Raw genomic sequence first — 60,948 nt, 5'->3', positions numbered from 1 at the left:
CGCGGCGCCGACAGGCGGGTCCCACCGGTCAGCGACCGGGAGAGAGAGAAAGGGGGCGGCGGCTCGCGGGCCCACCGGTCAGCGACCGGGAGAGAGAGAAAGGGGGCGGCGGCTCGCGGGCCCACCGGTCAGCGACCCGGGGAAAAGGATGGGGCGGCGGCGCCACGTGGCGACCGGACCGACGGCCCCGATCTACCCTTGGGTAGATCGGACGGCGGCGCGGGACCTCGCGGCCGGGGCGCGCGGGCGCGGCGCGAGACGGCGGCGACCATGGCGCCGGCGGCGCGGCGCTCACACGGCGGCGGCGCACATGCGGCAGCGGCGCAAAGCGACGACCGGCGGCGACCGTCCGGCGGCGGAGAGCGGCGGCTAGCGGCTCTAGGGGGAGAGGAAGGGGAAAAGAAGGGAGGGGATGCCTCACCGAGGGTGGCCGGCGCGGAGGAAGGCGATGGCGGACGGCGACGGCAAGCCACGGGAGGACGGCGTCGGCTAGCGGACGAGCTTCGGCGTGCCCTAAGGAAGGAGAAGAGAGGGATTAGAGAGAGAGAGATGGACCATGGCGATCGGGATCCATGGCCGAAGGCGGCGGTAGAGGTGGCGCTCACCCGTGCGCGTGGAGATGAGGGTTCCGGCGACGAACCTCGACGGAGGAGGGGTGGACGAGGTGGACCTCGGCCGCGCGAAGCTAACGGCGGCGACGGCGTGAGACGGCGGCGAGCCTAGCGGCGGCTAGCGGCGGCCGGAGTAGCAAAAGCGGCGGCGGCGGGTGGTTGCACGGCGCGGAGGCGTTGGGGAGCTCGGGAGAGGTCGGCGCAATGGGGAAAAAGCGAGAGGGGGTGCCGGCGATGCTTAAATAGGGGATGGGGGAACCGGACGTGGCCGGGAGCGGCGGGATTCGACGGCCGACGTGGGGGAGTGGGGAGGAGAGAGAGGCGGGATTCGGTTTTCGAATCCCGGCCATCTCGGGCGCGGGCGCGAGCGGGAGAGAGAGGGGAACGGGCGCGGGGAATGCGGCGCACGCGCGGGCGTGGTCGACGTGGCCCGGGGAAGGCGGAGACGTGGGCGCGGCGTCGGTTGCGGCGGTGGCGGCGCGAGCGGGATCGGCGGGAGGAGGGAGACGGGTCCGACAGGTGGGCCCCACCTGTCGGCGACCCCGAGAGGAGGGAGGCGGGCGGCCGGCTACTGGGCTGGGCCTCGGCCTGCGGCCGGCCCAGCAAGGAGGAGGGGGGGGAAGGAAAAGGGAAATGGGCCGACGGCCCATTTCGCAAAAAGGAGGAAAAAGAGGGGAAAAAGAAAAAGAAAAAGAAAAAGGAATTTCCCTGGAATTTAAAATTGCACTTGCTCCATTTTAATTGGTTAAAATTATTTCTAGAGCTCTGAAAATTCCACTAAAAATCCTGTTAGTGAATTTCGACATGTAGAACTCAAGAAAAATTCCACATGTCAAATCCGATTATTATTTGCATTGTTTTCTTAGGGTTTTGTCCTGATTTCCTCTGCATTTTCTTAGGGTCAATTATAAATTACAATTTTGACTTGGGAGGAAAACTCCGGGGTGTGACAGCTGTCGAGCCTTTGTGGCGAGCCTTCGGAATGTCCGTTGGCCCCCAAGGTTCCGGCCCACCATCACCGAAAAATACGACGGAAGCGTCAACCCTGCCGAGTTTCTCCAGATCTACACGACTGGGATCGAGGCCGCCGGGGGTGACGGGGTTGGCTAATGAACTTGCCACCTGCGTCGGTCCACTCTTGGGAGGATTTGTGCCAGCAGTTCACTATGAACTTCCAGGGCACATATCCGCGCCCAGGTGAAGAAGCGGACTTGCATGCGGTACAGCGAAGGGACGATGAGTCTCTTCGCTCGTACATTCAGCGGTTCTGTCAAGTCCGCAACACCATACCATGCATCCCCGCACACGCGGTGATCTACGCGTTCAGGGGCGGCGTGCGGCACAACCGCATGCTCGAGAAGATCGCCTCCAAGGAGCCCCAGACCACCGCGGAGCTTTTTCAGCTCGCGGACCGTGTGGCTCGCAAGGAGGAGGCCTGGACCTGGAACTCCTCCGGTTCCGGTGTGGCAGCTTCGGCTGCCCCCGGGTCCGCCGCTCGGTCAGGGCGACGGGACAGGAGGAGGAAGAAGAGGTCGGCCCATTCTGACGACGAGGGTCACGTCCTCGCCGTCGAGGGTGTTTCGCGGGCCACCCGAAAGGGGAGGCCTGCGAGCGACAAAAAGAAGGAGGCCGGCGCTCCCAGCAGGGAGCGCCCAACCGGCAAGTGGTGTTCCGTGCACAACACCTCCCTCCACGACCTCGCGGACTGCCGCGCGGTTAAAAGTTTGGCTGAGTGGACGAGGAAGTGGGAGGAGGAGAGGAGGCAGGAGCGCCGTGAGGGCAAGGCCCCGGCGGCTCCCGCCGGCAACCGGCGAAGTGAGGCCAAACAGAAGGCCCCCGCCGAGGACATCGACGATGGCCACGATGGCCTGGGGTTCCAGGAGCCTGAGGTCACCATCGCCACCGTCGATGGGGGAGCGTGCGCTCACGTTTCTCGCCGGAGCCTCAAGGCCATGAAGCGAGAGCTTTTGGCCGCAGCCCCTACCCATGAGGCGACGCGGCGGGCGCGGTGGTCGGAGGTTGCCCTCACCTTCGACCAGACCGATCACCCGCCGTGCGTTGCCCAGGGAGGACAGATCGCGATGGTGGTTTCCCCCACCGTTTGCAACGTGAAGTTGGGGCGTGTCCTCATAGACGGGGGTGCAGCCCTCAACATCCTTTCCCCCGCAGCCTTTGACGCCATCAAGGCCCCGGGGATGGTGCTCCGGCCGTCCCAGCCGATTATCGGTGTGACGCCGGGGCACACTTGGCCGCTAGGTCATATCGACCTCCCGGTCACCTTCGGTGGATCCGCCAACTTCCGCACGGAGCGGGTGAACTTCGATGTGGCGAACCTCAGTCTGCCCTACAACGCGGTCCTGGGGAGGCCCGCGTTGGTGAAGTTCATGGCGGCGGTCCACTACGCCTACCTCCAGATGAAGATGCCGGGCCCCGGTGGCCCCATCTCTGTCCATGGCGACCTCAAAGTCGCGCTTGCTTGTATGGAGCAGCGCGCGGACCACCTCGCCGCGGCGTCCAAGCCCGAGGGTGGCGACGGGAGGCTCAGCACCTCCGTCCCGGCCGCCCCGAGGCAGCGGATGGTCACGTGCGACGAGGTCCCGGTCAAAGAGGTTACCCTGGGCGACGGCCCGTCCAAGACCACACGAATCGGTGGTCTTCTGGACGACAAATAGGAAGACGCGCTCGTCTCCTTCCTGCGGGCAAACGCCGACATCTTCGCTTGGAGATCGGCGGACATGCCCGGGGTCCCCAGGGAGGTGATTGAGCACCGTCTCGCCGTGCGGCCGGGCGCAAGGCCGGTCCGGCAGAAAGTGCGGCGGCAGGCCCCGGAACGTCAAGCCTTCATCCGCGAGGAGGTGGCGCGACTTCTGGAGGTCGGATTCATCCGTGAGGTCATCCATCCGGAGTGGCTGGCGAACCCGGTCGTCGTTCCCAAGGCGAACGGCAAGCTTCGGATGTGCATCGACTACACCGACCTTAACAAGGCATGTCCTAAGGACCCTTACCCCCTGCCTCGCATAGATCAGATTGTCGACTCCACCGCGGGGTGCGACCTTTTGTGTTTTCTAGATGCATACTCTGGTTATCATCAGATTCGCATGGCTAGGGAGGATGAGGAAAAAACTGCATTCATAACCCCCATAGGAACTTATTGTTATACGACAATGCCTTTCGGGCTAAAGAATGCAGGTCCTACTTTTCAACGTACTACTCGAATTTCTTTGGGTAGCCAAATAGGACGTAATGTTGAGGCCTATGTTGATGACTTGGTTGTGAAGACGCGCAACCAAGAGACCTTACTCTCGGATTGTCGCGTCCCAAATCGACTCTAAAATCTATCCTCAAAATTGTGCAAAAGAATAAGTAAAATTCAATGTGAAAGCCTCCAACAATTAAAATGTGCAAAGATAAAAGTCAAATGAGGCTTGGAGGATTTTTGTATATTTCCTAAAAGCCTAAAATACTTAAACAAATTTTAGTGGAATTTTCAGAGCACAAATAATAATTTAAAAGAAATAAACAAAGTTAAAAAGGTTTTATAAAAAGAAAATCCTAAAAGAAGTTCTTTTCCTCCCCCCCCTTCCTTCTTGGGCCGGCTCGGCCCATTCCCTCCCTCTCTCTCTCTCTTTCCTCCCGCGGCCCATCGGCCTCCCCGCGCGCGCGCGCCGCTGACAGGCGGGCCCGCCCGCCACTCTCGCTGACGGGTGGGGCCCACCTGTCATCTCCCTCCTCCCGCCGCGCCGCCGCCCGCCCGTGCCCTAGCGCCGCCGCCGCCGCGGATTCCGCCGCATCCCGTCGTCTCCGCGCGCATTAAAGAGAGGGGAATCACTCCCCGCAATCCCCTCTCCCGATTCCCCCTCTTTCCCCTCTCTCCCTCCCTCGGATTCGCTCGGAATCAATCCCGCAAACCTCGCCGGCGTATTCAATGGAGCCGAGATCTCCGCGCCCGTTTCCTCTCTCTCCGGCCGCTCTCTCTCCCTCCCGTTGCTATATAATTGCTCCCCGAGCTCCGCTCTTCCGTTTCCGCCGCTCGCCGCTCGCTCTCGCCGTCGGAATCGTGCTCGCGCCGTGCTCCTCTCTCTCCGCCGTCGCCGCCGAGCTCCGTTCCGCCGCCGCCGCCGCTCCGGACTTCCTCCCGACTCGGCGACACCTCCGTCCGCTTCGCCGAGTGGTTGCCGACCCCGTCCGCCGCTCCGCTTCGCCCGCCGACCGCCGGAGCACCTTCGTCATCGTCATCCCGAACCGCGCCGCCGCTTCCCTCCACTCCGGCCGCCGTTCTCGTCGTCGTCGTTGTCCCGGGGTGAGCCGAAGACCGCCGTTCGCCTTCCCCCTTCCCTCCTCTCTCTCGGGCGCCGCTCCGCCGCGCCGGTGGTCGCCGGCGGTGACCATCGGGGCGCGTGCGCGCCGCTCCCGTCGGCCGTGCCGGCGAGGCCGCCCTCGGGCGCGCCCTCGCGGCTGCCAAGTGGGCCCGGCCGTCAGCCGCCCGCGCCCGTGGGTGCGGCTGACGCGCGGGACCCACGGCGCCGACCGCCGCCAGCCGCGTGCGCCCGGTCCACCGTGGACCGAGCGGCTGACGCGTGGGCCCCCCTTCCCGTGGACCCGGTCCGCGCGCCCGCCCCTCGGCTGACGCAATAAATAGGATTTTTAATTGAAAAATAAATGAAGAAATTCGCAAATATCCATTTAAAGAGCATATAAACTTCAAATGGCCATATCTTGGCCATTTGAACTCGGAATTGGACCGTTCAAGTCTCTAATTTTTCCTTAAGATGTAAAGAACCCATTTTTGTGCTTTGTTTCTGCTGTTATGTGGAGTTATTTAGTGTTAAAGCCTTTTTCTTTTCCGTTGGTCGTGTAGACGCTGCAGCTTCGGAAGATCCGCTCTTCGTGGAAGTCGAAGCCGTCGATTGGGAAAACGAGCAAGGCAAGACACATCATCTTGATCATATTGAATCCCATTTTATAAAATTATGTTGATTTAAATTATTGCATTATCGCTTTATTTAAATTCCCGCGTTATCACTGTTTTACTTAGCCATGCCTATTTACCTTTGTTATGACCATATGATTATTGTCATTGTTATTATTATTACCTTGTTCACCCTAGATCAAACAAAACCCCAACTAGTGGACACTCTACTCATGACACCACTAGTTTAATTTTAGGTAGATGCTTCGCAATTTAATTAGGTAACATTAGGAGGTTTTACAACTTTAGACTTTGGGAATTCTCATATCATTTGGACACTTTGGAATTGTTGGTTTATGGTGGAATTGGACACACACCTCTCTTCCTCTTTCAAAACCCCTAAAACCTGTTTTCGGTGGGGTTTGGGTGCATGCCAGTTGTGGGAAGTAGCACCCCGGCCACTATAAGGATTAAGCTCGGGCCTCTGTTGCAAAGCACTACCGTACTTCCACATGTCTAATGGGTAAGGCTTAGTTTGTGGCTCAGTCTAGTCTTAAACAAAAGTACACGGATTGGAGATGGATGAAGTCGGGCGTCGATGGACATTCTCCAGGGCAAATGAAGGCTACACGAGCTGCGGCCCGGTAGTCGAGATGTCATACGGCGGAGGGTTGGTGCCCAATGCTAGGGGCTTGTCGCGTCCCAAATCGACTCTAAAATCTATCCTCAAAATTGTGCAAAAGAATAAGTAAAATTCAATGTGAAAGCCTTCAACAATTAAAATGTGCAAAGATAAAAGTCAAATGAGGCTTGGAGGATTTTTGTATATTTCCTAAAAGCCTAAAATGCTTAAATAAATTTTAGTGGAATTTTCAGAGCACAAATAATAATTGAAAAGAAATAAACAAAGTTAAAAAGGTTTTATAAAAAGAAAATCCTAAAAGAAGTTCTTTCCCCCCCCCCTTTTTCCCTCTTGGGCCGGCTCGGCCCATTCCCTCCCTCTCTCTCTCTCTTTCCTCCCGCGGCCCATCGGCCTCCCCGCGCGCGCGCGCCGCTGACAGGCGGGTCCGCCCGCCACTCTCGCTGACGGGTGGGGCCCACCTGTCATCTCCCTCCTCCCGCCGCGCCGCCGCCCGCCCGTGCCCTAGCGCCGCCGCCGCCGCGGATTCCGCCGCATCCCGTCGTCTCCGCGCGCATTAAAGAGAGGGGAATCACTCCCCGCAATCCCCTCTCCCGATTCCCCCTCTTTCCCCTCTCTCTCTCCCTCGGATTCGCTCGGAATCAATCCCGCAAACCTCGCCGGCGTATTCAATGGAGCCGAGATCTCCGCGCCCGTTTCCTCTCTCTCCGGCCGCTCTCTCTCCCTCCCGTTGCTATATAATTGCTCCCCGAGCTCCGCTCTTCCGTTTCCGCCGCTCGCCGCTCGCTCTCGCCGTCGAAATCGTGCTCGCGCCGTGCTCCTCCCTCTCCGCCATCGCCGCCGAGCTCCGTTCCGCCGCCGCCGCCGCTCCGGACTTTCTCCTTACTCGGCGACCCCTCCGTCCGCTTCGCCGTGTTGCCGCCGACCCCGTCCGCCGCTCCGCTTCGCCCGCCGACCGCCGGAGCACCGTCGCCCTCGTCATCCCGAGCCGCGCCGCCGTCTTCCTCCGCTCCGTCCGCCGTTTCCGCCGCCTTCGCTGTCTCGGGGTGAGCCGTGGACCGTCCCCTTCGTTTCCCCCTTCCCTCCTCTCTCTCGGGTGCCACTCCGCCGCGCCGTTGGTCGCCGGCGGCGACCATCGGGGCGCGGGTGCGCGCCGCTCCCGTCGGCCGCGCCGGCGAGGCCGCCCTCGGGCGCGCCCTCGCGGCTGCCAAGTGGGCCCGGCCGTCAGCCGCCCGCGCCCGTGGGTGCGGCTGACGCGCGGGACCCACGGCGCCGACCGCCGCCAGCCGCGTGCGCCCGGTCCACCGTGGACCGAGCGGCTGACGCGTGGGCCCCACTTCCCGTGGACCCGGTCCGCGCGCCCGCCCCCTCGGCTGACGCAATAAATAGGATTTTTAATTGAAAAATAAATGAAGAAATTCGCAAATATCCATTTAAAGAGCATAAAAACTTCAAATGGCCATATCTTGGCCATTTGAACTCGGAATTGGACCGTTCAAGTCTCTAATTTTTCCTTAAGATGTAAAGAACCCATTTTTGTGCTTTGTTTCTGCTGTTATGTGGAGTTATTTAGTGTTAAAGCCTTTTTCTTTTCCGTTGGTCGTGTAGACGCTGCAGCTTCGGAAGATCCGCTCTTCGTGGAAGTCGAAGCCGTCGATTGGGAAAACGAGCAAGGCAAGACACATCATCTTGATCATATTGAATCCCATTTTATAAAATTATGTTGATTTAAATTATTGCATTATCGCTTTATTTAAATTCCCGCGTTATCACTGTTTTACTTAGCCATGCCTATTTACCTTTGTTATGACCATATGATTATTGTCATTGTTATTATTATTACCTTGTTCACCCTAGATCAAACAAAACCCCAACTAGTGGACACTCTACTCATGACACCACTAGTTTAATTCTAGGTAGATGCTTCGCAATTTAATTAGGTAACATTAGGAGGTTTTACAACTTTAGACTTTGGGAATTCTCATATCATTTGGACACTTTGGAATTGTTGGTTTATGGTGGAATTGGACACACACCTCTCTTCCTCTTTCAAAACCCCTAAAACCTGTTTTCGGTGGGGTTTGGGTGCATGCCAGTTGTGGGAAGTAGCACCCCGGCCACTATAAGGATTAAGCTCGGGCCTCTGTTGCAAAGCACTACCGTACTTCCACATGTCTAATGGGTAAGGCTTAGTTTGTGGCTCAGTCTAGTCTTAAACAAAAGTACACGGATTGGAGATGGATGAAGTCGGGCGTTGATGGACATTCTCCAGGGCAAATGAAGGCTACACGAGCTGCGGCCCGGTAGTCGAGATGTCATACGGCGGAGGGTTGGTGCCCAATGCTAGGGGCTCAGTTCTGCCTGCCTGTCCCGGGTATCCCGGCCGTAGGCAGGATTGGGTCGGTACTCTTGTTTATGGCTAGGATGGGTTGGAAACTATGTCACGTCTTCCGTCTGTATACCGTGGTGGTATGTGGCGCGTGGTAACACGTGAGGAAGATGTGTCTTGTGGGTAAAGATGTACACCTCTGATCAGAGTAAATCTATTCGAATAGCCGAGCCCTCGGATATGGGCAAGCCTAGCAATGTACCCAAGTCAGTGTTTTAATTCTTAAAATTTGCTCAACAACTAAAATATGGAATGGTTGGCCTGGGTTGGCTTGGGACGAGCTGGAACCCAGGTCGGGTTGCCAGTTCGGTCCGAATCATCGTAGGCCTTGGGTTAAGGCAGGTTCGTGAGGGTTCACGGCCTTGATTAATAATATTGTGTAGTTCTAAGATCGTGTTTACAAAATAGCCCTGAGCAACTAAATGTCTTTTAAATGCTGTTTACTGCAAAACTTAATCCCTATATTATTATTCCCTTGTACTCCCTTGCATTTATTCTGCATTTGTGGGTGTGTCTTGTTGAGTACGGTGGTTGTACTCAGTCTTGCTCAATTTTTCCCAAGTCCAGAAGAGGAGCTCCTTGAAGATGAAGGCTTTGGTGTCTAGCTCGTGCCTGCCGTCAAGTGCCTGTGGTCGTCGCCCTAGTCTTCCGCTGTTTTTCGTTGTCTTTGTGTGCTGGGCCGTTGTTGCCCGTGTAATAATTATATTTACGCTTCCGCTTGTTAAACTCTGAATTGTATCAACTTTTGGTGTACCTTGCCTCCTGGGACAAGGAATAATACACGCACGTCAGGAACGCCTGTTGGGTGATTTCCGGTCGTGACAAGTTGGTATCAGAGCCACCCTTGACCCTAGGACGAGCCGTAGATCCCCAGGCCGTAGCTATATTTTCAAAAAAATAAAAATCCTTTATTATTTGTGAAAACCCGCTATTCTCTCTTGTCTTGCTGCTTCATTTATCGTCAAAATCTGGCCTTTAAAATGTTGCTTTTCTTTTTGTTTGTAGATGGCCGGCAGCGTTACCCGTCGTGGTTTGCACATGACTGGCTTCGTCTTGGAGCTGCGGGGCATGTGCGTGGTCTTGGGGTATCCACATGGAGTGGATTACCAGGCCAGGCCGCTCCCGGAGCAGGAGGGTGAGGATGCAGAGCCTCACGCTGGTTGGGAGGTCACTGCAGTGATTCTCTCCGGCTCTCCCGAGCGGACTTCGCTGGCAGTCACCGCGGGTGGGGATTCCTTCCCCGCCGCTTGCCAGAACGCCGCTCTCCTCGCCATCGGCACCCTTCACCAGCGCTACCCGGACGAGTTGCAGCACTCGCCCTACCGCTACCACCCTCGTCGCGGAGGAGCCCGCGACTACGCCACCTTCCGAGACGCCAGCTCGGAGGATGACGCTACCGTCGTGCATCTGGCACGCATGGTGGAGGCGTACGACGCGGCTCGTATCGACTTCCATCAGATGGTGCGCCGTGGCATGGTGGAGAACAACATGAAGATCCTGGAGCTGCGCCAAGAGAATCTGCAGCTCAAGAAGGACCTCGACGCGTTGGAGGCGCAGCTGCATCAGCTCAAGATCGCCCAGGGAGAGGACAGCCGTCCCAAGCGTCGCCGCGTCTGCCGCAGCCAGAAGATCACCGCCCGCAAGAGCACCTCCAGGCCTGAGCTTGTCCGTCAGTCCCTGGCGTGGACCTGCTTCGTCGAGACCCCTCGTGCCGAGCCTGCGCCCGTGGTTCCCCAGGAGGGGGAAGCCTCCGGCGTTGGTAGCTCGGAGGGTGCGCTGTTGCTCACCTTCCGCTCTGGCCCGTCGCAGCGGTAGACGAGCAGTTAGTAGGCTTGCGCGTGTGTTTTTCCTCGTTTGTCTTTTTGAGTTGTGTGGGGCATGGTTATGCCGGTGTGTGGCATAACTATGTCGGAGCCTGTCTTATTTTGTTTGCCTAAGCAACTTGAACATTAATGAACCAATTTAATATCAGTAATAAATTTAAGAATAATAGTAGTCGTGGGTGGTTAGTTTTATTTGTTAGCTCCTTCTCTGTTTGCTGGTTCTGGGTGGGGTTTTCAGATGGTGACGACCAGGAGAAATGTTAACACCGGTGAAGGCAACCAACCCGAAGGCAGCAACCCCAACCACCAAGGCAATCCACCTCCGCCACCACCACCAGACACCAACGCCATTCTCACCCAAATCCTCGCCCAGCAAGCTAACCTGATGAATGCTTTCCTCCACCACCTTCAAAACCCGCCACAACAGAATGCTCCCCCACCACCTCCCCAACACTCTAAACTCGCCGAGTTCCTCCGCATCCGCCCACCTACCTTCTCTAGCTCCAACAACCCCGTGGATGCTTTGGATTGGTTGCATGCCGTGGGGAAGAAGCTAGACACGGTGCAGTGCAGTGATGAGGAGAAAGTCACCTTCGCCGCCCATCAGCTGCAGGGGCCCGCATCTCTATGGTGGGACCATTTCCAGGCCACGCAGCCAGAAGGGCAACCTATTACTTGGACTCGCTTCACCGCCGCTTTCCGGAGAACCCATGTGCCCGCTGGAGTCGTGGCTCTTAAGAAAAGGGAATTTCGGGAGTTGAAGCAAGGCAACCGCTCCGTGATGGAGTATTTGCATGAGTTCAACAATCTAGCCCGTTATGCCCCGGAGGATGTGCGGGAAGATGAGGAGAAGCAAGAGAAGTTCTTGGCAGGAATGGACCCCGAGCTGTCTGTTCGTCTAGTCTCTGGGGACTATCCTGATTTTCAACGACTGGTGGACAAGAGCATCCGCTTGGAAGCCAAGCACAAGGAGCTGGAATCGCACAAGCGCCGCTTGGCGAATTTCCGCAATCAACAGGGTGCTAACCAGAGGGTCCGCTACACCAATCCCTACCCAGGGGGATCCTCCTCGCAGCAGCAGCAGCAGCAGCAACCTCGCCCAGCGCCCCGACCTCAATTCGTGGTGCGCGTCCCACAGCAGCAACAGCAGCAGAATCAGCAGGGGACTCGTGCGCCCCGTCCTCCTACGCCAACTGTGCAGCCTGTTCAAGGTCGCAGGGACGCTTCAGGTCCGCAGCGTCTGTGCTTCAACTGCTTCGAGCCCGGGCACTTTGCGGATAAATGCCCAGAGCCAAGGCGTCAGCAAGGCCAAGCGCCTCCCCGCTCCAACAACGGCGGGAAGGATGTCATTCGGGGTCGTGTGAATCACGTGACGGCCGAGGACGTGCTGACAACTCCAGACGTCATCGTTGGTACGTTCCTCGTTCATTCCATCCCTGCTACAATTTTGTTCGACTCTGGAGCTTCCCACTCGTTTATATCTGTGCCATTCGTGGGGAGAAATCAGTTGGGGGTAGAAAGGCTTAGAAACCCTCTGCTCATCACCACCCCTGGAGGGGTTATGACAGCAAAGTACTATAGCCCTGCCGTCCCTATAGAAATTCAGGGGATTCCTTTTCCCTCGGATCTGATTCTGCTAGACACCAAGAATTTGGATGTGATTCTTGGGATGAATTGGTTGGCCCAATTCCAAGGGGTAGTGGATTGCGCGAGACGCACTGTCACTCTGTACCGAGGACCAGAGCAACCGGTTGTTTTCTTTGCACCTCCAACCTCTGTCAGAAGTTCAGAACTGCATCAGATAGGTCTGTCAGAAATCCCCATAGTCAGAGAGTTCGGAGACGTGTTTCCGGAAGAACTACCTGGTATGCCGCCCAAGCGAGAGATTGAGTTCCGGATAGATCTTGCTCCAGGAACCACTCCTCTGCACAAGCGACCCTACCGTATGGCAGCAAATGAACTAGCCGAAGTAAAGACACAGTTGGAAGAATTGAAAGAAGAGGGGTACATACGTCCGAGTACTTCCCCATGGGGTGCTCCTGTGATCTTTGTAGAGAAGAAAGACAAGACGAAGAGGATGTGCGTTGACTACAGAGCTCTCAATGAAGTCACCATCAAAAACAAGTACCCTCTTCCCCGGATCGATGATCTGTTCGACCAACTCAAAGGTGCCACTGTATTCTCCAAGATTGATCTTCGTTCCGGATATCACCAATTACGTATTCGTGAAGAAGATATTCCGAAGACCGCATTCACTACGCGATATGGACTGTATGAATTCACGGTGATGTCGTTCGGCTTAACCAATGCTCCTGCCTTCTTCATGAACTTGATGAACAAAGTGTTCATGGAATACTTGGATAAGTTCGTTGTGGTTTTCATCGATGACATTCTGATATACTCACAATCAGAGGAAGACCATCAGCACCATCTCCGTCTGGTATTGGGAAAGCTGCGGGAACATCAATTGTATGCCAAGCTCAGCAAGTGTGAGTTCTGGTTGTCCGAAGTCAAATTTTTGGGGCACGTGATATCTGCTAAAGGAGTTGCTGTGGATCCCGAAACAGTGACCGCCGTCACCGATTGGAAGCAACCCAAGACAGTCACTCAGATTCGCAGTTTCTTGGGTTTGGCAGGATACTACCGGAGGTTCATCGAGAACTTCTCCAAAATCGCTCGACCCATGACACAGTTGTTGAAGAAAGAAGAGAAGTTTGTGTGGAGCCCGCAATGCGAGAAGGCGTTCCAAACTCTCAAAGAAAAGCTGGTTTCCTCGCCAGTGTTAATCTTGCCGGATACTCGCAAGGATTTCATGGTGTACTGTGATGCTTCGCGCCAAGGATTGGGGTGCGTGCTCATGCAGGACGGTCATGTGGTAGCCTATGCCTCACGCCAGCTACGACCTCATGAAGGCAACTACCCTACACATGACTTGGAGTTAGCAGCGGTGGTTCATGCTTTAAAAATCTGGCGGCACTATCTCATTGGGAACCGATGTGAAATATATACTGATCATAAGAGTTTGAAATACATCTTCACCCAGTCGGATCTGAATCTTCGGCAAAGGAGATGGTTAGAACTCATCAAGGATTATGATGTGGGAATTCACTATCACCCTGGTAAGGCTAACGTGGTTGCCGACGCTCTAAGTCGGAAGAGCCATTGCAATACTCTCAACGTCCGAGGCATTCCACCCGAGCTTAATCAACAGATGGAAGCCCTGAACCTAAACATAGTTGGTCGTGGATTTTTGGCCGCGCTAGAAGCCCAGCCCACCTTGCTCGATCAAATCCGCGAGGCTCAGAAGAATGATCCGGACATGCATGGACTCCTCAAGAATATGAAACAGGGTAAAGCCGCTGGTTTCACAGAGGATGAACACGGAACCTTATGGAACGGAAAGCGGGTATGCGTTCCGGATAGCAGAGAACTTAAACAGCTGATACTTCAGGAAGCTCACGAAAGTCCTTATTCCATTCACCCGGGCAGTACCAAGATGTACTTAGACTTGAAGGAGAAATACTGGTGGGTTAGCATGAAGCGGGAAATTGCAGAGTTTGTGGCTCTATGTGATGTGTGCCAGCGTGTCAAGGCAGAACACCAACGACCGGCCGGACTTCTCCAACCTCTCCAAGTGCCGGAATGGAAATGGGATGAAATTGGGATGGATTTCATCACCGGCCTTCCAAAAACCCAAGGTGGGTATGATTCTATATGGGTAATAGTGGATCGATTAACCAAGGTAGCTCGATTCATTCCTGTGAAGACCACCTATGGAGGGAATAAACTAGCGGAGCTCTACTTCGCTAGGATCGTGAGTCTCCATGGCGTTCCCAAGAAAATCGTATCTGATAGGGGAAGCCAATTCACCTCTCACTTTTGGAAGAAGCTCCAAGAAGAGCTTGGTACCCGACTAAATTTCAGCACCGCATATCACCCGCAGACAGATGGACAGACCGAGCGTCTAAATCAGATCCTAGAAGATATGCTCCGCGCATGTGTCCTAGATTTCGGGAAGACTTGGGATAAGAGTCTCCCCTATGCCGAGTTCTCCTACAATAACAGCTACCAAGCCAGCATACAAATGGCACCATATGAAGCGTTGTACGGGCGCAAATGCCGGACACCGCTCCTGTGGGACCAAGTTGGGGAAAGCCAAGTGTTCGGGACTGATATCCTGAGAGAAGCTGAAGCTAAAGTCAGAATCATTCGGGATAATCTAAAGGTGGCACAGTCTCGGCAGAAAAGTTATGCAGATAACCGTCGCCGTGATCTGGAATTCGCAGTGGATGACTTTGTGTATCTTCGGGTCACGCCATTGCGAGGTGTGCACAGGTTTCAGACAAAAGGGAAGCTCGCACCTCGGTATGTGGGTCCCTTCCGTATCATCGCTCGACGCGGAGAAGTCGCTTACCAGTTGGAGCTGCCCGCCTCCTTGGGCAACGTGCATGATGTGTTCCATGTGTCGCAACTCAAGAAATGTCTTCGAGTGCCATCCGAGCAGGCCGACTCAGAGCAAATTGAAGTTCGCGAAGACTTGACTTATGTGGAGAAGCCAGTGAAAATCCTGGACACCATGGAGCGCAGGACCAGGAACCGAGTCATCCGTTTTTGCAAGGTCCAGTGGAGCAACCACGCCGAAGAAGAAGCTACTTGGGAGCGTGAAGACGAGCTGAAGGCAGCCCATCCCGATCTCTTCGCCAGTTCTTCCGAATCTCGGGGTCGAGATTCCGTTTAAGGGGGGTAGGTTTGTCGCGTCCCAAATCGACTCTAAAATCTATCCTCAAAATTGTGCAAAAGAATAAGTAAAATTCAATGTGAAAGCCTTCAACAATTAAAATGTGCAAAGATAAAAGTCAAATGAGGCTTGGAGGATTTTTGTATATTTCCTAAAAGCCTAAAATGCTTAAATAAATTTTAGTGGAATTTTCAGAGCACAAATAATAATTGAAAAGAAATAAACAAAGTTAAAAAGGTTTTATAAAAAGAAAATCCTAAAAGAAGTTCTTTTCCCCCCCCCTTTTTCCCTCTTGGGCCGGCTCGGCCCATTCCCTCCCTCTCTCTCTCTCTTTCCTCCCGCGGCCCATCGGCCTCCCCGCGCGCGCGCGCCGCTGACAGGCGGGCCCGCCCGCCACTCTCGCTGACGGGTGGGGCCCACCTGTCATCTCCCTCCTCCCGCCGCGCCGCCGCCCGCCCGTGCCCTAGCGCCGCCGCCGCCGCGGATTCCGCCGCATCCCGTCGTCTCCGCGCGCATTAAAGAGAGGGGAATCACTCCCCGCAATCCCCTCTCCCGATTCCCCCTCTTTCCCCTCTCTCTCTCCCTCGGATTCGCTCGGAATCAATCCCGCAAACCTCGCCGGCGTATTCAATGGAGCCGAGATCTCCGCGCCCGTTTCCTCTCTCTCCGGCCGCTCTCTCTCCCTCCCGTTGCTATATAATTGCTCCCCGAGCTCCGCTCTTCCGTTTCCGCCGCTCGCCGCTCGCTCTCGCCGTCGAAATCGTGCTCGCGCCGTGCTCCTCCCTCTCCGCCATCGCCGCCGAGCTCCGTTCCGCCGCCGCCGCCGCTCCGGACTTTCTCCTTACTCGGCGACCCCTCCGTCCGCTTCGCCGTGTTGCCGCCGACCCCGTCCGCCGCTCCGCTTCGCCCGCCGACCGCCGGAGCACCGTCGCCCTCGTCATCCCGAGCCGCGCCGCCGTCTTCCTCCGCTCCGTCCGCCGTTTCCGCCGCCTTCGCTGTCTCGGGGTGAGCCGTGGACCGTCCCCTTCGTTTCCCCCTTCCCTCCTCTCTCTCGGGTGCCACTCCGCCGCGCCGTTGGTCGCCGGCGGCGACCATCGGGGCGCGGGTGCGCGCCGCTCCCGTCGGCCGCGCCGGCGAGGCCGCCCTCGGGCGCGCCCTCGCGGCTGCCAAGTGGGCCCGGCCGTCAGCCGCCCGCGCCCGTGGGTGCGGCTGACGCGCGGGACCCACGGCGCCGACCGCCGCCAGCCGCGTGCGCCCGGTCCACCGTGGACCGAGCGGCTGACACGTGGGCCCCACTTCCCGTGGACCCGGTCCGCGCGCCCGCCCCCTCGGCTGACGCAATAAATAGGATTTTTAATTGAAAAATAAATGAAGAAATTCGCAAATATCCATTTAAAGAGCATAAAAACTTCAAATGGCCATATCTTGGCCATTTGAACTCGGAATTGGACCGTTCAAGTCTCTAATTTTTCCTTAAGATGTAAAGAACCCATTTTTGTGCTTTGTTTCTGCTGTTATGTGGAGTTATTTAGTGTTAAAGCCTTTTTCTTTTCCGTTGGTCGTGTAGACGCTGCAGCTTCGGAAGATCCGCTCTTCGTGGAAGTCGAAGCCGTCGATTGGGAAAACGAGCAAGGCAAGACACATCATCTTGATCATATTGAATCCCATTTTATAAAATTATGTTGATTTAAATTATTGCATTATCGCTTTATTTAAATTCCCGCGTTATCACTGTTTTACTTAGCCATGCCTATTTACCTTTGTTATGACCATATGATTATTGTCATTGTTATTATTATTACCTTGTTCACCCTAGATCAAACAAAACCCCAACTAGTGGACACTCTACTCATGACACCACTAGTTTAATTCTAGGTAGATGCTTCGCAATTTAATTAGGTAACATTAGGAGGTTTTACAACTTTAGACTTTGGGAATTCTCATATCATTTGGACACTTTGGAATTGTTGGTTTATGGTGGAATTGGACACACACCTCTCTTCCTCTTTCAAAACCCCTAAAACCTGTTTTCGGTGGGGTTTGGGTGCATGCCAGTTGTGGGAAGTAGCACCCCGGCCACTATAAGGATTAAGCTCGGGCCTCTGTTGCAAAGCACTACCGTACTTCCACATGTCTAATGGGTAAGGCTTAGTTTGTGGCTCAGTCTAGTCTTAAACAAAAGTACACGGATTGGAGATGGATGAAGTCGGGCGTCGATGGACATTCTCCAGGGCAAATGAAGGCTACACGAGCTGCGGCCCGGTAGTCGAGATGTCATACGGCGGAGGGTTGGTGCCCAATGCTAGGGGCTCAGTTCTGCCTGCCTGTCCCGGGTATCCCGGCCGTAGGCAGGATTGGGTCGGTGTCGCGACCGGGAAAATTGCCTTTTCCCGAACGCTAGTGTATTAATCCCCGTCCCAGGAAAAGCCGGGGTACACCATACAAACATGATATAAAAGACACATCTTTATTATATCGATAATATTTACATTATTACAAAGGCACTTAAGGCCTGACAATCAAAAATAAACAGCAGCGGACTAGCGGGCCTACGGCTCCATCTTCACAGGCGCTCAACTGGGGTATAAGCCAGGACTCCACCTAAGACCTCTCCTCCAAAGCTTCTCTTACTGAAGGGGGAAAAGATTGAGCAAGAATGAGTACAACCACAGTACTCAGCAAGCCACACCGGAGAATGCATGATTAATGCAAGGGAGTACAAGGAGATAATAATATAGGGGTTCAGTTTTGCAGTAAACAGCATTTAAAAGTCACTTAGTTGCCCAAAGCTATTTTATAAAGACGATCCTAGAGCTACACAGTGTTATTAAACAAGGCCGTGAACCCTCACGAACCTGCCTTAACCCAAGGCCTACGATGAATTGGACCGAACTGGCAACCCGACCCTGGGTCCCAGCTCGTCCCAAGCCAACCCAGGCCAACCATTCCATATTTTAGTTGTTGAGCAAATTTTAAGAATTGAAACACTGACCTGGGTACATTGCTAGGCTTGCCCATATCCGAGGGCTCGGCTATTCGAATAGATTTACTCTGATCAGAGGTGTACATCTTTACCCACAAGACACCTCTCCCTCACGTGTTGCCACGTGCCACATACCACCACGGTATACGGACGGAAGACGTGACATAGTTTCCAACCCATCCTAGCCTTAGACAAGAGTACCGACCCAATCCTACCTACGGCCGGGATACCCGGGACAGGCAGGTAGAACTGAGCCCCTAGCATTGGGCACCAACCCTCCGCCGTATGACATCTCGACTACCGGGCCGCAGCTCGTGTAGCCTTCATTTGCCCTGGAGAATGTCCATCGAAGCCCGACTTCATCCATCTCCAATCCGTGTACTTTTGTTTATGACTAGACTGAGCCACAAACTAAGCCTTACCCATTAGACATGTGGAAGTACGGTAGTGCTTTGCAACAGAGGCCCGAGCTTTAGTCCTTATAGTGGCCGGGGTGCTACTTCCCATAACTGGCATGCACCCAAACCCCACCGAAAACAGGTTTTAGGGGTTTTGAAAGAGGAAGAGAGGTGTATGTCCAATTCCATCATAATCCAACAATTCCACAGTATCCAAATGATATGAGAATTTCCCAAGTCTAAAGTTGTAAAAACCACCTAATGTTGCCTAATTAACCAGCGAAGCATCTACCTAAGTTCATACTAGTGGAACCATGAGTAGAGTGTCCACTAGTTGAGGTTTTGTTTAATCTAGGGTGAACAAGGTAATAACAATAACAATAACAATAATAATATGGTCGTAACAAAGATAAATAGGCATGGCTAAATAAAACAGTGACAACGCGGGAATTTAAATAAAGCGATAATGCAATAATTTAAATCAACATAATTTTATAAAATGGGATTCAATATGATCAAGATGATGTGTCTTGCCTTGCTCGCTTTCCCAAACGACGGCTTCAACTTCCACGAAGAGCGGATCTTCCGAAGCTGCGGCGTCTACACGACCAACGGAAAAAGAAAAAGACTTTTACTCTAATAAACTCCAAACAACAAGCAGGAACAAAGCACAAAAATGGGTTCTTTACTTCTTAAGGAAAAATTAGAGACTTGAACGGTCCAATTCCGAGTTCAAATGGCCAAGATATGGCCATTTGAAGTTTATATGCTCTTTAAATGGATATTTGCGAATTTCTTCATTTAAATTTTAATTAAAAAAAACGGATTATTGCGTCAGCCGAGGGAGGGGACGCGCGGACCGGGTCCACGGGGAGTGGGGCCCACGCGTCAGCCCCACGGTCCACGGTGGACCGGGCGCACGCGGCTGGCGGCGGTCGGCGCCGTGGGTCCCGCGCGTCAGCCGCACCCGCGGGCGCGGGCGGCTGACGGCCGGGCCCACTTGGCAGCCGCGAGGGCGCGCCCGAGGGCGGCCTCGCCGGCGCGGCCGACGGGAGCGACGCGCCCGCGCCCCGATGGTCACCGCCGGCGACCATCGGCGCGGCGGAGCGGCGCCCGAGAGAGAGGAGGGAAGGGGGAAGGCGAACGGCGGTCCTCGGCTCACCCCGGGACAACGACGACGACGAGAACGGCGGCCGGAGCGGAGGGAGACGGCGGCGCGGCTCGGGATGACGATGACGACGGTGCTCCGACGGTCGGCGAGCGAAACGGAGGCGCGGACGAGGTCGACGGCGATGCGGCGATGCCGAGGGAGGTGTCGCCGAGTCGGGAGGAGGAGCGGAGCGGCGGCGGCGGCTAACCGAAGCACGGCGGCGACGGCGGAGAGAAGGTGCTACGGCGCGAGCACGATTCCGACGGCGAGAGTGAGCGGCGAGCGGCGGAAACGAAAGAGCGGAGCTCGGGGAGGGTTTAAATAGCGCCGGGGGAAGGAAAGAGCGGCCGGAGAGGGAGGAATCGCGCGCGGAAGATTCGGCTCCATTGATTGCGCCGGCGACGATTACGGGCTTGATTCGAACGAATCCGAGGGAGAGAGAGAGGGGAAAGAGGGGGAAACGGGGGAGGGGAACGCGGGGATTAATTCCCCCCTCTTGATTGCACGCGGGGCGGACGGGAGCGGCGGGATTCGCGGCGGCGGCGGCGCTAGGGCACGGGCGCTGGCGGCGGGCGCGGCGAGAGGAGGGAGATGACAGGTGGGTCCCACCTGTCAGCGAGAGTGGCGGGCGGGCCCGCCTGTCAGCGGCGCGCGCGCGCGCGGGGAGCCGATGGGCCGCGGAGGAGAGGAGAGAGAGGGAGGGAGAGTTGGGCCGAGCCGGCCCAAGAGAGGAAGGGGGGGAAAGAAGACTTCTTTTAGGGTTTTTCTTTTTATAAACCTTTTCGACTTTGTTTATTTCTTTTCAATTATTATTTGTGCTCTGAAAATTCCACTAAAATTTGAGGGCTCCTTTTAGACCAAGGAGAATTTAACAAAAATTCTCCGGGTCACATTTGAATTTTTCTTGTACGTATTTTAAGGTTTGCCAATTTCTTTTCGAATTTTAATTAATTCTATTATTCCTTTTAGAAGATGATTTTTATTTTGGGATGAATTTATCAGGACGTGACAAATCCACCCCCCTTACAAGAATCTCGTCCCCGAGATTCGAGGAGGCTAGCAAGAAGATAGGTTGGGCGGTCTTCTCTTCTTGTCTGACTTCTTCCGTTGCGTCTTGACGAACTTCCAGCAAAACTTTACCACTCGGAACTGCTTGGCTTGACCTCCTGTTGCGGATGGAATCTTCTCTTCACCTGACTTGGACCAGGATGCACCTTTTGGCTGACTCAGACTAGGTTGCGGTAGTCCAGTGATGCTTCCGTTCCAGAACTTCTCATGATTCATATCTTCGGAGTCAACCTCAGACAAGTTACCACTTCACGTCATGCGTCAACACTAGCTTGTCATTACTAGGATACTATGTTTGTCATCATAAGAATATCATGCTTGTCATTCACTTCTAACTTGCCATCAACTGTCTCATATTAGCTTTCCTGGTCTCCGGTGCTAGGTACTTCTGCTATGCGATGCGAGGGTCAACCACTCTAACTATAAGTTATGCTTCCCAAGAGAACCAATTTATCCCACTTGACATACTTTGACGTCTCCCCAAATAGTCTTACTGCTGGACTTCTTATTGTCTGATCGTGATCCTGCCAGATCTGAAGCTTCGTTGTTAGAGGTGATCTTAATCTGACCTCTGTAGACTATCTTCGAACATATCACTTGGTTCATAACTGGGAATAGCTCCCACAAACAAGCAACTCAGATTCACTTTCTTTATGTTCAGTTTACTTTCCGCTATTCTCTTCATGTTGTCATCAGTTAGCACTCAACGTATTCCTTTACACCTTTAACCTTGATGAGTTCTTTCCCGTTGGATCATCTCCCAGGACGTGGCGTTGCCTGGTAACCGGTGCTTGCATTTTTCACTCCGTGTAGCATCTGATACCGAGTGGAAGATTTCACTCTTTGCCTTCATAGAAACACTTTTACCTAGGTCATCTTGCTTACTTAATGACAAGGTGACTGTTGCGGGGCAATTACAATCAGGGGTCTTCCGTGAGCGATGCAGAGCATGCTTCTGTTTATCAATCACCTTTCGGCCTACTTCTTTCATGCTAGAGAGCATCTTTGCCAATCCCTTTTATCAATCTTCTTTCGGCTTATCTCTAACAGGTGGTATTCTTTAATGTGGATTGCGGACGCTTCTGGGGACGATGAGGTCCTTTGGCTTGCTGCCTTTCGGTGAAACCTTGATGTGGTTCGTCAAAAAGCTGCACTGACTACCTTCAGGGAAATACATTGCCTGCTATCTGTATCTATACCACTAGGGTTTAATTGCCGATGGTCATCTTTAGTGCTTCCTCGAGATGGGGAGCATCCAAATTGTTCTTCTGCCACATCACCTTTGACCTTGTTCTGATACCAGGTAAACTAATTACCAACCATCGACTATTATGTTCTCAAATATTGATGTCTCCTGGATCTCCTTATCTGTTGGCAGGTATATCCGATCTTATCAACGTAGAGGCATGACGAGTACCCTTCGGGGTTTCCTCCAACAATCCTTATCTTGATCTGTAAAAGGCGTATCCGAACTCCTATCCTCAACTACTGTCTCGTTGGCTTTTTAACCCAACACAGTTTAATTGGTTTTCTTTTCCATCAACAGGTTGGTTATTAACTCGAGGTTGGAACACAGTTCCTCTGAAATGAGACCCTAGGTCTCCTATGTCAGTAAACAATTATACACATGATCACATATCCGCATCTTTCAAACGAATCCTCATGGAACTTGTCTGTATTACACATTTCTCCCTCATTACATGAATACGAGGCACTGCCTTAAACGAAAAGGGACGGTGCTTAACATCGGTACATTGTATCCTCAACATGAATCATCTCTAAACATAGCAAGCTCACTGTTTACAGACATGATTATATTTATGAATTTCATGATTGCTGCAAACTTTCGATTACACCATGATAAGTAGCGGACTGAAAACCACAAACATGGCTGCTCATTTTGATTCTGGAGAGATATAGCTGGCATTGTTCTAGTGACTGCATCCTTGATTGGTTCTGTGATGATGTGATAGGACTGCATAATGCTATCATTCACAGGAGAAGCTTCCTTCTGATTGTTGGTTGCAGCGGATGACGGTCTTCTGCTTGGTATCGCCCTCCGGAGGTTGATTGCCCTTGGCTCGGCCTGGAGTAGGTCGGGGAGAGACACAACTCCTTCCATCTACGACAATTCTTTGCTGAGGCTGTCGTTGCAGAGAATGGTTGCTAAGATTTATTGCCGAGTCAGGTGCAGCAGGTGGAGCATTGGTGCATTGTTTCTGCTATGGGTTCTGATTAACACGAGGCCTTACGGGTACGGCGTTTGCTCCAGTGACCACAATACGATTGGAATGTCTGCTTCGTGTAAATTGGCGAAAATGTGGAGGTCGGGGACAGTTTTTGGAGTAATGCCCTTCTCCACTGCAGTTGTGACAAACAATAACTTTCTTACACTCGGGTTCTTCATCTTGTACTTGATTTCTCAGCTGCTGTATTGGAGCTTCTAAAGGTACAACGCAGATACTGGCATCTGTCTTGTCAGCTGGTGGCTGGGGCTGAAATTGAGCATTGACACCTTGTGGTAGTGCACTCATTGGAATTGGAGCTGTTGCAACGCGGGCTATAGGACTGCTTCGGGATGCATGGATGACCATTCGTTGAGGAGCAAGCTTCTGATTGCAGGGAGTTGCGTGGACTGACGTGCCGGCAGCTATGTTTCTCGGTTTTGGGCACTTGTCGGCGAAATGACCCATTCCTTGACAATTGAAGCAACAGATATCTTCCCGGACTCGGCATTTTCTTTTCTCATTTTGATTCCTCTGTCCTGGCACTGGAGTTAGGCTGAAACTGTAATCTTGGCGAGGATTGGTGTTGCCTTGATGCTTCTCTCCGTTGAAACCGGCGGGTTGGTTAGCCATCTTCTTCGTCAGCAGAAAACTGAATTGACAATCTTTTGGTACATGATCAGTTCCTTCACAAAAGAAACAAGTGATCCTGCTCGTTGGACACCTGTCGGGTGGATGGTCTTCCTCACAATGAACGCATGTAGAGGCACACGAGCTGGCAACATGTCCGATTTCTCCACAACGAGAGCATGCCTTACGTTCCATTTTATCCTGGTTGAAACCTTGGGGAGATTTCTCATCTTCATCTTCTGAGGAGACTTGATCTGAATCTTCACTATCAGACACTCTACCTCCATTAGCTAAAAGATGCTCTGTCAACTGTGGTGCACCTCGGAAGGTGTTTCTTCTCTGACGTCTTGTCATTCCTGGTGGAGGCCATTCTGTGCTGGTAATGATCATCTTACGAACTTCACCTTCGGTTCGCATTGGTGCTTTTCTTTTCTGCTGAGGACAGTTCCTTGCGTAGTGCCCTTGCTCATCACACATAAAACAGATGATACTTGCTTCTTTTGGGTCAACATGTGGCATGGCATGAGGGGCCTTCTGGGATGTTGGCGGTGCGCTGACTTGTGGTGTGAGTGCTTGGACTGCCTCCAACTGCACCTGAGGTTGCATCTGACTCGGGTTCAAAATTGGCATCCGATGCTGCTGTAGTATCTCTATAAGCAATTTGTTCTGGTTAATCAGGTGTTGGACCACTGCCGCACAACTGGTGTCTTGTGCTTCATTCACTCGGGAGCTTGAGGTACCAATGTCCTGACTCCTGACCTTATTGCCTTTCTCATTGTCAGCCATCTGTTGCAAAGGTTTGGAGAGGGAGAGAGGGAAAACGAAGGGGAGAGACAGATTAGAAACTAAGGATAGGACCTTAACAGATCTAAGTCTTTTGCTGTTATGATGTATGTTAGGCTTATTCTGCAAGTTGATTAAGCAAACAACCTAGCATGGTTACATCACCACCCACCGATGCAAACCACGCGCTACACACACAAGCAAGGAAACACACGACAAACGAAACACTAGAGGGTGGCTTAGGTTCTGCGACGGGTTCTCCAAGATCTTCACTCCTGCTTCACAGCCGGCTTCACTGCTTCCTCCACTTCACTCGCAGATCCTGCAGTCTTCTGGAACTTCGGCAAACAACTGACGATGTCCTCTTCTTCACTGACCTGACCATCTAGTACTAGTTGAAAATCCGAAGAAGGAAGAACGGAGTAAACCTTTTGCAAAAAGCATTGGGGGAAGGAGAAAAGAGGAACTTTCGCAAATAATTTTTATTTATAAAATATGTCCTTAGGTTTTATCCACTTGGCTTTTCCTACAGTCGAGATGGCTCTGATACCAGCTTGTCGCGACCGGGAAAATTGCCTTTTCCCGAACGCTAGTGTATTAATCCCCGTCCCAGGAAAAGCCGGGGTACACCATACAAACATGATATAAAAGACACATCTTTATTATATCGATAATATTTACATTATTACAAAGGCACTTAAGGCCTGACAATCAAAAATAAACAGCAGCGGACTAGCGGGCCTACGGCTCCATCTTCACAGGCGCTCAACTGGGGTATAAGCCAGGACTCCACCTAAGACCTCTCCTCCAAAGCTTCTCTTACTGAAGGGGGAAAAGATTGAGCAAGAATGAGTACAACCACAGTACTCAGCAAGCCACACCGGAGAATGCATGATTAATGCAAGGGAGTACAAGGAGATAATAATATAGGGGTTCAGTTTTGCAGTAAACAGCATTTAAAAGTCACTTAGTTGCCCAAAGCTATTTTATAAAGACGATCCTAGAGCTACACAGTGTTATTAAACAAGGCCGTGAACCCTCACGAACCTGCCTTAACCCAAGGCCTACGATGAATTGGACCGAACTGGCAACCCGACCCTGGGTCCCAGCTCGTCCCAAGCCAACCCAGGCCAACCATTCCATATTTTAGTTGTTGAGCAAATTTTAAGAATTGAAACACTGACCTGGGTACATTGCTAGGCTTGCCCATATCCGAGGGCTCGGCTATTCGAATAGATTTACTCTGATCAGAGGTGTACATCTTTACCCACAAGACACCTCTCCCTCACGTGTTGCCACGTGCCACATACCACCACGGTATACGGACGGAAGACGTGACATAGTTTCCAACCCATCCTAGCCTTAGACAAGAGTACCGACCCAATCCTACCTACGGCCGGGATACCCGGGACAGGCAGGTAGAACTGAGCCCCTAGCATTGGGCACCAACCCTCCGCCGTATGACATCTCGACTACCGGGCCGCAGCTCGTGTAGCCTTCATTTGCCCTGGAGAATGTCCATCGAAGCCCGACTTCATCCATCTCCAATCCGTGTACTTTTGTTTATGACTAGACTGAGCCACAAACTAAGCCTTACCCATTAGACATGTGGAAGTACGGTAGTGCTTTGCAACAGAGGCCCGAGCTTTAGTCCTTATAGTGGCCGGGGTGCTACTTCCCATAACTGGCATGCACCCAAACCCCACCGAAAACAGGTTTTAGGGGTTTTGAAAGAGGAAGAGAGGTGTATGTCCAATTCCATCATAATCCAACAATTCCACAGTATCCAAATGATATGAGAATTTCCCAAGTCTAAAGTTGTAAAAACCACCTAATGTTGCCTAATTAACCAGCGAAGCATCTACCTAAGTTCATACTAGTGGAACCATGAGTAGAGTGTCCACTAGTTGAGGTTTTGTTTAATCTAGGGTGAACAAGGTAATAACAATAACAATAACAATAATAATATGGTCGTAACAAAGATAAATAGGCATGGCTAAATAAAACAGTGACAACGCGGGAATTTAAATAAAGCGATAATGCAATAATTTAAATCAACATAATTTTATAAAATGGGATTCAATATGATCAAGATGATGTGTCTTGCCTTGCTCGCTTTCCCAAACGACGGCTTCAACTTCCACGAAGAGCGGATCTTCCGAAGCTGCGGCGTCTACACGACCAACGGAAAAAGAAAAAGACTTTTACTCTAATAAACTCCAAACAACAAGCAGGAACAAAGCACAAAAATGGGTTCTTTACTTCTTAAGGAAAAATTAGAGACTTGAACGGTCCAATTCCGAGTTCAAATGGCCAAGATATGGCCATTTGAAGTTTATATGCTCTTTAAATGGATATTTGCGAATTTCTTCATTTAAATTTTAATTAAAAAAAACGGATTATTGCGTCAGCCGAGGGAGGGGACGCGCGGACCGGGTCCACGGGGAGTGGGGCCCACGCGTCAGCCCCACGGTCCACGGTGGACCGGGCGCACGCGGCTGGCGGCGGTCGGCGCCGTGGGTCCCGCGCGTCAGCCGCACCCGCGGGCGCGGGCGGCTGACGGCCGGGCCCACTTGGCAGCCGCGAGGGCGCGCCCGAGGGCGGCCTCGCCGGCGCGGCCGACGGGAGCGACGCGCCCGCGCCCCGATGGTCACCGCCGGCGACCATCGGCGCGGCGGAGCGGCGCCCGAGAGAGAGGAGGGAAGGGGGAAGGCGAACGGCGGTCCTCGGCTCACCCCGGGACAACGACGACGACGAGAACGGCGGCCGGAGCGGAGGGAGACGGCGGCGCGGCTCGGGATGACGATGACGACGGTGCTCCGACGGTCGGCGAGCGAAACGGAGGCGCGGACGAGGTCGACGGCGATGCGGCGATGCCGAGGGAGGTGTCGCCGAGTCGGGAGGAGGAGCGGAGCGGCGGCGGCGGCTAACCGAAGCACGGCGGCGACGGCGGAGAGAAGGTGCTACGGCGCGAGCACGATTCCGACGGCGAGAGTGAGCGGCGAGCGGCGGAAACGAAAGAGCGGAGCTCGGGGAGGGTTTAAATAGCGCCGGGGGAAGGAAAGAGCGGCCGGAGAGGGAGGAATCGCGCGCGGAAGATTCGGCTCCATTGATTGCGCCGGCGACGATTACGGGCTTGATTCGAACGAATCCGAGGGAGAGAGAGAGGGGAAAGAGGGGGAAACGGGGGAGGGGAACGCGGGGATTAATTCCCCCCTCTTGATTGCACGCGGGGCGGACGGGAGCGGCGGGATTCGCGGCGGCGGCGGCGCTAGGGCACGGGCGCTGGCGGCGGGCGCGGCGAGAGGAGGGAGATGACAGGTGGGTCCCACCTGTCAGCGAGAGTGGCGGGCGGGCCCGCCTGTCAGCGGCGCGCGCGCGCGCGGGGAGCCGATGGGCCGCGGAGGAGAGGAGAGAGAGGGAGGGAGAGTTGGGCCGAGCCGGCCCAAGAGAGGAAGGGGGGGAAAGAAGACTTCTTTTAGGGTTTTTCTTTTTATAAACCTTTTCGACTTTGTTTATTTCTTTTCAATTATTATTTGTGCTCTGAAAATTCCACTAAAATTTGAGGGCTCCTTTTAGACCAAGGAGAATTTAACAAAAATTCTCCGGGTCACATTTGAATTTTTCTTGTACGTATTTTAAGGTTTGCCAATTTCTTTTCGAATTTTAATTAATTCTATTATTCCTTTTAAAAGATGATTTTTATTTTGGGATGAATTTATCAGGACGTGACAGTCGGTACTCTTGTTTATGGCTAGGATGGGTTGGAAACTATGTCACGTCTTCCGTCTGTATACCGTGGTGGTATGTGGCGCGTGGTAACACGTGAGGAAGATGTGTCTTGTGGGTAAAGATGTACACCTCTGATCAGAGTAAATCTATTCGAATAGCCGAGCCCTCGGATATGGGCAAGCCTAGCAATGTACCCAAGTCAGTGTTTTAATTCTTAAAATTTGCTCAACAACTAAAATATGGAATGGTTGGCCTGGGTTGGCTTGGGACGAGCTGGAACCCAGGTCGGGTTGCCAGTTCGGTCCGAATCATCGTAGGCCTTGGGTTAAGGCAGGTTCGTGAGGGTTCACGGCCTTGATTAATAATATTGTGTAGTTCTAAGATCGTGTTTACAAAATAGCCCTGAGCAACTAAATGTCTTTTAAATGCTGTTTACTGCAAAACTTAATCCCTATATTATTATTCCCTTGTACTCCCTTGCATTTATTCTGCATTTGTGGGTGTGTCTTGTTGAGTACGGTGGTTGTACTCAGTCTTGCTCAATTTTTCCCAAGTCCAGAAGAGGAGCTCCTTGAAGATGAAGGCTTTGGTGTCTAGCTCGTGCCTGCCGTCAAGTGCCTGTGGTCGTCGCCCTAGTATTCCGCTGTTTTTCGTTGTCTTTGTGTGCTGGGCCGTTGTTGCCCGTGTAATAATTATATTTACGCTTCCGCTTGTTAAACTCTGAATTGTATCAACTTTTGGTGTACCTTGCCTCCTGGGACAAGGAATAATACACGCACGTCAGGAACGCCTGTTGGGTGATTTCCGGTCGTGACAGGGCTCAGTTCTGCCTGCCTGTCCCGGGTATCCCGGCCGTAGGCAGGAGTGGGTCGGTACTCTTGTTTATGGCTAGGATGGGTTGGAAACTATGTCACGTCTTCCGTCTGTATACCGTGGTGGTATGTGGCGCGTGGTAACACGTGAGGAAGATGTGTCTTGTGGGTAAAGATGTACACCTCTGATCAGAGTAAATCTATTCGAATAGCCGAGCCCTCGGATATGGGCAAGCCTAGCAATGTACCCAAGTCAGTGTTTTAATTCTTAAAATTTGCTCAACAACTAAAATATGGAATGGTTGGCCTGGGTTGGCTTGGGACGAGCTGGAACCCAGGTCGGGTTGCCAGTTCGGTCCGAATCATCGTAGGCCTTGGGTTAAGGCAGGTTCGTGAGGGTTCACGGCCTTGATTAATAATATTGTGTAGTTCTAAGATCGTGTTTACAAAATAGCCCTGAGCAACTAAATGTCTTTTAAATGCTGTTTACTGCAAAACTTAATCCCTATATTATTATTCCCTTGTACTCCCTTGCATTTATTCTGCATTTGTGGGTGTGTCTTGTTGAGTACGGTGGTTGTACTCAGTCTTGCTCAATTTTTCCCAAGTCAAGAAGAGGAGCTCCTTGAAGATGAAGGCTTTGGTGTCTAGCTCGTGCCTGCCGTCAAGTGCCTGTGGTCGTCGCCCTAGTCTTCCGCTGTTTTTCGTTGTCTTTGTGTGCTGGGCCGTTGTTGCCCGTGTAATAATTATATTTACGCTTCCGCTTGTTAAACTCTGAATTGTATCAACTTTTGGTGTACCTTGCCTCCTGGGACAAGGAATAATACACGCACGTCAGGAACGCCTGTTGGGTGATTTCCGGTCGTGACACGGATCTAGCGGAAACTTTCGAAAGTCTCCGCTCCGCCCGCATAAAACTGAACCCCGACAAGTGCGTGTTCGGTGTGCCTGCGGGAAGCTTCTCGGGTTCTTGGTCTCTGCCCGAGGCATCGAGGCCAACCCCGAGAAGATACGAGCTATAGAGCGGATGCGCCCCCCAGCAAGCTTAGAGATGTGCAATGCGTCACCGGCTGCATGGCCGCCCTAAGCCGGTTCATATCGAGGCTGTGAGAGAAGGCACTACCCCTATTTAAGCTCCTCAAACGCTCCGGGCCGTTTACCTGGACGGAGGAAGCTGAGCGGGCCCTCACTCAGTTGAAGGCATACCTCAGTTCTCCCCCAGTCATGGTCGCCCCGGAGCCAGATGAGCCGTTGCTACTCTACCTGGCGGCAACGCCGCAGGTGGTCAGCGCGGCGTTGGTCGTGGAGCGCGACGAGGACAACCCTCACTCCGCGCATCCCCACCCTGTGTCGACTCGACCCGGGAGAGAGCAGGGAGGAGAGGCCCCCGAGTCGAACGGTGGCCCAAGGCCCCCGACGGCCGGAGCTGGCCCTCTGCCCGCTTGTCCGACGGTGCCAGGCACCCCCGACCCCCAGGATGGCCCCGGGGCCACTGCGGGAAGGCCGCGCCTGTCGCCCTCTAACCCCGAGGTCGTCGGCACAGAAGCCGAGTGCGCCCCACGCGGCCTCTTGGACGAAGAGCGCCTTGGAGATGCGGCCCCTAGCGAAGAGGATCGGCCCCGCCGAAAGGTGCAGCGGCCCGTCTACTTCGTTAGCGAGGCCCTCCGGGACGCCAAGACCCGATACCCTCAGGCCCAGAAGATGCTTTACGCCATTCTGATGGCCTCGAGGAAATTGCGCCATTATTTCCAGGCGCATCGGGTCACGGTGGTTACGTCTTACCCCCTCGGCCAAATCTTGCATAACCGAGAGGGTACTGGACGGGTGGTGAAATGGGCAATCGAACTCTCTGAATTCGATTTGCACTTTGAACCATGCCACGCGATCAAGAGCCAGGCCCTCGCCGACTTTGTGGCAGAATGGACACCAGCTCCTGAGCCCGTCTCCGACCCCGAGGCCAGTTCGGGCCCCTCGCAGTTGCCTTACACCGCCTACTGGGTGATGCAGTTCGACGGCTCCCTGTCTCTTCAGGGCGCCGGTGCGGGGGTCACGTTGACCTCGCCGAGCGGAGACGTCCTCAGATACCTGGTTCGCCTCGACTTTCGGGCGACCAATAATATGGCGGAGTACGAGGGACTCCTTGCGGGACTTAGGGTGGCAGCTGGACTAGGGATCCGCCGCCTCCTGGTGTTAGGCGACTCCCAGCTGGTCGTTAACCAGGTCTGTAAGGAGTACCGGTGCTCTGACCCGCAGATGGACGCTTACGTGCGCCAAGTGCGGCGTATGGAGCGCCATTTTGACGGGATAGAGCTTCGGCACGTGCCCAGACGGGATAACGCGGTCGCCGACGAACTCTCGAGGCTCGCTTCCTCGCGAGCCCAGACCCCACCGGGCGCCTTTGAAGAAAGGCTTGCCCAGCCGTCGGCGCGCCCCGACCCCCTAGGGGAGACGGACGCGCCTGAACGGCCCCCGAGGCCCGTCGGAGTCCAGGCCTCGGGACCCAAGGGGAGCGCTCCCAGCTCCCTTAGATTGATTGCTTGGATCGCTGAGATCCAGGCATACCTCACAGATAAGACTCTACCCGAGGACCACGAAGGGAGTGAACGCGTGTCACGCCCAGAAATTTAGCCCAAATTTCCAGACTATTTTGTGTATTAAATCCCTGTCCAGGACCAGCCAGGGTACACAAAACGACAAGTAATAAACAGTTCCAAACGTAAATAAAGCGTAAAAATACTTACAGAAGAGGCACTTAGTCCTCACACCGAAACAAAAGCAGCAGCAGCGGAAAAAAAAAACGATCCTAGCGGGGCTTCAGCTCCACTCCACAGGCAAAACTCAACTGGGGTCTGAGCCTTGGTCTTCCAACTCCATCTTCAGCTCAGAAGCACTACACTTCTGAAAAGGGGGAATAATAGCAAGACTGAGTACAACCACCGTACTCAGCAAGCCACACCAACGATGCGGACGTGCAAAGGGATACAAGGACGGTTTGTGGCTATTTGCATAAAGGCAGTTGTAAAACATTTTATTTAGCAAACAGTAAAACTGTTGAGTAATTAAAGTAACATTAAATCTCCACTGATCAACGCTACACCACGTTGAACAGGCCTAACCAACCCACCTGGACTACAGTGCATTGGGTCGATTTATTAGGTGTGAGACTAATCACGGTGAATCTGGTCGATCGCCCATAACCGCGGGCACGGCTATTCGAATAGTTTTACTCTGGCCAGAGGTGCACAGCTGTACCCACAAGACACAACCCACCGACATGTCACCGCGTCATCATGTGCCCATGATGCACACGTCACCATGTCGAGTGATTGTGACGAGACCCTTCGCATAACCCTCCCCTAACCATCCACACCACGCTAAGGTTTCACCCCCACCCCTCAAAAGGCAGTGGGCGGTCCCCTCTTGCGCCGCGGTGAATCCGGCAGCTGGACAACCGGACACCCCGGCCGACCCAACTCCATCACGCCCACCCTCGCCACCGGTGCCTAGGAAAGGGTCGAGCTATACTTCAGATCAAGCAGTTACCCACTCCCGCTTGTGGTAAGCACTGTAAGTCTTCCAGGGTTTCCCGTGAACCGGTCCTTAATTGCCATGGGTGCGACTCGCAAAACCATGCACCCACAGCCCACCATTCAGTCGCATTTTAGTTGGATAATTACGACCATAAAACATGGCCAGATGTCTCGAGCACGCGGCTCAACAAGATACTAGTATGTCTAATACTGCAATTATCCCATCGACTGAGCTAGTGGTAATTCAGCATGGCTAAGCATATAGTTCTAGCTAGGTCACATAAGTAACACGAGCTAGTCAATTTATCACCCAAGGTTGACAAAGGATAGATATCAAGTAAACATGGCACAAGCGAGCAGATAGGTAAACCCTGACCCCGTGTAATTAGCAAAACATGCATATTTATTTGCAAACAGTAAAACATTTGTAAATTAGGATCAACATGCTCAAGGGGAATGTGTGACTTGCCTTGCTTCTTCACTTTGATCTTCCGAACTCTTTTCCTTGCGACCGCGGACTTCCGAAACGACGGATTCTACACGCTGGCACGCAAAACGAGGAAAAACCCTAATAAAAACCAAGAAAACAGTACATAAAAACTAAACAAACATGTAGAGCTCAATTTTAGATGAATTTTGCAAGTTGAACGGCTCAATTCGGAGTTCGAATGAATTAGATATGAATTTTAGAAGGTTTTGAGCCATTTTAATGGATTTCTAGAATTATTACCGATTTATTGCGCAATTTAAATCAATTATGACGTCATCCGACGGGGGAGAGGTAGCGCCGGCAAGCGGGCCCCACCTGTCGGTGACTCACGGGTGGCGGGCGCACCGTGGACCGAGTCCACGCACGCGCTGGTCCGCGGGCGCACCACGTGGCAGACACGTGGCGGCCACGACGGACGGCTAGCGGAGGTGGCGCCGACGTGGCGCCACAGAGGCACCGACCCGGGCGGCACGGGAAGGCCACGTGGACGGCCCAGATCGCCCCGAAGGGGGATCGGGCGGCCACGGGCGAGCGGGAGCCGGCTCACCGGTCGGCCGGCCGGGAGCGACGGCGCACGGCCCGATGGTCGCCGGCGACGACCACCGGCGCGACGGCACGCGCGGGAGGCGGCGCAAAGAGGGAAAAAGGAGAGGAGATGGAGGGGGTCCTCACCGAGGGGCGCCGGCGACGGGACAACCATGGGGAGGCGACCGGCGGCGGAAAGGATGGCGGCGGCCGGCACGGGAGGCGACGGGAACGGCGTTCCGACGACGCCCGACCCTGGCGGAGCCGCGGCCGAGGGCCGGCAAGACCTGGGGAAATTATTGGAGCGGTTAGGGAGGGAAATAGGCGACCGGAGCGGCGAGAATACCACGCCGGAGAGGAATGGTGGGGCTCACCGGCGACCGAGAGATACCACGTTCCGGTGGGTTTCCGGCGATGAACAACGGTGACCGAGGTGCTGCACGGCGCTGCGAGGCGAGAGGTGAAGACGGAGCGACGCGGCGGCGGCTAAGGCGACGGTGGCACACGGCTGGAGGCGGCGTATGGTGGAGGTGGCTCGGGATGCACGGTGGAAGGGTGGTTGCGGTGGTGGAATGGGGAAACGGAGCGGAGGCCGGGGTAGAGCTTGGCACGGCGTTGCCGGCGGCGCAAGCGGCGAGGTGCGGCGACGACTAGCGCGGCGGCAGCGGCCGGCTGAAGGCGGTGTGTGGCGGTAGTGGCTCGGCCTCGCGATGGGAAGGTGGTTCCGGCGGTGGAGGAGGGAGATGGAGTGGATGCCGGGGTGCGGTGGGGTGGTGTGATGCTATAGGTGGTGGCGGCGCAGCGCGGCAGCGACGGGAGCGGCGGTGGCGGGCGGCTGGAGATCGCCGGCGAGCGGCGGCGATGGGGATCGGCGTGGAGAGCTCGGTAGAGGGCGTGGGAGACACGGGAAAACGGGGAAAGAGGAAGAGGAGGCCACGGGGATTGATTTTATAGCTCAAGGGGGCGAGGAGAGGGCCGGGGAGCGGCGGATTTCGAGGGGAAGTGGGGCGGCGTCATGGGGGAGAGAGAAACGCGGGAGGCGGCGATGTGGCCGGATTTTGCGGGGAGAGTGGGGGGGGGGGAAACGGCGCGGACGTGGGCGGCGAGGTCCCACGGACAAGCGCGCGCGCGCGGGGTGGAGGAGGTGGGCGGAAACGGCGGCGACGTTGGACGGCTCGGGCGGCCATGGTGGTTGCTGGCCCGGGCTGGAGGTTGGGGGTGACCCCGACAGGTGGGGCCCACCTGTCGGCGGCTCGGGGAGAGGAGGGAGGATGAGGGAGGCGAAGCGGACTTGCGCGAAGGAGGGGGCAAGCCGGGCCGACGGCCCAAAGAGAAGGGAGGAGGGGAAAAGGAGGGCGGCCGGGCCCGAGAGGATGGAGAGGGAGAAGATCTTGGGCCGAAAGCGGCCCAAAGACAAAGAGGGGAAATTTTATTTTTTTTCTTTTTATTTTAATTGATGCAATGATCTTTGTGCTATTAAAATTATTTCTCGAGCTCCGAAAATTCGCGGGAAATTTCAGAGAGTATTTTAGGGCACAAAGAATATTACAAAATATTCTCAGCCAATGATTTTTAAAGGAAATTTTTAATTCCCTCAATAATTCACTTGATTAAGTTGATTTAACTTTTATTTAATTTCTAGAAAATGCATTATTTAATGATTTTTAATCCCGAACGAAAATCGGGGCGTTACAAATCTACCCCCCTTACAGGAATCTCGTCCCGAGATTCTGGGATGGCTAGAAAGAAAACTGGGGCTGGCGGGCGGTCTGACTGATTTGCACACTGCACTGTTCCTTTCTGATTCAACTGAGCGATTCCTCAATGGTCCAAACCTGCTCGACTGAACTGACCGGCATTGACCATTCTGTTCTTTCGCTCCAAACAACTGAACTGACTGGCCTCATTGGATTCGACCTTGGAGTTCTGGCGCCCCACAGGACTGAACTCTGTACGAGTGATCTGGCTGGATTCGACCTTTCTGTTCCTTTGCTTTGCCAAAACTGGACCGACTGGTTCTGCTTGAACTGACCCAGACTAGGACTGCGGATGCTCCTGAAACTTACTTATCTTGGACTGAACTGTTGAGGTTGGCAATTTTGGTAACCTGAGAATTCACCACGCTGGCTATAAGAGGGTGAAAATGGAATCTGGCATTTGTAAATCATTTACCCTATGTCCGCTTCGACTGGTCCCAATTCAAATGACAAGTAATTCCAGGAAAACCTGCTTGACCTGTCTTTCGTCTGTACTACAACTGTCCTCGCTGTTGCTTCTCTAAGCTGAACTGTTGACATGCTTCACAGGTGTACCTTAGAATTGAACCTGTCGACCTGAGATTGGGGTGACTCTGCTAATGGTTCGCAACTGACTCCTTTAATTACTAACCAATTTGCTGCACTGGGTTGAACCTACAACTGAAACGGCAACGAGGTTAGCCAAATCTCATCTCTGAGACCTACCCCCCTTACAGTGGGTAGTCATACTTTCGCCTAACTGGAAACACTTGAACTGCTATCATTGAAAAACAACCATTACTTCTCGGATTTACAAAAGACCCTGACTTTGGAAACTGACACTTCATCGATCAATCAAAATGGAGCAATGACGATGCACTTTCATCCAGGTCAAGACTTGGAACTTAACCCTTAGTTGTTGATAGGAAACTCCTCATAAAGAAATTCTCATTTAGCTCCTGATCTTACTAACTCTTGACTACTTCCCCATCAGTTCTATTGCTGGCATATCTAGCATGCTTCAGGCCCGACTTCGGTGTCGAGTTGCATAGTTGATTCCTCAAAACTGAACTGACCGACTCTGCTTTGGAACTGACACAACTTGAGGAGTTGAGGTGTCGCTAACAAAGCTCTTGATGTGATGACACTGATGCCTTACTGTGGAACAACCCTCTGAGAGGTGCCCTGTCGTACATCTTCCATGGATGGTTGGACACTTTGCAAAAACTGCTCTTGAAAACCATAACCACTGTAGGTAGCATTTGTTACTCCTGGGATTGGTGGTGGGTTAGCTGTGCTGATATGCTGAGGACTTGGTGGCGTACTATCTGAGGTTGCGGGTGCTTCCTCTTTGAAAACAAACTGGCTTTGGCTCTGATCCTGATTCCAGCTTGCATCTAGGCTTGTACATGTTGTTGGAGACACTGTTGTTGCATCTGTTGCATCGGACTTTGCATCTCCCGCATCAATACATCCATCATCTAATCTTGGACACCAAATGTTGATCACGAGCAGGGTTCTTCTGGCACTGGGATACCTTGTAGCTTTCAACTGAACCATTGATTGGTGACTTTAATACACCGTCGTTGCTCTTCTCTCTAACACTGACTATCTTCTGCCAGGGCGGAAGAGAGGAGGAAGAGAGGGGTTGCTAAAGATAAGGTACTAAGCCACTTGCCTACTGATCTGTTGTGAGTAGATTTTTATTTTTCAAGTTGTTTAAGCAAGCAACCTAGTATGGTCGCATCCCCACCAGTGATGCAAACCATACCCCTACACACAAGCAAACAACACACGATCTAGAAGCTAACGAAACTACTCTTCTGGGACAGATTGGGTTTAGGTCATCTCCGGGAAAACTCCACTTGATCTTCGCGGAACGACGACTCTGGGCTGAACTTCTTGCTCCTGCTGCACGAAGCTTGAGGCTTGAATTGACTTCCGAACAGACATGAAGCTGACGGCTGGTCCTCTAGGTATGTCAACTAAAAGAATTGGAGAGACTGGGAGGAGAATTTTGAAAAACCGTTTGACAAAGAAATGCCGAAGGGCGAGAGGAGACAATTTGCAAATAGGGTTTTTAGAAAACTTGTCCTTAGGGTTTGACCATTTGGCTCAACCTACAGTCGAGTTGGCTCTGATACCACTTTGTCACGCCCAGAAATTTAGCCCAAATTTCCAGACTATTTTGTGTATTAAATCCCTGTCCAGGACCAGCCAGGGTACACAAAACGACAAGTAATAAACAGTTCCAAACGTAAATAAAGCGTAAAAATACTTACAGAAGAGGCACTTAGTCCTCACACCGAAACAAAAGCAGCAGCAGCGGAAAAAAAAAACGATCCTAGCGGGGCTTCAGCTCCACTCCACAGGCAAAACTCAACTGGGGTCTGAGCCTTGGTCTTCCAACTCCATCTTCAGCTCAGAAGCACTACACTTCTGAAAAGGGGGAATAATAGCAAGACTGAGTACAACCACCGTACTCAGCAAGCCACACCAACGATGCGGACGTGCAAAGGGATACAAGGACGGTTTGTGGCTATTTGCATAAAGGCAGTTGTAAAACATTTTATTTAGCAAACAGTAAAACTGTTGAGTAATTAAAGTAACATTAAATCTCCACTGATCAACGCTACACCACGTTGAACAGGCCCAACCAACCCACCTGGACTACAGTGCATTGGGTCGATTTATTAGGTGTGAGACTAATCACGGTGAATCTGGTCGATCGCCCATAACCGCGGGCACGGCTATTCGAATAGTTTTACTCTGGCCAGAGGTGCACAGCTGTACCCACAAGACACAACCCACCGACATGTCACCGCGTCATCATGTGCTCATGATGCACACGTCACCATGTCGAGTGATTGTGACGAGACCCTTCGCATAACCCTCCCCTAACCATCCACACCACGCTAAGGTTTCACCCCCACCCCTCAAAAGGCAGTGGGCGGTCCCCTCTTGCGCCGCGGTGAATCCGGCAGCTGGACAACCGGACACCCTGGCCGACCCAACTCCATCACGCCCACCCTCGCCACCGGTGCCTAGGAAAGGGTCGAGCTATACTTCAGATCAAGCAGTTACCCACTCCCGCTTGTGGTAAGCACTGTAAGTCTTCCAGGGTTTCCCGTGAACCGGTCCTTAATTGCCATGGGTGCGACTCACAAAACCATGCACCCACAGCCCACCATTCAGTCGCATTTTAGTTGGATAATTACGACCATAAAACATGGCCAGATGTCTCGAGCACGCGGCTCAACAAGATACTAGTATGTCTAATACTGCAATTATCCCATCGACTGAGCTAGTGGTAATTCAGCATGGCTAAGCATATAGTTCTAGCTAGGTCACATAAGTAACACGAGCTAGTCAATTTATCACCCAAGGTTGACAAAGGATAGATATCAAGTAAACATGGCACAAGCGAGCAGATAGGTAAACCCTGACCCCGTGTAATTAGCAAAACATGCATATTTATTTGCAAACAGTAAAACATTTGTAAATTAGGATCAACATGCTCAAGGGGAATGTGTGACTTGCCTTGCTTCTTCACTTTGATCTTCCGAACTCTTTTCCTTGCGACCGCGGACTTCCGAAACGACGGATTCTACACGCTGGCACGCAAAACGAGGAAAAACCCTAATAAAAACCAAGGAAACAGTACATAAAAACTAAACAAACATGTAGAGCTCAATTTTAGATGAATTTTGCAAGTTGAACGGCTCAATTCGGAGTTCGAATGAATTAGATATGAATTTTAGAAGGTTTTGAGCCATTTTAATGGATTTCTAGAATTATTACCGATTTATTGCGCAATTTAAATCAATTATGACGTCATCCGACGGGGGAGAGGTAGCGCCGGCAAGCGGGCCCCACCTGTCGGTGACTCACGGGTGGCGGGCGCACCGTGGACCGAGTCCACGCATGCGCTGGTCCGCGGGCGCACCACGTGGCAGACACGTGGCGGCCACGACGGACGGCTAGCGGAGGTGGCGCCGACGTGGCGCCACAGAGGCACCGACCCGGGCGGCACGGGAAGGCCACGTGGACGGCCCAGATCGCCCCGAAGGGGGATCGGGCGGCCACGGGCGAGCGGGAGCCGGCTCACCGGTCGGCCGGCCGGGAGCGACGGCGCACGGCCCGATGGTCGCCGGCGACGACCACCGGCGCGACGGCACGCGCGGGAGGCGGCGCAAAGAGGGAAAAGGGAGAGGAGATGGAGGGGGTCCTCACCGAGGGGCGCCGGCGACGGGACAACCATGGGGAGGCGACCGGCGGCGGAAAGGATGGCGGCGGCCGGCACGGGAGGCGACGGGAACGGCGTTCCGACGACGCCCGACCCTGGCGGAGCCGCGGCCGAGGGCCGGCAAGACCTGGGGAAATTATTGGAGCGGTTAGGGAGGGAAATAGGCGACCGGAGCGGCGAGAATACCACGCCGGAGAGGAATGGTGGGGCTCACCGGCGACCGAGAGATACCACGTTCCGGTGGGTTTCCGGCGATGAACAACGGTGACCGAGGTGCTGCACGGCGCTGCGAGGCGAGAGGTGAAGACGGAGCGACGCGGCGGCGGCTAAGGCGACGGTGGCACACGGCTGGAGGCGGCGTATGGTGGAGGTGGCTCGGGATGCACGGTGGAAGGGTGGTTGCGGTGGTGGAATGGGGAAACGGAGCGGAGGCCGGGGTAGAGCTTGGCACGGCGTTGCCGGCGGCGCAAGCGGCGAGGTGCGGCGACGACTAGCGCGGCGGCAGCGGCCGGCTGAAGGCGGTGTGTGGCGGTAGTGGCTCGGCCTCGCGATGGGAAGGTGGTTCCGGCGGTGGAGGAGGGAGATGGAGTGGATGCCGGGGTGCGGTGGGGTGGTGTGATGCTATAGGTGGTGGCGGCGCAGCGCGGCAGCGACGGGAGCGGCGGTGGCGGGCGGCTGGAGATCGCCGGCGAGCGGCGGCGATGGGGATCGGCGTGGAGAGCTCGGTAGAGGGCGTGGGAGACACGGGAAAACGGGGAAAGAGGAAGAGGAGGCCACGGGGATTGATTTTATAGCTCAAGGGGGCGAGGAGAGGGCCGGGGAGCGGCGGATTTCGAGGGGAAGTGGGGCGGCGTCATGGGGGAGAGAGAAACGCGGGAGGCGGCGATGTGGCCGGATTTTGCGGGGAGAGTGGGGGGGGGGGGAACCGGCGCGGACGGGGGCGGCGAGGTCCCACGGACAAGCGCGCGCGCGCGGGGTGGAGGAGGTGGGCGGAAACGGCGGCGACGTTGGACGGCTCGGGCGGCCATGGTGGTTGCTGGCCCGGGCTGGAGGTTGGGGGTGACCCCGACAGGTGGGGCCCACCTGTCGGCGGCTCGGGGAGAGGAGGGAGGATGAGGGAGGCGAAGCGGACTTGCGCGAAGGAGGGGGCAAGCCGGGCCGGCGGCCCAAAGAGAAGGGAGGAGGGGAAAAGGAGGGCGGCCGGGCCCGAGAGAATGGAGAGGGAGAAGATCTTGGGCCGAAAGCGGCCCAAAGACAAAGAGGGGAAATTTTATTTTTTTTCTTTTTATTTTAATTGATGCAATGATCTTTGTGCTATTAAAATTATTTCTCGAGCTCCGAAAATTCGCGGGAAATTTCAGAGAGTATTTTAGGGCACAAAGAATATTACAAAATATTCTCAGCCAATGATTTTTAAAGGAAATTTTTAATTCCCTCAATAATTCACTTGATTAAGTTGATTTAACTTTTATTTAATTTCTAGAAAATGCATTATTTAATGATTTTTAATCCCGAACGAAAATCGGGGCGTTACAACGCGTCCAGCGCATCTCCAAGCGCTACGTACTGGTGGAATGGACCCTCTATCGGCGCGCGGCTAACGGAGTCCTCCTGAAGTGCATTCCTCGGGAACAAGGCGTCGAGCTTCTTGGCGATATCCATGAAGGCGAGTGCGGAGCCCACTCCGCCTCACGCACCTTGGTTGGCAAGGCCTTTCGCCAGGGTTTCTATTGGCCGACGGCTCTCAACGATGCGGTTGACCTGGTCCGGCGGTGCAGGGCGTGCCAGTTCCACGCCAAGCAAACCCATCAGCCGGCCCAGGCCCTGCAGACCATACCACTTTCATGGCCGTTTGCTGTCTGGGGGCTCGATATCCTGGGTCCGTTTAGGCGGGCCCCGGGCGGGTTCGAGTATCTGTATGTCGCTGTCGACAAGTTCACTAAGTGGCCCGAGGCTTACCCGGTCATCAAGATCGATAAGCACTCCGCGCTTAAATTCATCAGGGGCATCACTGCTCAGTTTGGGGTGCCTAATCGTATCATTACGGATAACGGCACCCAGTTCACTAGTGAACTCTTCGGTGACTACTGCGAAGATATGGGCATCAAGCTCTGCTTCGCCTCTCCCGCCCACCCCAGAAGCAATGGCCAAGTGGAGCGCGCCAACGCAGAAATCCTCAAGGGCCTCAAAACCAAAACCTTCAACATCCTCAATAAGCACGGCGACTCGTGGATCGAGGAGTTGCCAGCGGTGCTCTGGGCGAACTGAACCACGCCAAGTCGAGCAACCGGGGAAACGCCTTTCTTCCTCGTCTGCGGCGCGGAGGCGGTTCTCCCATCCGAGCTCACCCTGAGGTCCCCTCGGGCCGCCATGTACTGCGAGGCTGATCAAGATCAGCTTCGCAGAGATGACCTCGACTACTTGGAAGAGCGAAGGCGGCGCGCGGCCCTCCGAGCCGCGCGCTACCAGCAGAGCCTGCGGCGCTACCATCAGCGCCACGTCCGGGCCCGATCACTCTGCGTCGACGACCTCGTCCTACGCTGCGTCCAAACGCGTGCTGGACTGAGCAAGCTCTCACCAATGTGGGAGGGTCCGTATCGAGTGATCGGCGTCCCCCGGCCGGGCTCCGTTCGGCTGGCCATGGGCGACGGCACAGAGCTGCCTAACCCGTGGAACATCGAACACCTTCGTCGCTTCTACCCCTAGCGGGGGTCGGGTGTTAGGTCTCGGGCTTGGGCCAACCCCGCACCCCCCCGGGCGTGCCGGGTTGGCCGGGGGCTACCACATGCATAAGCTTATATTTTTTCTCTTCCGTATTTCAATAAAAGCATTTTCGATTTCCTAAGGACTGTGTCTGTGCCATTGTTTCCTTTCGAAGAATCTTGGCTTGAATTAGCACGCTCGTGCTCGATCCTGCCCTCGGTGGCCTGGGCCGGCTAAAATCGCCAAAAGGGGCCCAGAACCGAGCCGTGCCCCGGGGCGTGGTGAACTCCGGGGGGTAATCGGCAAAGGCCCACAATCGGGTCATCCATAACCCTCGGTCACCACGTTCCCGGCCTGGCCAGTCTCGACACGTGGATCTCCCCAGGCACTAGCCCCGACCCGCGCCATTTGAGGCTGGGACCTGGGCACGAGCCCTTGTTCAAGCTAAGACACAGAAGGACCGTGGCACAGACCATCCTCGTCTCATACACACAACAAATAGAATTGACACAGAAATTTCCTCTTTATTTGATTGCAGATTAAATTAGTCTATACAAGAAAGGGGCCCGAAGGCCTCGGAAGAAGAAGAAAAAGCTATTTAAGATTGGCGGGGGCCTGGGGGCTCACTTCGACGTGCCCGGGCCGCAGGCCTCGTCGTCGCTGTCGTCCGCACCACCGTCACCGCCCTCCTCGTCGGAGTCGAGGGCGAACGCGAGCCGAGGGGCTGTACCCTCGAAGCTGTGGACGATGTGGTCGGCGGCGTCCCGGACCTACGCGCGCGCGCCGTCCTCGGTCCCGGGAGGGAACTCGTCCAGCGCTGCCCACGGGGAGAAGTCGGGGTCCCTGGCCTGGTAGCTTGCCAGTACGAGCTCCACTGCCCCCCGGGCGAGGTCTCTCGAGGATGACTTGATCGTCTCCTCGAGCTCCTCGGGGAGCCGCTGGAGGGTCCCGGCCATCTCTGAGAGGCGCTGGGCGAGGCCCCCCTAGTTGGCGGCGTACTTCGCGGTCCGCCCGCCCCAGAGGCCCGCCTGCCGCCCGGCGCGGTCTAGACGGGAGACGGCGTCCCGAAGCATGCCGGGCCCTACCTCGCCTGCCAAGCGGAGGGCCTCGACCTCCCCGGCGGACGAGTCCAGTGCGCCCTGCAGCTCGGCGATGGTGTGCTCGGCAGCTGCGAGACGGGCGACTAGGTCGCCGTCGCCCGCGGCCGCCCCGCCGCTGCGCGCCCTCGCGTCCAGCTCCTTTGCCCGCGCCTCGAGCTCAGCGGCCCGCTGATCCAGTGCGGCCCTCTCGGCGCGGGCGCCTTCCAGATTGCGGCGCGCCTGCTCCTCCCGCGCTGCCTCGCGGAGGGACAGGCTGTCCGCCAGCCTTTGCGCCGCGGCCTCGGCCTCCTCGAGGGCTCGCTCCAGCTCGGTGAGCGCATCCTCGCGGAGGCGGAGTGCGGACTCCTCTTCGGCACAGGCGGCCTCGTGCGCCGCCAGTGTTGCCTCCCGGATGGCGACGGCGGCCTCGCGGTCCGCCAGGTCCCTCTCCTTCGCGCGGGCGCGCTCTTCCAGCGCCGTGGCGCGAGCCTCAAGGGCCTCTTCGCGCCGCCGGGACGCCGCCTCGTTCTCCGCCGCCCGCCGTTCCCGGGCAGCGGCGGCGTCAAGGACCCCCCGGCAGGGTTTCAAAAACCGGCGGTAACCGCGCGGTTACCGCGGTTACCGCCCGTACCGCGGGGGTACGGTTACCCGTACCGCGCGGTACGGTTTGCCGAATTTCATCCGAATTCAAAAATTCAAAAAAAAAAAGAAAAAAAATCAAAAAAAATGGTAACGGTAGTGCTTGATTTGTAGTGTTTTATGGTGAAGAAATTTGTCGAAAAAGATCAATATTTATTCAAATTTGAGAGCAAAACGGATGAAAAACTTGAAAATTGGAAAAAGAAAAAAAAATGGGCCAGCCCGATACTGTGCACACGGCCCATTGAGGCCCAAACGAGGTGACCCTAACCCTAACCCCATCTCTACCGTCCCCCCGTGCGTTCCATCTCTCCTCTGTCTCTCCCTCTCTGTCCAACGCCCCGGCGACGCCAGCCGCGCCCCAGATCCGCCGCCACCGCGCCGGCGAGCGACGATACCGCGCGGTACGAGACGGTAACCTTCGACGCCAGCCCGCCCACGGTAAGTCCTCCGGTACCGCTCGGTATTGCGCGGTAACCGCGCGATTTGCTCGATTTATCGCGCGGTTTTAAGCGGTAGCCGTGGCTTTAGGGTTTAGCATCAGGGGGCTATAGGGCGCGGTAACCTCGGCATACCGAGCGGTAACCGCGTAGAAACCGTGGTTACCGCGAGCAAATCGCCGGTAAACCGTAGCTAGGAATTTTTGTAATTTTGATTTCGCAATGCAATTGTCTTGCTTGTTTGTTATCACTACAAATTATGAAACACTCAGATAAAAAGTAAAAGTAGTGGAATGGTAGTAAAATAAGTCCATAACAAAACGTAGCGTACAAGTGCGAGCGTAATTTGTAATTGAGTGTAATTTGGATTTCATATGCGACTATGTGTAAGTCTATGTGTAAGTCGAATTTTTATACGTATGGCATTAGTGAAATAGAAATGCGGCCTTGGTGATTTAATTTCTAATACTATACTTTTCGCGTATGTTACATACAGGGTGGATATGGCAGATAGTAGGGATCCAGTGTGGGAGCACGGGGAGAGCATGGCACCTGGATGGCGTTGTAAGTATTGTCATCAAAGAAAGGGCGGTGGTGGAGCAACTCGACTTAAAATTCATTTGGCTGGAAAAGGAAAAGGGGTTACGTATTGCAATTCAGTGCCTCCAGATGTTCGCGAATTCTTCAGGCGCGAATTGGACAGGATAAAAGATGCAGGTGATACTCGTCAGAGTGAGAGGGCAAGAAGGGTTGAAGCGGCTGGGGTCAACTATTATGACCTAACAGGTGATGCCGACGAGGAGGAACAAATGGAAGCAGCCATGGAAGCCTCACGGCAAGAGGCGAGTTTTAGGAGGGGTGTGGAGCAACGAGGTGGCACTTATGAGCATGGCGGTGGCAGTGGATCCGCTCAGTCCGAGGCACGGAAAGGAAGAAGCAACCCAATTGCCAGTTTGTTGCGAAGGGCTACATCTCACAGGGAGTCACCTTCTGTGAGAGATTACAATCTAGCATCTGCCAAGTCTCCTGTGCAGACACGCATCGATACAGGATTCTTCACAAAGAAGGGAAGGCAAGCTAGGGAGGCCATTGGTGAGTCCTGGGCAAGGTTCTTCTACACCTCGGGTATTCCTGCAAGAAATGCTGATAATCCATACTTTGTCAGCGCCGTTCGAGAAACATAGAAGTGGGGTAAGTATGCATTTCATATGAATTTACATTGTTCTAACCGTTCCAAGCATTAATTATTTGTATTTGTACATTGTAGGTGAAAACATACCTTCTCCAAGCGGTTCGGAGATTCATGGGAAGTACCTTGATGCTACGGAGAAGGACGTCAAGAAGCAATTCGACAGGTTCAAGCGTGATTGGAATGAGTACGGTGTTACTCTAATGTGTGATTCTTGGACAGGACCGACGGGTATGGCGGTCATCAACTTTTTGATATATTGCAATGGAATCATGTTTTTCCACAACTCCGTTGATGCCACCGGCCATAGCCAAGATGCTAACTTCGTACTGAAGGTAACTACGTTCCATTAACACTTTAGTCTCATTTGATAACATCAAGTGTAGTGTTTGAGGTCTTGTTTTATTTTGTGTTTGACCCATGCAGGAGATAAGAAAGGTGGTTCGCGAATTAGGCCCGCAACATGTCGTTCAGATTATCACAGACAATGGTTCTAACTACAAGAAGGCCTGCAGACTGTTGCGCCAAGAGTATCCAACAATTGTGTGGCAACCTTGTGTGGCGCACACAATTAACTTGATGCTTAAGGAGGTTGGAAAAATGCCGGACCATGAAAGTGTGATTGAGAGTGCAAGGAAAATTTGCAGATGGCTATACAACCATTCCAAGCTGCATGCCATGATGGTGTCTGCTATAGGTGGTGAACTGGTTAAGTGGAATGCTACACGGTTCGGCACAAACTACATGTTCCTTCAGAGCTTCCTTAGGAGGCGAGATCAGTTCATGCAGTGGATGGCTTCTTCTGGGTTCATGCAAAGCAAATTCAGTGGCACAATGGATGGCAGGTATGCGCACGCATGCCTATCTAGCATGTCTTGGTGGGAGAACTTACAGACCGTGGTCAACTCAGTCCAGCCGATGTACTCCTTCCTTCGATTTGCTGACGAGGACAAGAACCCCAATTTGAGTGAGGTTCTTCTGAGATATCAGTTGTTGAGAATGGAATATGACAGTCTCTTTGCGAGTGAAAGGGATAAATTCGAAGCATACATGGAAATTGTCAATAGGAGAATGCACGACCTCACCAATCAAACTCTAATCAATGCCAGTGAGTAACCGACATTACATAATGAAAAATTTGGTATTGTACGACTCTCATCGATCTTGTTTCATGATTTGTAGGTGCGGCATTAAACCCTATGACTCACTACCAATACTCTCCAAGTGCCAGCGTCTTCCAAGACCTCCGTCAGGCCTTTGAGTGGATGACGGACATCGATACAGCCGCCGCCGCTTTGCTTGAGGTTGAGATGTATCGCCGTAAGACTGGTGAATTTGGGAGGGCCCTTGCAAGAAAGATGGCAACTGATGGAAAAACTTCCCCTGGTATGTCTTTAATCATTTGCACATGGATTATGTCTTCATGCTTCTACACGTATTCAGTGATGTAAATTGACATGAAAATTGGCATGTGCAGCACAATGGTGGTCTATGTTTGCCTCAGACACGCCGAATTTGAAGAGGCTTGCGTTGCGCATGGTTGGTCAATGTTGCTCTTCAAGTGGATGTGAACGGAACTGGAGCACATTCGCATTCGTGCATACCAAGGTCCGTAATAAACTTACCCACAACAAGCTCAACAAACTAGTTTATGTGAACTACAACCTTCGCCTACGAATTCAGCAAGCAAATGCCCAAGTTAGGAAGGAGGACGACGATCCCCTTCAGAGACTATTGGACCTATCATTCTATGAAAGTAACAATCAGATTAAAAAATGGATGGATAATGCTCGGTCCAATGCCAACCCAGAACTAGATGAAGACTCAACTGAAAGTGATGCTCCCGTGCCTAGTCCACTTGTAGCCAACCTAGTGGACTTGACTGACCTGCGCAGAACCACGGGAGCTTCTACTATTGCAGAGTGGGCTGATGTGAATATAGCTGACACTCATATTGGAAAAAGGAAGACTCGACAGCCACCAAAAAAACCTACATCCAAAAGAGCTAAGGGCACAGGTCCACAGTCTCGCAATGTTGATAGCGATGAAGAGACCGAAGATAGCCCAGACTACCAAGAGTCCAATGATAGTAGCTCAAGAACTGATACAGATGATGGAGACGATGGTGGTGAAGGAGGAGAAGGAACCACTGAAGTGCCTTCTGGGGGTCACCACAGCCCTATCCAATTCACTGGTGCAATGTGCTTCATTTTCTATTTAGACCTTTACCATGCATTTCACTATTGATTAATTTTCTTCTTACAATTTCATTTGCAGGTGAGGCCGACTTCACTCACGCGACTCAGGACCGTGATCACGGTGCTCCAAGCTCTCAACGAACTACCGTTTCACCGAGTGACCAACAACAACGACAACATCTTGACATACCACAGGATAGCTACAGCTCATTCAGTGCCTCTAGCATTGAAAGTGGCTATCCAAGGTATGCGTATAATCGTCCCCAACCTTCTGATTATCCCCCTCCTACATGGGTGTACGAGTGGCAAGAGCCCCAGTGGTACGCTCAATTGTATGCTCAATGGCAAACAACAGCATCATGGACAGGTCAAAGTTGGGAGGAATACAAGGCAGGGTTGCTACAGTCGCATGGATTGATGCTCATGTCCACAGAGGAGTACAACATGGCATATAATCAGTGGAACTTATAGCTGGCTCTATGTTGGTACGTCCTTCTCTATTTCCTTTCATCGTCCAACAAAACTTCTATTTGCATATTGCTTTTCATATGAACTATCATATTGTGGATGTTATATTGTGGACTATATTGTGAACTCTATATTGTCGACTGTATTCATTTCACTTGTGAACTCTATATTGTGGACGTCTTGACATGTGAACATGTGGACACCTTGTGCGATATCTTCAGATTGTTGATTGTTGTTGTCGAAATATTATGTTATGAATTGTTCAATTGATTTTAAGTCCGTAATATAGCAAAGATCATGCCAAAATTTTTAATTTTATACCTACATGTATTGTTCAATTGATTTCAAGTTCGTAATATAGAAAATATCATGCCAAAATTTTTTAATTATTATCCCAAAATTCTATAAATTTTTAGGTGTTTCTTCTATTTTTTTAAATTTTTTTTAATTTTGTTCTTCATTTGCCCCAACATTGCGCGGTAACCGCGCCAAACCGCGCGGTTACCGCGGCAAACCGCACGGTAACCGCGTCTCATACCGCGGTTTTGATTTCAAAAATTTCAAAAGTGAATTTGTCGCGGTTTTTGGCGGTTACCGCGGTTACCGCGCGGTAAACGCCGTACCACCGGGTGGCGGTAACCGGGCCCCCGGCGGTTTTTGAAACCCTGCCCCCCGGGCGGCGTCGAGCTTCTTCCCTAGCTCTGCCGCCCGGCTCCCGTATTGGAGGCGGAGGTCGTCCCGCGCCTCGTTCAGCACGGCGGTGGCGATGAGGGCAGTCTCCCGCTCCTCCTCCACCTCCCTGGCGATCTCCGCCAGCTCCCTCCGACGGGCCTCGAGCTCTGAGGTGTGCCGGCGGTGTGCCTTGCGGCCCGCCTCCACCATAGCCTCCACCGAGCGTCGCCCCTCTTCGACGCGCGCCCACGCCGCGTCGAGCTCCGCCCGCTCTGCCTGCAGGACCTCCATCTGGGCACTTAACCCGTCCAACACCGTGGTGTTCGCGGCGGCCAAGGCCTGCAGGAGGGGCTCCGCGCTTAGTGGGGCAGCGGAAGGCAGAGGGGAGAGCCGTCTCGGTGTGGGTGCCGTACGGCTCGGTCCGCCGATCGACGTGCCGGACTCGGGGACGTCCCCCGAAGCTGGCTCGTCCTGAGCGTCGCCCGAGGGGTCGAGCCCGGGCGGTGCGCCCGCGGCCTCGTCGTGGGTGACCTCGGAAGTCGTCGTCGCCTCGGGCGGAGTCGGGTCGGGGGCTTGGCAGGCCGCCTGGCGTGCGCGCGCCGCCTCCGCCTCCCGGACGGACTCCTCGGCCCGGCGGAGTTTGGCCTCCTCCCGAGCGGTTTCCTCAGCCTGGCGAGCCCGGACGGCCTCCTGGGCAGCTTCCTCGGCTTCCCGGAGGCGGTTTGCGGCTTCTCGCCGGTCCGCTTCCCGCCTCCGGGCCTCCGCGGTCGCCGTCTCCTCGGCCTCAGACCGGCCGGACTTGGAATGGCGGGAAGGGCGCGACGGGATCTCGCTGAGGCAGAAGAAAAACCAGAAGACAAAAAGAAACGGGTGAGTGAAAACTTGCCTTGGGAGATGGGAGAATGAATACGGCCGCAGTGGGCGCGGGGACGAACCTGCGAGGAGGTCGGCTAAACGACCACCTTGGGGGGGAGATGAGGTTTCCCCGGCATGGTTCGGTCCCCCCCATCTTGCGGAGCCGCTTCTTTTTTCGCTCCCCCTCGGGCTGCGACGTCGGCACAGTACCCTCCGGGCGCCTGCTGCTGGCACGCACCGCCCCGCCCCCTCGGGGAGGAGATGGGGAGGGGGTATCCTCCTGTTTCCTCTTCCCCCGGGCGTCGGCAGGGCGGCTGCCCCCCGGGCCCCCTTCACGGGGCCCAGAAGCACGACCCCCTCCTGGGGTAGATTGTTCCCCCCTGCGGCTCCCGCTCGCGCCATCGTGGCCTCGAGGAGCCCGCTCCCCTGACGCCCCGACCGCCTGCATGATGGTCAGGATGTTGGCGCGCTCTGGATCGCTGCAGATGGGGAGGACACCTTGGGGGATGAGGGATGCCTCCACGGAGCTGAGATTCAGCACCCGTTGGATCACCATCTTGAAGTCTTCAAGGACCCAGTCCCATTTGACCCCCTGGTGGGTCCTCATGTAGTCCTCGGACCCGGTGTACTCCCAGGCGCCCCGGGCGCGCCGCTGGAGCGGCGCGATCCGGCGACGAAGGTAGTCGCCGTACACCATGGCCCCCGTGAGCCCCTGGGATCGCAGACCCGCCAGGCGGTCAAGAACGGCGTCGTAGCCGTCTCCCAGATCTACCGGCGCTCGCCAGCTGGAGGCCTGCGCCGGGGGCTGGCTCGAAAGTCGGAGGCGCGCTTCGTCGGCGAGAGGGGTGTAGAACCAGTCGCTCTTCCAGTCGTCCCACTTCTTGCGAAGGACGCAGGGAATGTAGCGGTTCAGCACCGGCCCCCGCGGCTGGAAGTAGCAGCCACCGACTACCGACGGTGGCGACACCGGCTGTACAGTGAAGAACCACCGGAACAGCCGGAGAGATGGGCGCACCCCGATGAACATCTCACACAGGTGCGCGAAGATGGCCAACGTCATTACCGCGTTGGGGGTGAGGTGCGCCATCTGGAGATCATAAAGCTCCAGAACATCCATGAAGAAAGAAGAGAATGGCGGGACCAGCCCTGCCATTGCGAAGGAAAGGAAGAAGACGGACCGCCCCGGGTAGTGTGGCGCCGGGCGTCCCTCACCCAGCGCGACCACCTCCCGGCCGCTGGCAGATTCCGGCATGAATCGGCGCGGCAGCCCGGCCTGCCTCTCGCTCACGATGCGAGAAGGCGGCAGCACGCTACCGTCGAGCGGTGCGGAGCCCCGTGCCATGACGCCGGCGGAGGAGGGGCTTGAGAGCGAGTGAGTGTGGCGAGGGTAGGGCACAGGAAACGAGAAGTTAGAGCGCAAGCGGCGAAGGCAAGGGGAATAATGGCGAGAGGAAGGAAACGAATCTCTTCCTCGGCGTCTTTATACCCTTGCCAACGCTATGCCCGGCTCCTCGCTTCCCGCGCCCACTATCTCGCCCCCTCGTTTCTCGCGCCCACGCCTCCACTAATCCCGCTCACCCGTTTGCGGCGCACGAGACGGATGTGCGGCCGTGGCAGTCGAGATGGGACATATCGTGCGTGCGTTAACTACGCTCGCCGACCGATGCACCATCATCACATCTCCAGGCGAAACGAACCGGCTCGTCCCGATTCGCGCGCTACTCAAGTAATGTAGCGGTCTTGAAGAAAGCCGCTCATTATTGTCGGTCGGTTTTCCCTTGCCGATGCGCACGATTTGCGACCGCTGGATTCCTGCCCGCCTGTAGAGACCGGCCCCACCTGTCACCAGGCCTAAGGAGTGGCGTCACGCCCGAGCGCTTTCCTCGAGGAGGGCGATCGCCCTGGCATAACGCCGGGGGCTACTGTCGGTGACATGGGACCGGGGGTATCTTGACTAGAGGTTTGGGGCATCCGCGGTCACCCACGTGGCCTGACCCCCTCGGGGGGGTCGGGCCCGAGGGTGACGTGGCCGCCCCTCCCTCTGTCTCCCCGAGGGGTCGGGCCGCTCCCGTTTCGGCCCCGAGGGCTGGGGCGCCCCGACCCCCTGTGGGTTTGGTGCCACGTGTGTGGGTTAGGTGAGCACAGCGGCGCTCACCTAACCGCGTTTATTGCGGGTTGGACGAGCGCCCCACGCCGCATTTAATGCAGCGCAGCACGCTCGTTCGGTCCGTGACAGGTCACAGTGTGTGACCGGTCACAGACCGGTCAGATCGCGGGTTAGGTGGCAACAGGCGGCCTTTCACACGCCTCGCCCCGTCCCGTCGGAATGATGAGAGCCTCTAGGCACTCGTCTCTAGCCGGAGCCGGCGTGCTAACTCCTGGAGTTAGCACGTCAGTCCCGGCTAGATTCATACCAGGCTTCATCGCAACCATTACAAGGAAGTCATTTTATGAAGAAGGGCTGACGTGTGGCATGCTAAACTGACGCGTGGTAGACAAGAATGACCGGTTTGTGACTGGTCTGACGCCGGTCACGTCATCGGCAGACAACCGTGCTCCCACGTTGCGCCTGCTTCCGGCGGAGTGGAGGTAGGTATGGCCCATCCCATCGGAGGGTCATTCGGACAGCAGCCATGGCAAATCTCCGCCCATTAATGAGGGAGTAACAGGGAGATCCCCGGTGTCAGGCGAGTGATGACGCTGGGCCTCACTCAAAGACAAGCTGTGATTTAGCTTCTAGGCGAAGGCGCAAGCCAGTTTTTTTTGGGAAGATAGGGTGAGTCCCCACCCAAAAGAAGAGTAGGTAGAAGTGGTGCGTGTGGTATCCCCTTGAGATATAAAAGGAGGACCTTGCCCACTTAGGAGGGGGACAACTCGGAGAACACCTGAGCTCGTAGAGGAGAGAAAGAGGAAGAGGGTCTCTAGAGTTTGAACTCTCTTGCTCTCCAGCTCTTTGTAACTCCTTCATACACAGATCCACCAGAACACAGGAGTAGGGTATTACGCTTCTCAGCGGCCCAAACCTGTCTACATCGCCCGTGTCTTGTGCATTTGCTCTCTCGCGAAACATTCCACAGATCGAGGGCTTAGAACCTCACCTAGCGCCCCCGGCCGAACCGGCAAAGGGGGGCCCGCGCGGTCTCCCGGTGAGGAGCCCCACGCTCCGTCATAGCTGATAAGTATAAGAATAAGCGAAAAGATGAGGCTATTTGATTGAGACTTTTTACCGTTTCGATTCGAGTGCCACGACGAAATATGTGGTGTGATTAAAAAAGAAGGGCACACAATTGATATCCATCATAACTGAAATTCCTACACACTTTGTTACCCACAGTGAGATAATAGGAATATTAACAAATAATTATCATGGATTATCTATTTGTTATGAATTAAACATATTATAAATTAATAAATTTTTAGAACTTTCAGTTCGGAAGTCAAAGACTTCCAAAAAAAAAAAACTTCCCATAATGTTTAGCATGGTGCATCCGAATAAAAAGCCTTTTTATATTTTAACTCAATATTTCAAAAGTTTATCCTTAACTTTACACTTTCAACTTGATCCTTCGAAAGCTTTAGTCATATCTTCAAGCTTTTAACTCAAACCACAAAGCCCATGTATTCAAAATATCAACTTATTAACTATAATATTCCTTCCGTTCCAAAAATAAGTTTATTTTTCATTTATCCCACACATATCAATAAAAAACCAAAAAAAAACTGGAACACCCTCACTTCATCAAATCCAAATACAATTATTCTCCACTTATCTACTCATAATGCATTTAACCTCTATTTTTACAAACTCCGACGTAATGATTGCTGAAAACTGAACTTATTTTGAGACAAACGGGAGAGGCAAATAGGACAGAGGGAGTATCAAAACTTTCTACTCAAAATACTAAGCGTCGAAATCAACATCAATATATTATTTCACCTAAAACTAGTTGAATAGTCCTAAATCCAACCGATAAAGAACAATTTCCCCTGCCAATGAGAGATCATGGGGAAGATGGCTTACAAAGGAGGGAGGAGGATGAGTGAGGGAGATCATAGCGCAGGGGGTAGTGGAGGGATATTAGAGTTGTTTATTAAGCTCTGGTATCCCTTCTTACTATAAAGTTATAACACACTAAGTGCAATTAAGATCCTAAAGCTCAAACCTCATTGTGCCATGTCATCATTAATTCTCAGTCATTGGATCAGCAGATTTGATCATCTTTAAACCGTTGGATGAAAAAACACAGCCCAATCCATCTCGCATAGTCACCACGGGAGGCCCATCTAATTTGATTGTGGCCCAATTCAATAGTGATGGATTTTTATACCACTTCAATTTACCAAATGCAACCACGAATCTCAACAAAATATCCCGTTGCAACGCGCGGGGTTTCAACTAGTTTCACTTAAAGGAGGAGGTGTGACGCTCGGGTTCGAACCTGAGAGGGCATACATACAGCTCGTCAACTTGCTTAGCCAATCGAGCAAGCGCTCGTCTACATTTGTCTACATTTTGCTGGTATTCCGTTGGTTGTTTCTGTTGATTGGAGCAAGGAGCCAAGCATCAGAGAGGGAAAGTGTTAAGACTCTCGATTGGAACAAGGAGCCGAGCAGGGAGGGGATGAGTAAAGGCTTAGTCTCAAAGGGATATATAAGGTTCGCTCGTTTCTTCCCTCATGAATATTAGCGAAAGAGGTACTCTCCATTTGTCCATGGTTGTATGAAAAATAAGTTTTTATATGGTATAGAAAGGTTTTTTTTCCCCTCATTGTCGTGTAAGTGATATTACGTTTTTCTAACTTTTGCTTCAATGTGCCCGCCTTTGTACCTTTAAAATAATGGGATACAACCACTATTTAATGGGACAAAACCATGGATTATCTTCTACTTCATCCGTCCCAAAATAAAAAAAAAAGTAGTACAGTATGTGACACGGACGCCGTCGTAGGACACTTCGACACGGTGCCCGTCACCCGAGCTCGATCGCCACCGGTGTTCTATCCGTGACTTCGGAGATCGATCTGCGCTGCTGGAGATTGATCCGCGAGGCTGGAGCTCAATGAACGACTTCGGAGCTCGATTTTGTGATGCAAAGATCAATCTGCGTCGTAGGCACTCGATCCAATTCGCAACATCAAAAATCCATCCGCGCCCGCTGGAGATCGACCCATGTCACTGGAGATCAATGCGTGCTGCTTGAGATCGATCCATGCCGCTAGTGCTCCAGAGGAGGAGGAGGAGGAGGAGGAGGGGTGGCACAGCGGCCGGAGGGAGATGAGGAGAGGTGTGGCGTTTAGAGAAGGAGAAGGGGAATCTCTACGACATACGAGAGGGAGACAGAATGGGGGAGGGACGGCGAAGGCATGATGGCGTATGAATGCTAACGCTTATAGGGGTGGGAATGGAGATATCTAGCTGACAGTAGTTGATATGTTGGTTTTATTTGTTATCACATGATCTAAATTGTAAAAATATTCAGTTGTATTGCTAATAAAAAATACTACATAGAGAGACCGACTTATGAAGAAAAATCCAAGGGCTGAAATAGGAAAGTACTTGAGGTGGTCTCCATTGTGGATTGAGTCTCCTAGAAGTGACATCATACCACATGATATACCTTTTGACATGATCAGGCCCCTCCTTGGAGGGGCTTGCATTGCTAATGCCCTAGGCTGTGTTTGATACTTGGGGTTGGGAACCCAACTCCACCGCACGGAAAACGGAGCGGTCCATTAGCGTGTGATTAATTAAGTATTAGTTAATTTTTTTTTCAAAAATGGATTAATTTGTTTTTTTAAAGCAACTTTTGTATAGAAACTTTTTGCAAAAAAATACACCATTTAGCAGTTTGAAAAGCGTGCACGCGGAAAACGAGGGAAAGGGGTTGGGAAACTTGTGGAAAGAACGCAGCCTAAGAAAACAAGTGAAGAAACTGATCCCATACATAGTTCTTGAGCTCTCGAATTAAAGAGATCATGTGTACATGTTTCTTAAATCTAGATCAGCCCCACTTATGAAACCTTTAGTAATCCTATACACTGCTTTATTTTTCACAAGATAATACTACCTCCGTCCCAAAATATAACAATTTCTAGCTATGAATCTAGACATAAATATAACAATTTCTACCTCCGTCTCAAGATTCATTGCTAGAAATGCTTATATTCTGGGACGAAAGGAGTATCATTTTAGTGGGACCCACACACATAACCTCCTCAACTAAACACTACTCATGCCCTTAGAGTGATTGTTATATGCCTTAGTATCACTGCTGAGTACACAATGCCAGTTTTTTTAACCTAGAACAATGGGCTTTGTGGTAGCGACTGTTACCTCAGTTCGCCAACAGTTGTGCCGCCCTTCTACCTAGGTCCAGCTCTAGACCTAGGCTAGTTGTGCAACCGTCTAGGACCCATGACCGGTAGGGGCCTGCCTGATTATCTTCCACCTAGTTATCGAGATCAACCACCTAAAGTAGAGTAGTGTTGCGTCCTGCCATCTAAGGCTGAGTGCGTGCGACTATGATACAACTTCAATTAAGTCACGCCGAACTATAGATCTCGTTCGACTCAAGCTCTCAACTCCTCATCTCCTTATCTCAACCTCTCCTCACCGGTCACCACGGTAGACGAGGGCATTAGATGGGACAGTGCTGACACAACGACATCACAACCACGGCTGGCCGTAGACCAACTGCAGCGCCTGATGAAGGCATAGGCAAGCGATGATAAATTGATGACTCAATCAATGATGCTTTAAAAAGGTGTAGAGGTACGTACATTACATACATACAGACCATGTTGTTTTTTCATCTATTTAGTCCAAAATTACATTGTTCCACAATCTATAAATGATGAATTGATGATGATCCATTTGTTAGCAGGTTAGAGTACTTGCTCTAAGGGCAGCTATAGTGTATGATCTGAGAGTTCGGTTCACAGGAGTCGAATGAAGCTTTGGTTCGATCCCAGCAGCGTAAGAATCGTTTTGTGGGACCCACGGGAAAATAGAACTCAATCTCACCTTTCCTCTCGCTCAGCAACAAATCTCTCTTTTTGAGATAATCCATTATATGCCACTGACTTTGTTGCACCTCTACGATTTGCCACTGACTTTGTCACGTTCTACAATATGTCATCGACTTTTGCTTAACTTCTACGATTTACCATCACCGTCCGGTTAGCTACCGTTAGTACTGTACAAATTTGTCAAAATGACCAAAATACCCCTATGACAAAAACTTCCAAAATTTGGATAAAATTATCAAAATATTATATTATAAACATAAGATTGTAAACATCCAAAATTTGACCAAAAACTTGAAATATGATATTTCATAATTTTTATCCAAATTTTGAAACCTTTTCTCCCAGGGGTATTTTGGTCATTTCGATAAATTTGTACAGTACTAACGGAGACTAACCGGACGGCGATGGTAAATTGTAGAAGTTAAGCAAAAGTCGATGGCATATTGTAGAACATGATAAAGTCAGTGGCAAATCGTAGACGTGTGATAAAGTCAGTGGTATATAATGGATTCTCTCAATATTTTTTTATGGTTTGTGTTCGACGTCTTGTTTGAAGTCGCTTTTTCATCTAACACAAACCATTTGCTCCCAGTCCCCACAATGTGCACGGTTCGGTTTTTTGGTGTTAAAATCGATTTTAGGTTCACACTGGAGTTGCTCTAAGCGCCCTTGGCTTGAGTTTGTTGAGATCCATTCTGAGCCTTGATTTCCCTACTTTTTCTCGGCTTTCGTGATTTGACTTTGTGAATGGATTGGAATGAGTTCTCTCATGTGCTTGGTGAAAATTCGGTGAACTTTTAAGCACCAGCATTCAACCCCAAGTTCTTTTTCATCTAATCTCATAGAGGCTAAAAACTCGTAGACAGCTAAGCTAGGTGTCATTGTAGAGTCTCCAATCCAATTGTGGTAAGCCAGCATCTAATCTCTTAGAGGTTAAAAACTCGTAGACAGTTAGGTGTCATTGTAGAGTCCCCGGTCCAATTTTGGTAAGCCATGGAAAGTTTGTAAATGCTGAGATATTATTGGTGAAAGAGTAGCGCATTTGTAGAACCAGGGTAGAGATGGAAAAGACCAAGCAATCTCTTTATGAGCTACTCAACAAAGAGGTATAATGCCCTTAAAGATTTGAATTTCGAGAAATACATCAGCTTCGCATCTCAGTGAAATCATGCTATCCATATTCTTCTGATTTTTGCTTACTGTTACCGCGAGTAACTAGTTGTTTGTGCTAGTATTTTTTTTTCTAGTGGTATAGTTGTTGCCTTGTTGAGCTTGCTGCTGTAGAATCTATATCGAAAAAAAAAAACCCCACCGCTATCAAGCAGGCCTCAAACCCCAAAAAGAATATTCAGCTCGTAGATGCTAGGGTAAATGTATCCAGAAATATGAGTATTCCTTATTCATTGTTGTTACCTGGTGTTCACCTTGCTGCAACGATCGGTCTTCAACAAGAACCTGTTATTACTTTATAGAGTTTGGCAGGCAGATACAATGGATTGCAAACCGATCATGCTAGCTGCAGGCGGGGGTTGTACAAGTGATCCGTGCAAAATCCACAATCTAATCCTTCTCTTCTTCGGCTGGAGTATCCACCTTGGCTGCCGCAGAAGCGTAGCTCACGCTGCTGTCCCTCATGCTCTTGCACTGGCTTGACTGCTCATACCGAACAAATCCGATCTTGATCTTTGTCAAACAATGTTTCAGCATCTGGAACATTATATTACATAAAGATGATGAAGTTATAGAAGTAGAAATGAAGAGAGAACACTAGTTAGATCGTCACAACGCTTACGCTGAGGAAAACGCTGATGGGGTGGCGTCCACATATGGTATTCTCATACTCTTGCAGGTACTGCTTGAATGCATCTGGATTACCAGTCTCTATTATCTCCATGCCCATGCGGTCCAAGGCCTCTATCGATTTATGTATAGCACCATGGCTCTTATCGTAGTATGTGTAACTAAACCTGATGAGACGATGCGGATGAGCATAATCATATACAGATCCTATAAGATTGAAGTAACAACTACAACTTAGCCTGGTGATGTATCATGGGCAAGCATTCTTTGGTGTCCAATTATGAAATGAATTGATCTGGGCTGTTCAATCACGTTTTCTGCGCTATCAATTAAAGCAGATTCGCCTGACACAGCCTGGAGCAAATCAGCTCCCTTTTTCACTTCCCACCAAAATCTTATGCAAATAAATTGTGTCGTCCCTGAACCGCAAACACCATGAGCCCAAAGCGACCTCCCCCCATCTTCACACTCCTGACAACTCCAAATGCTTGCACACTGGTGATCATCATCATTGGGCGGATAGTGGACCCCAACCTGATCAGGCTAAGCCATGTGGCAGATGTAAACAAGGATACATCTACAGCATCTGGTGTTTCAATTGATGAATTTAGCAGGGAAGCAAGGTGCTGTCACCATCCACCGAAGATGGATTCGAGATTGGGGTTTGCAATATAGTGTTATTACAACACTGTGCCAGGTGGAGTTATTTTTTTCTTTCTAAATTGAGATGGTTCTAGAATCTGCCAATTGGATCTGATGGGTTCTCAAATTCCATCTAATGCCTATATCGATTATTTGAGCCTAAATGTTATTCCACATGACAAGTCGCACTTATGCTAAGTGGCAAGATAAGATACTGCACAACAATAACTAGAGTACTCTGGCTATGAGGGGTTCAATGATAGACAAATGCTGCTCATTCGATGGTACCCTTTTTGTTATTGAGAGCAAATTTTGACATCTACTGAAGTCCAAATTTGTACATACAAGATTCAGATTTTGTACTGAAATTTAAACTTGGAAAGAACCATATTTCTAAGTGTGATGAGGAATTGATCTGAAGAGAGTCATAGCTAAAACTGTTATTATGACATACTATCTACCTTCTGGAAAGAGTAAAAGTAGAAAGACTAAGAATTTGGACAATCTATAGGTCTAATAAAAAAAATATTCGGCAAGAGAACTCTAAAGATTGTGGATTTTATAGAGCTCATTTTAACTAAATTGGGTAGCAAATTTAATGAAAAACCAGGCATGCCAACTCTTCTGCTTTTCTACACGGCCAGATCTTTAGCCTCGAATAGGCCAAACATTGCAAACTTCATTAATTAGTTCTGCAGAACTAGTAGATGACAAATGTGACACAGGACAATGAAAGTTTTCTCACACTAAAGATTACCATAGGAAAACAAGCAAGTTGGCAAATCATGAAAAAGCTGACAGTAGAAATTAAGTATTTACCGGGTTCCCCAGTGGCAGAAATCTGAGGAGATAGAAAAGAAGTTCTTCGGATCGTCAAGATATTTAGAGAGCAACTGCCCATACATGGCTTCATTTTGGGAGTTAAGGGCACCAACAAGGATAGGGACAACTTTTACGTTATGTCTGTAAGATAATAACATGAAAAGACAGAAAATTTAGTGTGGGATTGGTATATTTTTAAACGGGATTACTAGATTGATGCAAAGTTATCAGAAAAGAAAGTACCCCTGAAAAACTTTAGAAAGATAGGGTAAATGCATTTCCATGCTATGTTCAGCTTCATCCACACTAAGGTCCATAAAATCAAATTTTCCTGTAGCGTTGAGTTCCTCAATTACTGCAAAAACAGTATTGTAAGTAAGATACATAGAATATTCAAATAGAAAGGCAATCTATCAACACACAGGATGCAAAATATAATTCAAGCTCAACAAACTATTTCATCTCATATATGGTTTTATCACCTTCAGGAACTCATCGGTCATCACAAAATGAACACTATGGATGAAATTATTCTGGAGGGATTAGAGAACATATTCTTATAACTTTGGAGAGTCGGGGAATCCTTAATAACGAAATTGTGACCATCTGTTTGCTCAATAAGTGGGCTTGGAAGTTGCTCAAAAGGGCTGTAAAGAAGATTGGCCTCAGCCCATTTACAGAAAAAAGGGGTAAGTTGTTTAGTGAGTGCAGGAGGGTCTCAATTCTGGCAAGGTTTAGAGAGTTAAACATTGGTTTAAGTAGGTAACCTTGCAAAAAGTCCAAAAATATTTCCTTTGGTAAGGCATTTGACCTGGAGAGGTGCCTTTCAGAACTTTTTTTCCAATCTCGTATAATTTTGTGATGACCCATTAACTGAGACCCTGAGCTACCCTATCTGGCATGATATACACCGTCCCAAACCAACGCCCTCCATCTTTGCCACATAGAACTTTGCCTTTGTAACCACCTTGGAGAGAAGGCCTAGTGTGCAACAT

At 52.5% G+C, this 60,948-nt stretch overlaps 2 protein-coding genes and 4 long non-coding RNA genes across 6 annotated transcripts in view; 1 reads left to right on the top strand and 5 right to left on the bottom strand.

Moving 5' to 3' along the window:
* Positions 1-17,563: 17,563 nt before the first annotated feature.
* On the bottom strand, positions 17,564-19,845 carry LOC136357547 (uncharacterized). The gene is made up of 3 exons (XR_010742907.1): positions 19,654-19,845; positions 19,026-19,091; positions 17,564-17,740 (listed from the first exon to the last, which is right to left on the bottom strand). It is a non-coding gene; the product is annotated as an uncharacterized lncRNA (long non-coding RNA).
* Positions 19,846-24,987: 5,142 nt separating this feature from the next.
* On the bottom strand, positions 24,988-27,274 carry LOC136357546 (uncharacterized). The gene is made up of 3 exons (XR_010742906.1): positions 27,083-27,274; positions 26,455-26,520; positions 24,988-25,169 (listed from the first exon to the last, which is right to left on the bottom strand). It is a non-coding gene; the product is annotated as an uncharacterized lncRNA (long non-coding RNA).
* A 4,746-nt stretch (positions 27,275-32,020) lies between these two features.
* On the bottom strand, positions 32,021-34,664 carry LOC136351330 (uncharacterized). The gene is made up of 3 exons (XR_010734341.1): positions 33,811-34,664; positions 33,584-33,723; positions 32,021-32,964 (listed from the first exon to the last, which is right to left on the bottom strand). It is a non-coding gene; the product is annotated as an uncharacterized lncRNA (long non-coding RNA).
* Positions 34,665-38,626: 3,962 nt separating this feature from the next.
* Positions 38,627-40,322, bottom strand: LOC136351335 (uncharacterized). The gene is made up of 3 exons (XR_010734346.1): positions 39,633-40,322; positions 39,406-39,545; positions 38,627-38,786 (listed from the first exon to the last, which is right to left on the bottom strand). It is a non-coding gene; the product is annotated as an uncharacterized lncRNA (long non-coding RNA).
* A 4,746-nt stretch (positions 40,323-45,068) lies between these two features.
* Positions 45,069-48,137, top strand: LOC107281927 (uncharacterized). The gene is made up of 8 exons (XM_015793763.1): positions 45,069-45,230; positions 45,314-45,404; positions 45,547-45,803; positions 45,895-46,576; positions 46,651-46,854; positions 46,946-47,622; positions 47,746-47,911; positions 48,022-48,137. Exons 1-8 carry the CDS (start codon positions 45,069-45,071, stop codon positions 48,135-48,137), a joined length of 2,355 nt encoding a protein of 784 aa, XP_015649249.1.
* A 9,926-nt stretch (positions 48,138-58,063) lies between these two features.
* The window catches only part of LOC4345209 (uncharacterized), a 6,155-nt gene continuing 3,270 nt past the window's right edge, over positions 58,064-60,948 (bottom strand). The window contains exons 5-8 of the mRNA XM_015795406.3: positions 60,197-60,308; positions 59,951-60,094; positions 58,482-58,656; positions 58,064-58,396 (exon numbers count right to left, since the gene is read on the bottom strand). Of these exons, the coding sequence (XP_015650892.1) occupies positions 58,250-58,396; positions 58,482-58,656; positions 59,951-60,094; positions 60,197-60,308 (578 nt within the window). The 3' untranslated portion in view covers positions 58,064-58,249. The remainder of the gene's footprint in view (positions 58,397-58,481; positions 58,657-59,950; positions 60,095-60,196; positions 60,309-60,948) is intronic.

The sequence above is a fragment of the Oryza sativa genome, chromosome 8 (genome assembly GCF_034140825.1).
Source record: "Oryza sativa Japonica Group chromosome 8, ASM3414082v1".
Taxonomy (NCBI): domain Eukaryota; kingdom Viridiplantae; phylum Streptophyta; class Magnoliopsida; order Poales; family Poaceae; genus Oryza; species Oryza sativa.
This window is presented reverse-complemented; position numbering and strand designations above follow the sequence as displayed.

Excerpts from the sequence above, each read along its gene's own strand:
- LOC107281927 (XM_015793763.1), top strand. The coding sequence starts at position 45,069 with ATGCCGACGAGGAGGAACAAATGGAAGCAGCCATGGAAGCCTCACGGC. Across the intron at positions 45,405-45,546 it reads AAGGTTCTTCTACACCTCGG|GTGAAAACATACCTTCTCCA; the intron begins GTATTCCTGCAA and ends TGTACATTGTAG. Across the intron at positions 47,623-47,745 it reads GAGGAGAAGGAACCACTGAA|GTGAGGCCGACTTCACTCAC; the intron begins GTGCCTTCTGGG and ends TTTCATTTGCAG.